This window comes from Benincasa hispida, chromosome 8 (assembly GCF_027475165.1).
Source record: "Benincasa hispida cultivar pf3 chromosome 8, pf3_genome.v1.1, whole genome shotgun sequence".
NCBI lineage: Eukaryota > Viridiplantae > Streptophyta > Magnoliopsida > Cucurbitales > Cucurbitaceae > Benincasa > Benincasa hispida.
In genome coordinates, this window is record NC_143485.1 from 8,422,562 (window position 1) to 8,494,650 (window position 72,089).

Consider the following 72,089-nt stretch of genomic DNA (forward strand, 5'->3'; position numbering starts at 1 on the left):
AACCTTACCATTTTTACCATTTTGTTATATTATTTCTACAAAGTTTGAAAAAAAAGGAGAAAGGCGATGTGAGTTATTGGCAAGTACATATCATAATTAATAGACATTCGAAACCAAACGCTGCCATATGGTTTCTTTTATACAAATAAAGAGGGTGGTCCTTAGTTGAGAAAATTATAAAATTTAGGAGAAAGGTTATCAATAAAATATTGTAGTGTTTGTCCTCAAAAAAATAAAATAAAAATAAAAATGAGAAATTATTTTAAATGGTAAAACTATTGAAAATATTTACAAGATATAACAAATTTTTCGAATTATCAATGATAGACGCTGATAGAAACTCATAGACTTCTATCAGTATGTATCAGTAGTCTATTCGTGTCTATTAACGTCTATCATTATAGTTCTAAAATTTTATCATATTTTATAAATATTTTGATTTATTTTTCTATATTTAAAACCAATCCAATAAAAATTGTGGTGTCAACGAAAGGAGGAAATTAAGTTTTGTGAATATGATTCTTTGAGGTCAAAGAAAATAGAGAAAGGCTATCAAATGAAGAAAGACATAAAAAACAAGGATGGCTCACACATTTAAAGAAGACAAAAAACATATTATTATTAATGTGAGAATTGATACTTTTAGAAAAGGAGGTGGCAAAAATAAATTAATGTTGAAACTACAAATTTCATCCTTATAGTTTCTGGAAAGTTATAATATAATCTATATAGTTTTAAAAGTTAAAATTTGATCTCATGATTTAGTAAAATTTCATAAGTTTATTCTAATTGTTTGATAAAATAATTTTTAAATACAATTTTTTTTTTGTAGAGATTATTTATGAGAATTTTATCGAATCATAAAGATTAAATTCTAATATTCGTCTAATCATAAGATTAAATATGCAATTTAACCTTTTTTTAATATATCTCTAGTTTATCCTCAACCTTAATAATTTGTTATTAGTAGTTTATTTAAATTATACTTAAATAAAAAATCATTTCATAACTAATGAATTACTATTTTCAAATTATCTTACAGAGTAAACATCTTATGGTATGTCTTCCCTCGAAAGATGTGACTATTTCAATTGTCATAATAGTTTATAAATACGTGGTCTTCTTACCAATTTACAACTTCACAAAAATATAAAGAATTGTTCCTACAATGTTCATCTATTTTATATACAATTATTCACACATTGTAGTCTTCGTTGAATCATATAGTTAAAATGTTGCATTTATAATTTGTCCTATATTCTTCATGTATAGAGTAGCACTCAAAGCATGTCTTACTGGTTTTAGTGCAAGTGGGAAATTGTTTGGATTTGTATCCTAAAGTCTATTTGTTATTTTTTTATTAATTAATATTTAATTGAATTATTTTAATGCAATATTAAATTATCTATTATAGTAAAAATCCAAGAATATTAGATATTACTTTATACAGTATATTGTGGTTCATATACGGGTAGATCATGTTCAAGAAATAACTTACAGGGTCTATAGTATATGGATAAGGTTGGGTGTCTTGTCCTAGTGACATTATTTATATGACCCACTCTATAATCATTACAAACAATTAGATCCAAATCGTTCATGTGGAGATATGTAATTGGAGGTATTCTATATAAAGAGTTTGTATAAGACTAGACCATGAAATATTTAATCTTTATAAGTGTTTAATATTTCATAAGATGATCATGTATGACTCAATCTTAGTTTTGAGTGAGTTTTGAACTCTTGCATGTGAGGGCTCATACTTTGATTTACATGGGTGAGAGTGGCTCGAGTAATTGATTCAATATGTAACAATGAGACACCATCCTCTCATTCGTCCAAGAGGGACTTGGTTTATGATTGAACCACAAACAAATTATTCATTAAAGGGTCAATGGTACTTGAAGAGAAAGAGGTAATTATAGGTGTGAAACAAACATTTGATCCAATTGTAATTACGAACAATTCATGAATGAGTGACTTGCTTTTAATGATTATATCCATAGATGTAACTTGGCCTACACTGCATAAAAGTATAACTATAGGTCTATAGTGAAATAACATATAGTTAATGAATGAAGATTAATTAATTAAAAAGCTTAGTTAATTAATTTTACATCATTGAATCTTATAATCTAGAGGTTCATAGGATCCCTTTGCCAGCTCATGACATATAAACAAAAATTAAGTAATGTTGAAAGAATATTTGAAATGTTTGAACCAATATATGTTACCTTGAGGGAAAATAATTATTGTATGATACAATTAATATCATATATATATAAGTATTAGTATATTAGGATACATTATTATATATTTAATTTGAATAAGATTCAAATTATAAAAATACGTTTGGAACTTGAAGAGGTGTTTTTTTTTTTTTTTTTAATTTGGTTGTTTTAATTTAAAACATTTAATTTTCAACCAACTTGCTAACAGATATTTCATGTTTTGATTTAGAACTTTTAACTTGGCGGTTTTAACTCTAATGTTTTCCTATTTAGAATGTTAGGAGACCTTGAATTAAAACCTGTTTTGGGATTCATTAAATTAATTTAATGATTTTTTTTTTTTTTTTTGTTAACTTTACTCTCAAATTTTATTTATCGAAAAAATTGACTTTCAATTAAATTGATCTCGCATATATGTAGTAATAACTCGAATTAAAAATATTAGAAAGTCGAGTCTTTACTGAGATCGAAGATCCTCTCCTGCTATTTAATTTAATGTTTCATTTGAAAGGTTCTTTTTTTTCTTTTTTTCCTTTTTGTGATTCTAGAAAGCGAAATTGAGATTATATGTATTTTATCGAAGTAGAAATTTTATAATTATAGTTCTAATTTTGATACATATCAAAATACGTTTCCAATTCGTAAATAATATTTTATAATTTTCCAAAATTCGCATTAAAAAAGAGAGAGAGAAAAAGAAAGAAAGAAAAATAAATAAAAAACCTCATAACAAATGGGTTTGTATAAAATTCGCTACAATGAACTACACCTTCTAAAATATTTAGTATTCAATACAATTCCAACATAAAGTTAGTGTACCATAACCATTCATATATCATAATTAACCCAATCAATTAAACATCCAATATTTAATACAACAAAAATGTCTTTACTTTGCATCTTCAACAATGATGGATCAATCACATCATATACTTTATCTTCATGTGTATCTGAAATTTCTTCCAAATGCTCCTTCATCTAAAAAAATATATACTAGTTTATTTCAATTTTTATTGCTGTAAAACATCAAATATTATGTTGAAGGAATTAAATGTTTTTCATCAAATTTTCATAATATTTAATCAATACATTTTCATAAGACAATTTTCAAAAAATAGAATAAGATGAAAGGCGAAAATTAGAGCAATAAAATAAAACTTTTGGTGATATATATATCCAAAAAAGAAAAAGGATTCTAGTGATGTGTATCTAATATATTATTTGGTTGTGGTTTTTGGATGTTTAAAATCTTAAAAAATCATGGGTTTGTTCTAAAGACAATAAAATATTCAAGTTCAGTTGATATTATTATGTTTACCATTATATGACCTTGATTTTTAAGAATTGCATTGAAAGGTTTATAGTTAATTTTGAGATTTGTAAAATGGGATACAATTCGAACTCTCTCGTGCAATATATCAATAGGAGATTGTATACGTCCAACCTTGCAGCTATGCCATTCTCGTTTAAGATTTCTCCAATTTGCGGATCCTTTTTTTTCCTTCTTCATCATAATCAAACTCTTTCTGATCTTTTGCAAATTATAAAAGAAAAACAAATAGATAAAAAACAATCAGTAAGTTATAATCTGTCACTTTTAACTTTATAATATATATATATATATATATATATATATATATATTTCCTACCAATATTTGAAGTTATACTAACCAATTAACCATTATTTAATTGAAGGAAATTTGGAAAGTCAAGAAAACCAACCAAACTCATGAGCCATCAAATTTACCAAATATTTTTTGTTTTAAAGTTAAATGTAAATAACCCATCGATTGATTCCTTCTTTTCAAAAAAAAAAAAAAAAGAAAAAAAGAAAAAAAGAAAAAAAGCATTTGTTTCTCCTAGTTGACTTGCACTCCTATGAATTGATTTGTCCATCTCATAGTTATTATATTATTAACATTATTTTTAAATTGATTTATTTGTTTTAATTTTTTTTACATTTATGTTATAAGTTTATTCATAAAAAATCTTAGATAAATTTGAAGGCATAAGAAAAATTAGTCTAGCAACTTATTTTTGTTCAAAATTTCACTAGCTATGAATTTAAAAATATATATCTTCTTATAAAGATATAACTTCTTTTAAGAAGAAAAAGTGCTATAGGCAAATTTGAAGGTGTATGATATAATTTCTTCTTAATATTTTTACAATTTACGAAATCACTTTTTTGTCATCTAACCAAATTGTAGAAACTAACAAGTTTTTTAAGTGGATTTTTATTGGATTTTTGGAAATTTAAAGGCTCAATGGCATTATCGTAATTATTGAGCAGTGGCATTTTTGCAATTATCTCTTCTTCTTCAAATATAGGGCAGTATTTTGTGTAACTCTTCTTGAAAAGGGAAGCAGCCGCTGAACCGAATATAGAAGCAGCCGCTGAACCATGTATAGAAGCAGCCGTCCGAGGGTTTTGTCTGCTGAGCCGCAACCGCTGAAGTCCACGAGCCACCTGAAGCAAAACGTCTGCCGCTGTCCGTGGTTGATGGGGTCTGACGTGGGCGAGCATCCGTGGCGGTGGCGTGGGTGTCCGGCGAGATTGATTTTCGTCCGGTGAGCGAGGTCAACGGCAAGGGCGTGGGTTTCACGCTGGTTCTTGCGTGGAGCGGCAACTGTGAGAGATAAGCGCGAGCCTGCGCGTGATTCACGGGTTAGAGGTGATAGCACACTGTTTTTGGGCTGTTTTTGCAGCGAGTTGTTCTCAGTTTTCAGAGGCGACATTGTGTGCGGATCTCTCGGTATCAGTGGATACAAAAATTACAGATTGGTGATTTCGTTGATTATCTGTAATTTGTAAAATTCCTTTATTGCTCATTAATAAATTAATTTAAACTAGTTCTCAAAGTGGATGTAGACCAAACTCCTCGAACCACTATATATCTTGGTGTTCTTTGCTGCTTTCGATTTATTTCTGCTGATTGTTTGCGTTCTGTTTGGCCATCTAAGTTAGGTTCAGAAACACTCACAAGTTGTATCAGAGCCAGGTTGATCCAAAGAAGTTGTGTGGTAGTGTGTGCTGGCATATTCTTTGTTCAGGAACTTTTGTTGGAATTAATTTTGACAGATGACTTCGATGTCTACACGGCTTGAAGTTGTTAAATTTGATGGGAAAGGTGACTTCGGGTTATGGAGGAAAAAGATTAGGGTTATTTTGGTACAACAAAAGGTAGCCAAAATCTTAGACGGAGATAACCTTCCACCAACAATTACAGAAGCTAAAAAAAGGGATATGGATGAGATGGCCTATTCGACGATAATTCTGTATCTGTTAGATGGAGTGCTTAGGCTAGTAGATGAGGCCACTACTACAGCGGAGTTGTGGAAGAAACTGGAAAGTCTTTATTTGACTAAGTCCTTGCCAAATAAATTATATCTAAAGGAGAAATTCTTTGGATATAAGATGGACTCAAGTAAAGGATTATAAGAGAACCTAGATGAATTCTAGAAGATTATAGTTGATCTCAATAACATCGGTGAGAAGATGTCGGATGAAAATCAAGTCATTATTCTTCTGAATTCTTTGCATAATCGTATCGAGGAGTTAAGGCAGCTATTAAATATGGATGGGATTCATTGTCCATGGATAGTGTTGGATACATTGAGAACTAGAAATCTCGAGATTAAAAATGAATGCAAGGATGGAGAGTTACTCATAGCCAAAAGCAGGAATGAGAAAACGAACGGAAAAGGAAAAGAGTCGAGATCCAGGTCGAAATCAAAGGAAAAAAGCAAAAAGTGTTTCCTATGTCATAAAGAAGGAAGCTTTAGAAAGAATTGCCCTTTGAATAAGAGCAAGGAAGCATCAAGTAGCAAGCATACAGGGGATTCTAGTGCAGCAAATATTACTGATGGGTATGATTCAACAGAGGTTTTGATAGTGTCCAGCACGGACATTCAGAATGCTTGGATCATGGATTCAGGGTGCGCGTTTCACATGACTCCTAATCGGGATTTCTTGATTGACTTTCAGGAAAATGATGGGGGATCAGTTCTGCTTGGTGATAATGGTGCTTGTGATGTAAAAGGAATTGGGTCAGTTCGAATTGCAACATATGATGGTATGATCAGAATTCTTACAAATGTAAGGTATGTTCCAAAACTCAAACAAAATCTAATTTCTTTGGGTGAATTAGATAGAGCAGGTTATTCTTATAAATCTGAGAATGGAGTTCTGAAGGTTCTCAAGAGTTCTTTGGTTAAGCTGAAGAGGATCTTGAGGAATGGTCTTTATGTGTTGGAAGGTACTGCAGTTTCAAGTGCTGTTATTGCATCTGGGAAAGAAACAGATAAATCTATGTTATGGCATACAGATTGGCTTATGTGAGTGAAAGAGGTCTGCAAGCTCTTTCACAACAAGGTTTCCTTGGATGAGTTAAAGACATTGAACTCCCATTTTATAAACATTACATAATGGGAAAGTCTATCAAAGTGAAGTTTGGGAAAGGGAAGCATTCTACTAAAGGAATTTTATATTATATTCATTCAGATTTGTGGGGTCTTATAAAAGTACCTTCTATGGGAGGTTCAAGATACTTTATGTCAATCATTGATGATTTTTTAAAAAAGGAAAAAGGTGTGGATGTATCCACTAAAACAGAAGGATGAAGCTTTTGGGAAATTTCTTGAATGGAAAAAGCAGGTTGAGAACCAGACATGCATGAAGGTAAAATATCTAAGGACAGACAATAGTTTAGAATTTGTAAATCACAAATTTGATAAATTTTGCAAATCTGAGGTAATTACGAGACATTTCATTGTTACGTACACCCCATAGTAGAATGGTTTAGCTGAGAGGTTCAACAGAACAATTTTGGAGCGTACAAGATGTCTCTTGACAAATGCTTCATTACCCTTAAAATTTTGGGGGGAAGCTGCCCAAAAAACTTGTTACCTTATTAATAGGAGTTCGTCTTCCACTTTAGGCCTAAAGACTCCTCAGGAGATATAGACAGGAAAAGCTCCAAGCATGGATCATCTCAGAGTGTTTGGATGTTCATCTTATGCTCATGTTAAGGAAGGGAAGCTGAACAAGAGGGCACTGAAATGTATGTTTATTAGCTATCCTCAAGGTGTTAAAGGATATAAACTTTGGTGCTTGGAAGAGGGTAGAAATAAATGCATTATCAGCAGAGATGTGACCTTTAATGAAACAGAGATGCCATTTCGTGTCAAAGAGCAGTAGAAACAGCAGACAATTGATTAGGTTGAGGCAGAGCTTAGAATTGATTCTAAAGCACAACCATCAGTTAGTTCAGGTGATTCCAGTGATCACTCATCCAGTTCTGATGGTAAACAGCCTCAACTGTAGAGAACTTTGATTGATGATGAAGTTTTTGGTGAAGAAAGCTCAAGTGGCAGTGACCTACAAAACTATCAGCTTACACGTGACAGACCTCAGCGAGTGAGGCAAGCTCCTACGAGGTATGGTTATGCTGATTTAGTTGCTTATGCTCTTACTTGTGCAGCTGACAGTATTAAAGTAGAGCCTCTTAATTTTGAGGAGGCTATTATATCTGATTCGAAGGAATAGTGGAAGGATGCTATGGAAGCAGAATTGTTCTCATTATAGAAGAATCAGACATGGTCATTAGTTCCAAGGCCTCCTAATCAGAAACTCATTCAGTCAAAGTGGATTTATAAAATCAAGCCAAGTACAGGAGGTGACAGCAAGCCTAGGTATAAGGCTAGACTAGTAGCCAAGGGCTACACTCAAAAAAAGGGAGTTGACTTTCATGAGATTTTCTCTTCGGTGGTGAGGCATTCGTCTATTCAATTAATTTTATCTATTGTTGTTCACTTTGATATGTTTGTTGACCAGATGGACGTTACCACAGCTTTCCTTCATGGTGAATTGGAGGAAGTGATCTACATGGCTCAACCTAAGGGCTATGAGGTGAAAGGAAAGGAAGACATGGTTTGTCGTCTTCACAGGTCCATCTATGGATTGAAGCAATCGCCGAGACAATGGTATATCAGGTTTGACACCTTTATTCTGAAGCAGGGGTTTCACAAAAGCTCATATGATATCTGCGTGTACTGGAAACTATCTCAGAAAGGTACATATATTTATCTACTTTTGTATGTAGATGATATGATTCTGGTGTCTAAGGATTATTCTGAAATCTGTGATCTCAAGAAACAATTGAGTAGTGAATTTGAGATGAAAGATTTAGGTGAACTGGAAAGGATCCTACGCATGGATGTGAAAAAAGATAGGGAGAAAGGTTTGTTAACCATTTTGCAGGAGAGTTATGTGCATAAACTACTTGAGAAGTATAATATGTCTGGTTGTAAGGCAGTTTCGACACCCTTAGCATCTCATTTTAGGCTTTTTTCATCTCAGTGTCCTGTTACTGAACAAGAAAGGTTAGAGATGGCTAATATTCCCTATTGTAATGCTGTTGGAAGTATTATGTATTTGATGATTTGTACTAGGCCTGACTTGGGATATGCTATGAGTATGATAAGTAGGTTTATGTCAAATCCTGGGAAGGAGCATTGGAATGCTGTTAAATGGGTGCTTCGATATTTGAAGGGCAGTGCTTCGATATTTGGGTTTTTGGAAATTTAAAGGCCCAATGGCATTATCGTAATTATTGAGCAGTGGCATTTTTGCAATTATCTCTTCTTCATCAAATATAGGGCAGTATTTTGTGTAACTCTTTTTGAAGAGAGAAGTAGCTGCTGAATCGAATATAGAAGCAGCTGCTGAACCGTGTATAGAAGCAGTTGCCTGGGGGTTTCGTCTGGTGAGCCGCAACCGCTGAAGTCCAGGAGCCGCTTGAAGTAAAACGTCCGCCATTGTCCGTGGATGACGGGGTCTGACATGGGCGAGCGTCTGTGGCGGTGGTGTGGGTATTCGGTGAGATTGATTTTCGTCCAACGAGCGAGGTCGACAGCGGGGGCGTAGGTTACGCGCTGGTTCTTGCGTGGAGCGGCAATAGTGAGAGATACGCGCGGGCCTACGTGTAATTCACCGGTTAGAGGCGATAGCACACTGTTTTTGGGCTATTTTTGCAGTGGTTTGTTCTCAGTTTTCAGAGGCGACATTGTGTGCGGATCTCTCGGAATCAGTGGATACAAAAATTACAGATTGGTGATTTCGTTGATTATTTGTAATTTGTAAAATTTTTTTATTGCTCATTAATAAATTAATTCAAGTTGGTTCTTAAAGTAGATGTAGACCAAACTCGTCGAACCACTATATATCTTGGTGTTCTTTACTGTTTTTGATTTATTTCTGCTGATTGTTTACGTTCTGTTTGACCATCTAAGTTAGGTTCAGAAACTCTCACACAAATACTGTAAACATTGATGGGTGCTTTTAATATTATAAAAATCACAATTCTCCTAAAAAGTGAAATAAAATAAATATATACACATGATTTCAAATTTTTCAAACTAAAAAAACAAAAGGAGTTGATCAGGACAAAAAATTTATAAAAAACAAACAAAAATAGAACAATTATGGGTTATTTTTAATAAGCTACAATATTTTCACAATGTAGCAAAATTTTAGTACTATCAATGATAGACTTTGATAGACACTGATAGACTCGGTGTCTATCAAAAAATAAATATATACACATGATTATAAATTTTTCAAACTAAAAAAAAAAGGGTGATCACGACAAAAAGTTTATAAAAAGAAAAAACAAAAGTATAACAATTATGGATTGTTTTTAAATATAGAAAAATAAACTAAAATATTTACCCAATGTAGTAAAATTTTAGAACTATCAATGATAGACGCTGATAGATACTGATAGAAGTCTATCAGTGTCTATCATTGATAGTTCTAAAATTTTGCTATATGTTGTAAATATTTTCAAGAGTTTTACCATTTGAAATAATATTAATTAAGTAGTCATATCCCAATAAACAAAATATGATACTCAAACGTCTCTACCAACTTCTTGAGAAATTGCAGGCCTTGAAACCAAAAGAAAGGCACAGAACAATAAGCCAAACAACACATGAAAAGAGAGTTTTTCCATGGCTAACAACTTTGATTTCTCCTTTTAAGTATCCATTTTTTCTATAACCAATAACCAAAGCAAGGTAGTTGTTATTTGTGGTGGGTTTCAAAGCCAAAACTTATTGCATATTTATAAGGTCCAAACATGAAGTGTGACATTTTACAAATATGAAGTTTCTTGAGTTTCTTCCACCATCTATTTCAACCAAGTTTGAAAACAAGGAGAAAGAAAATGTGAATTCTTGGCAAGTACATATAATATACTTAAATAATTAAGAAGAATAATCCATTATGGGTTACATCTATCTCTGTGCAACTTACTCAAGTATCTAATCACAAGTTGTCATGTAGTAAACTTTTATTTTCTTAAAAAGAAATATAATACTTTAAAAATATGTTATCCTTTTGTGATTACAAATGAGATGCATGAAGATGAGTACAACCTGCATCCATCTACTACCCAATGATTGATAGACATTGTTAACAAAACGTTGTCATATGATGTCTTTTATACAAATAAAATGGGTGGTCTTTAATTGAAAAATAAAATCTAAAATATAGTATAAAAGAAATATTGTGGTGTCAAAAAAAAAAACGATTTTTTTATATGGATACAATTGAAAGAAAAATTTGAAGTCTAAGAGAATTGAGAAAGGCTATCAAATGAAGAGGATAAATAAACAAAGATCGCTTACACATTAGACAAATTAAAAGCATATTCTTATTATTAATGTGAGAATGACACTTTAGAAAAGGAGGCTGCAAAAATATATTTACATCTTGTATACCATATCTTAAAAAAAGACTATAAATTTGATCTCTACGTATCTTTTTTACCCTTCATTTTTTTATGAAAAAATTATAAATTTGATCTTTATGATTTGGAGAAAGTTAACTTTAATTTTTATGATTTTAAAAATTAGAATTTGGTCCCGATTTGATAAAACCACGTAAATAAACCTATAATTTGATTAAATCTTCATAAATAATTCATATTTATGAGAATTTTATCAAATCATATATTACATTTATAATCCATAAGGACTAAATTCTAACTTTCTCAAAATCATATGAATTAATTTTGTAATTTAATATTTTTTTTATCTCTATTTTGCCCTCAACTTTAATATTTTGTTATTAATAGTTTATTTTGAATTATACTTTAAAAATCTCTTTTAACTAATGAATTACAAATTTTCAAATTACTTTGCATAGTGTAAACGTGATGTAGATATTTGAAAATACAGTTATAAATACCTATTTCAAAGTATAATTAACTTTCATTAAAAAAAATAATAAATAAATTCTAGGTTTAGAATACATTATTTACAATTTAACTTAAAGTTTAACTGAAAAAAATAAAAATTAAAGTAATGCATCCTTTTATTTTATCTTCTTCTTCATTGAAATTATAATGCATCAATTTTTTAAATGAAATATTGAACATTCTTTTATATATTAAAATGAAGATTTAAAATAAACATATCCTAACAAAAAAATATTAAATGTCTATTATTATCTCACAAGATATAAGAAACCATTAAAAATAAAAAAATAAAAAAAAGTGTACACATAGAGTCATTTACTAGGACTCCCAAATGTTTTTTTTTTTTTTTTTAATCTAACTAATTAGTCAAGAAACACATGCAGGCGAATTATTATAATTTTATGTCTTTATAAATAGTTATTTTTAGCATGTAATAAATCAATTTTATATAGCTTTATTTTTTAGTTACCATCAACTAAACTTAGATTGTGTAACAATTTTTATTTCAAGATTTTTATATTATCATCTTTTTATCTAAATAAAAAAATGATATAATACAATGAGAGAACATTTGTATTAGTAATTAAATTATCAAATAAATGTGTTGATATTTTAACCTTGTAATATAGATAATGCACCAATTTTTATTTTAATATTTTCAAATTTATACCATGAAGTCACTCTCATACACAGAAGTAAGGACAAATCTATTAAAAGGCAAGGACACGTGCCCCCCTCAATGGTGATAATTTTATATAAATATATGTTGTTTCTTATTTTACTTTGTTTTAAAGTACAAATGGTGGAGGGGTATTTGAACTACGGATCAATTGGTTCTCATCACATATTGATATCAGTTGAGCTAAACTCCTTTTGACATATTACAATATTAAATATATATAAAAAAATTGTATTATATATTAAAATATATTACAATACTTTAGTGGCATGGTGTTAGACCCGCAAAATCAAAGCATATGACATAGTAGGTGGATCGTGTCGAGTGGGCATTTGAGCACACTCATGGGCTAAATGGAGTTTAGCCAAGACACATGCCCAAAATGTCGAGGCACGGGACCTGGTGCAGACCAAGCTAACAAGAGGTTAGCATGACATAGGATACGACTTGAGCAGGTGGCCCATGCCACGTGCTTAGAGGTTAGCATGGGCACTCAGCGCGCACAAATAGGGCCAAAAGCGTGGACTTAATAGGGCAATGTGAACCCCGAATCCCAATTTTACACTTAAATGTATTTTCTTATTTAAATTGTCTTAATTTTTCACTTAATTGTGTGTCCCTATTTAAATTTGTATAAATAAGTTGAGTAGGTTGATGAAAAAGTTAGTGTGAAATGGTGAAGAAGGAATGGGGATTTGAAAAGAAAAATATGGACATTGAGTTTAGAAAAATTGGGAAAAATTGGCTATGGAAAATTTATGTGAAATGTGTATTGTGCACAAAGCACTGGAAAGCAACTGACTAGTGGCACAATCGTGTAGAAATTGCACGGAGATGAACAATGTTCGCAGTAGCTAAGAGCGAGATCGTTGAGAGTGAGATCAGCGAGATCGTTGAGAGTGAAATCAGCGAGATCGTTGAGAGCGAGATCATTGAGATCGAAACCAGCGAGATTGGAGAGAAAATGGGAGAGAGCGAGATTGGATAGAAGATGAGAAAGAGCAAGACTAGCGAGCGAGAGTAGAGAGAGCGAGAGTAGAGAGAGTGAGATTTTGAGCTAGAAAGTTGGAGAGAGGGAGAGTGAAGAGAGCGAGATTTTGAGCGAGAAAGGGGGAGAGAGCGAAAGTGGAGAGAGTGAGACCAGCGAGAAAGTGGGAGAGAGCGACACTGCCGAGAGTGGAGAGATCGACACTGCCGAGAGCGAAAAGAGCGAAAGCGCCTATGCGTTAACCTTGCTTTGTCCGATTCGAACGTCACGCCCACGCCTCCCCTATACATTGAACGACCGAGCAAGCTTCTGGGCGATGTATTTGGACGCATTGGGGTGGATTATGCATTTAAAAATCCTAATTTGAATACAAAAAAATCTTGAAGACGTAAGGGCAAACGTCAATTAAAATCTAGGTGTCCGATTAAGAGAAATTCTTAAATCCTAAGAAATTGTGTTGGATGCGTTTGGGAAGAACACATTGAACCAAGGTAAAGTCAGCTTACGTAGATAAAGGGAGGATTAAACATTTGGCCATGCAGCCAAGTAGATGCTGTCAATCCCACAAGTAATTTGAATGCCTATAAATAGGGATTTGGGATTTCATTTTCAAATCACATAAAAATCATAAATTTCATAGAGAAAGTAGAGGGCAGTGAGGGTTCAGAGGAATGTGTCAACTTTGGACGAAGAGATCGTCCAATCTACTCGTACTTTTGGAGTGATTTCAAAGCCATCTAAAAGCTCTAGAAGTCTAGTTTTTAAAGTATGGCTACCGGAGGAAAAGGCTCAAAGGAACTAGGCTGGAGGTTGAAAAGAAAGCAGAAGGGTCAGACTGTCGAATCAGTCTGAGCCAGTCTTGAAGAATTTGAGATTCCGGCCAAACCACGAGAAATTCTGAGCTGAAAGTTTAGGGTAAGATTTCTAAGACATTTTAAAATAATTTTGTAGAAGGAAATATTTCCAAATAAGATTCGGAACTATGAGTAATCTAAGTTGTAAATTGAATCCAGATTCTAGGGGTGAAAAATGGACCCAAGGAGCTACTAGAGTGAAAAGTTCCTAAGAATTCGAGGTGAGTGGCTAAAATGTTTTCGAACTAAAACGTTTTTAAACTGTTTTAATTACAACATTTATAGAAAGCATGTTTGCGAAAATAATTCTCATGCCTATTAGTTTTATAAAGTGGTTTCCAAGCAAGTTTGAATTGTGATTTGAACGCATGCATATTGTTGAAAAACTATTTACATATGTTGATTTTATCCAGCATGCGTTACCATCTTTAAAGCCATGTTGTATATGTGTTATACTGTACATGCTTTAAAGAGAAAAGTTGTTTATAAATAATTTTGGTAAAATGCGATGTCGAAGTACAAAGAGAAGGCATCCACCCAACTAGATATTGAAGTACGTTGGAGAAGGTATCCTAGTAGTTCGATACTGAAGTACAAGGAGAAGGTATCTGAGCAGTACTACCTAATGTGGTCACAGGTGAATAAAGTCAGAGATTGAGCAAAAGGGTTCTTTCTAGACTAGCAGTTGGTGTTGGGATTATTTTACCAGTCATAAAGTATTTTGATTTGAGAAATGCTTTTATTGTTTTATGTTTAAAACAACTTTACATGTTTTACACTTGGAAAACGTTTATGCTGCAGTACAAGTACTGTAAAAGTTTATGTTTCAGTTAAAAACTCATTACTGAAATCATGTATGAGAATTTACTATGTTTTCTCGGTCACCCACTGGGTGTAAGCTCACCCCGTTTTCAAATGTTTTTGTCCTCCCCCCCCCCCCCCCCTCCCCCCCCCCCCCCCCCCCCCCCCGCCCCCCACAGGTAGCGGTCAAATCCTCTGAAGACAGTTCAGTATTTGCTTTGCCATTAAAGGACGAAAAGACTTGTAACCGTTTGCTAGGTGGTTACTGTGAATATGTATCTAAGTTAATAAATTGTGGGCCTGCAGCCGTCCCATTGCATATAATTTGTATCTGGTATTAGAGTTATTCCGCAAGAGTTTTTAGGCAGTAAGTGTCAGCCTAAGGGTTGATAATTGCTGCAGTCACACCCTTCTTTAGACTAAGAGGGTAATCTGGGGCGGGATTTGACAGGCAAGCAGGCACATGGCACAACAGACATGCCCATCATCAATACGAGGGACAACATGTGCGCCTAAGGGGTGCCATGCGTAGACATATCCTAGACAGAAAGTGGTTCAAGCTATTCCACGGGAGAACAGCACTAGGCACGCGCAAAGCTAGGAAGACGGATGGTGCGCGAGAGGTGCAACCTGGGTGCCATTCTGGCACAAGCGGTCAGGTGTGCGCTCATGGTGAGGCAAGCTTTGTTGGGATTGGTGTCCTAATTCTCCCGAAGTCTCGTAGTTTGTAAACAATTTATACACATTGTTTAAATAAAATAAGAGTTATTTTATTTGCATTTACTCATATCCAATAAACTAAGATCCGTAGTTATTTCATGTAATCTTAAGCATGTATGTGAGACATACAAGTGGATCATGCCTTAAGTCATAACCTAAATGGTCTGTAGTATAAGGATAAAGAAGAGATACCTTATCCTGGTGACACTACAGATACGACCCGCTTTGTAGATAGTTATAAGTGTTGTAACGTGCTACAACTAGTCTGATCTTGACCATTCATGTGAGGACATGTGAGCGGTAGTGTCCTATACAAAGAGTTTGTATAAGACCGAACCACGAGATGATTAGTCTCTTGATATAACATTGTTGATAATTAAGACTTACGTCTCACTAAAACGACCATAGGTGACATGGCCTTAATCCTGAGTGTTTTGGAAACACCTACCTATGAGGGCGGTCCATTGATTAGTATGAGTGAGAGTGGCTAGATTGCCAACTCAACAAGCCTACCTTTTTAGGGATTTTTCTGATTGAGGAGCTGGTAACTCAGTTACACAAGACGAAATTCACTCCTTCCCCGAAGCAGGGGTAAGTAGATAGATTATTCCCTTAAGGGCTAATTCTGGGTCTTGAACATAGCGGACATACCCTCTCTTTGGAAGATAGGACTCAGTCATAGTAGGACTATGACTTATTGTTTATTAAGGGAATCAGTCGTACTTAAGGAGTTAGATGTAACTACAGAGGCAAAACGGTAAATTGGCCAAACTGTACTTACGAGTGATTTGTGAAGGGTTATTGCACTGTTGATTGATTAATATGGACAAAGATATATATCTGTAGTGAGAAGAGTGCAACTGTCGGTCTTTAGTGGAGTACTCAGCAGTTAACGGATGGTGGATCTCGTAACTAAAGAGTTTAGTCAGCTATTCACGTACAGTTGGAGCTTCAAGCTACAGGTCTGTAAGTCCCCTTGGTAGCTCAATGGGTTCAAATTGAGAATTTGATTTTGAGGTTAGTTTGAAGTGTTCAAATTAACAAGAGGAAATTCAATTATATATGATATAATTAGTGTGATGTATGAGATACATTATTTGGAGGAATTAATGTAAATATAAAGTACCATAAAATAGAAAAAGAACTATGGTTTATATGTTTCATAGGATGAAATATTAAAACTATAGGTTATAAATATAATATGGTAAGTTGATTTTCATATTTATTTATAATATATTAATTATATGATAATTAATTTATTTTTATCTAATAATCGATTGAGTGGGAGGTTATTGGAAAGTTTATGGTAATCGTGAGATAAAAGAAAAATTGCTTTCCTAAATTTAGAAGTTTCTTCATTCGGAAAGTACTCACAGAAAAAAGCTATCATGTAAAATTGTTTTACTAAGCGATAGCCTTTGGGAGACTATACGATCAGTGAAGCGATCACTTAGAGTTGATTATACTATAGTCATTTAGCTGATCGTTGCTACACGATCGAGTAGCAAAGTCTATGCGATAGGCTTCAGTTTACCAAACGATCGAGCACATAATCTATGTGATAGACCAACTTCTTATCTCCCACTTGCTCGATCGTCTACTCGATCGTAGACCTCCTCTCTTCTAGAAGCCAAGATCATATAGAGCCCACAACTCTTGGATTCTCACATTGAGAATACCAAGGTAACCATTGTGGTGTTGTCCTTACTCAGTTCGTGAACCGAGTGGGACTCGTTTGGTTTCAAGGAGCATTCAGACGTTCGTTGTGTTCATGTTCATTGGCTGTACCGGTCGTTGCGTTCGAGTGCATTGTTGTGGACGCATTGAAGATTGATCGAGGGATTCTTGAAGAATGGTTCTTCAAAGGTATGCGTCCTCTATCCCTTATATCACCATATAGTATGTTGTAATTTCTGTATATGCATGACCTGTTAGTTTCCATTTTAGACTGTAATTGGTTATGTTCAATTCCAATGGAATTTGGAATGATCTCTTCCACTGCTCATGAAAATCCTCTGGTTTGATTTCCGTCAAGCTTAGTCTGAGACTAAAGAAGGTGAAATCCATCAATCTCTGAGCTACATAACTCGTATGTATGACACGTGGTAGACATTTTGCGAGGCACTTAATAATAAGACATTATTAGCAAGTGTGTTTGCCCAACTACAACACACAAGGATGCATGGAGGTTAGATATGAGTGGCATGCATTATGGGCAAAGGAGTTAACGAGATTGTGGGCACAGTGGTAGTTATCCAAGATCATGTGAGGTTATTCAATGATCATGGGTTGTTATCCCTAGTTAGGCGGTCAACTAGATCATGGGTGTTTGGGTTGATGCTCTAAATTTCGTGGTTTTGTAGTTTGTAATTTGTATTTGTACAAACATATTATTTATCTAATAAAATAAATTGTATTTTACTTTTTGTTGCATTAACCCAAAACCAAAAAACTAAAATCTAAGGTTATTAGATGTAACTTAGACATGTATGTGGATACATATAGGTGGATCATGTTTAAGTGATAACCTGAACAGTCTGTAGTAGATGGATAAGGCTTGGTACCTTATCCTGGGATTACGGATACAACCCGCTTTATAGTTGTTACAATTGTTGTAAAATGCTACAAATGATCTGATCATGATCATTCACATGGAGACATGTGAGTTATTGGGTTGTATATCCTAAAACTTGCAGTTTGTAATGTTAAACATATTCCATTTGCAATAAAGATGTTATTGACATTTATTCAATAAAATTGTTGTTGAATAAGTAAATTGTACTTGCATAGACTAAATCCAATAAACTAAGATCCATGTCTATTACATGAACACTTAAACTTTATGTGGAGTCATAAAGATGGATCAAGTTCGAGTAAATAGCCAAAACGATCTATAGTATATGAATAAGATTGGTACCTTATTCTGGTAACACTATCAGATGCAGACCACTTTGTAGATAGTAGAAACGATGTGATCCTGAATTATTCATGTGAAGACATGCGAGTGGGGACATCCTAGGTAATGAGTTTATATAAGACGAGACCAAGAAATAAGTCATTCTTACTTTATAATATTGTTTACTGTTTTATATTGATGATCTAGGTAACTCGACCTGAATCCTGAGCTAACTATGAACTTCTATTTGTTGGGGATCATCATTAGAATTGCATAGGTGAGGGTTGGCTCATCAGCTTAATAAGTCTCCCATTTCAGGGGTAAGACTGGGTAGGTAGCTAAGGACATAAGGTGCAAGATGGAATTCACTTCTACCCGTTTTAGGATAGTAGATAGGTTTTTCTCTTAAATGGTGATTCCAGGTCTTGAACAAGGGTCCCCACCCCCTCATTGGCCTGAGAGGGACTCAGTTTAGTGATTGGATCACAAACCAATTGTTCATGAGAGGATTAGTGGGACTTAAAGTGCAAGATGTAATTTCAGGGGTAAAACAACATTTGACCCATTCGTTATTACGAACAACCTGTGAAGGGTCGACTTACTAATTATGGTTAAATCAAGTGGTAAGAAATATGTCTTCAGTTAGGAGAGTGAAACTATTGAGCTATAGTGGTGTGTCTCAGTGGTTAACGAACATTGATTAGTTCGGATTAAAGAGTTGAACAGATTAATCTCAGATCGTTGGAGCTCATGATCTGTAGGTCCATAAGATCCCTCTACTAGTTCGTAAAAGATTAAACCTTGGATTCGAAAATTGAGTGAATTTGAAGTGTTCAAATTCAAAATTAAGGTTTCAATTTGAAATGTACAAATTTAAGGTTTGAATATTGAAATGTTCAATTTCAAACTAGTGTTTGGACAATTATATTTGATACAATTATTTAATTATTTAATTATGTTTAATTAATTAATAAATTATTTTTTAATTTATGAAAATTAAATTTTTGAATTGAATTTTAATTTTTTATCCAAATTAATTTTAAAGTAAAATTAATCAGATTTAAAATTATATAAATTAAAAAAAATGATTTTTTAATTTAAGTAGAAAAATCCCACTTTGAAGATGGGTAGTGGAGTTTTCCACATTTTGACACCTTACCCACACACTTAATGCTAATTGAGGTGTCAATTAGCTCAAAGACTAAGTGCTTGCATGCTTAAATTTGTTAAAACAACTTCAATTTCAGATTTTTGAAATGAGCTCGCATGTTGAATTTTTGAAAATTCTGAATTTTGTGAGATTCTCTTGAACTCTTTCCTACCCTCTTGAGATCCATTTCAATTATGAGTTCCACCACTCAAATCCAAGGTTGTGAATACTAGAGAAGACTCTCTTGTTGGTCTACTAGTGATTTGAAGGTCAAATTCGTGGAGTACAACAAGGATCAAGAGGGATTTTTCGAAGGTATATTTCATTTGAAACCCTCTTTCTCTTGAAATTGTTTTGAACATACTTTTATATTATATATATATATATATATATATATATTAATTAGAGAAGTACATATTTAAATATGATTAGAATATTAATTATATGAATATTATTCATATAAGAACTAAGGTTAAAATTAATATGAATGTGATTCATATTAATATTATAGATTATTTGAGAGGATAATAAACTATAGATTATATATTATATGTGACATAACATATAGTTTTATTTATATATTTATATACACATATATATATAATTAAAAAAAGGGGGAGGGAGAGGGTGTTATTTTGATAACTCCTCTCAATCCCTCTTTCTCCGGATTAGGTGATGATACAAAGATATATATAAAAAAAGAAGAAAATGTGAAAATGGTTTTCATAGAGGCATGCTTCACCTTTTTCATCCTTTCAATTCAAGATCTCTCAGTGAAAAATTCTCTCATAAAAATTCTTCTCCCTTCTACCAAAATTAAGCATTAGAAGCCCACACACTCTCTATTGATTCTCATCCTTGAGAATAATAAAGAAGATTTGTGGTGGTTCTTTTTGGTTGCCCTATTCGCTGTGTTCGTGGTGCCAAGTTTGGAACATCAAGAGAAACAGAGAATTGTTCATGATGTTGGAAAGGAAAACATGAAGAAGTGATATTTCCATCTAAGTTTCTGTTTTCCCTTTCTTATCGATCTATAAATCACAGTAGAGTAGCATGCCTAATTAATTTTTTGTTTATCCATATTTCCATCTCTTTCAGTTTTATATCATGTAAAGCAAAATCAAGACATGCATTCAATTGCTTCTGCTTCGGGGTATTTCAAACCCTTCAATTGGTATATATATATATAAATGTTGGTTGTTTTAATTTATAACTTCTAATTTTCAACCAACTTTAATAAATATTTCATATCTTTACTTTTCTACCTTTCTAATGTACATGTGTATTGAAAAGAATTCTTCGAGCATATGTAGTTATAAATTATTTTTATTTTCTTTGAAAAATATATATAGTATTTAAATTTTAATAAAACTTAGTTTCATTTTTATTTTTCTCACACTTATATATAGAAGTATATCAATATTTTAAATCTTTTTAAAATTATTTTACGAAAATTGATTGAATGATTTATTTTTCCCTTTACTATATATCTAGGTGAATAATTTTTTAAACTTCTATATGACTCTTTAATTATGCGAATAATTTTGAAGTTAAGTGCTTTTTTTCTTCTTCTTTTTTTTTTTTTTCTGTGTGTGTTTTTAACTTTTGGTTGTTTTAATTTATAATTTCTAATGTTCAACCAACTTGTTCAAATAATTCATATTTATACTTTTCTACCTTATATACATATATATGTTGAAAAGAATTATTCACCACATATAGTTATAAATTTTTTTTATTTTTTATCTTGAAAAAATGTATAATATTTAATTTTTAGTAAACATGCCAGAAAACTTAATTCCATTCCAATTTTTCTCAGATGCACATATATAAAAATATAAAAATATTTTTGGATCTCTTTAAATTATTTTACAAAAATTGATTGTATGGTTTTTTGCTTATAGATATCTAAGTGAACAATTTCGTAAATGTTTATATGAATTTTTAATTATTATTACTTAATATAAATATCATATATCAATACATTTCAAATTACATTTATATTAAATTAAAAGTTTAATCCTTAAATTTTAAAAAATTGTGACTGATAAATATTTAAGCTTTCAATTCTGACTCTGGTTCCTTAAAAATGTCTAATAATTCTATAAAATACTTCAATTCTATATCTAATAGTATTCGATGAGATTTTTGAAGAAATTTAATTCACTGAATTTGAACTTTATAGTTATATTGATTTATGGTATATGTAGGTAAATCTCTAATATATATGTTTTTTTGATTATTTTTCTCAAACGTTACAAGAAGTTTAAGTCTTCTAAATCTTCTTAGAGTTTCAATTTCGAAGTCTTTAGGAGCTTGGAATCTTAGACTCTTAAGTCTTTGGTCTTCATATCTTTAGAACTTGAGAGCTTCAGTGTTGAATTCTTTAGAACTTGAGAGCCTCAATCTTCAGTTCTTCAGAGCTTGAGAAATTGAGAGCTTCAATCTTTAGAACTTCGAACTTCAGGGCTTAAGATCTTGAAGAGCTACGGTCTTCAGTTCTTCAGATCTTGGGAGCTTCAATCTTCAGTTCTTCAAAACTTCAATCTTCAGAGTTTCCAATCCCCCTCAGGATTGGTTGGTCTATGAGGTTGGTCCTTGGGCCCAATTAATTGGATTTTGGTCCAAGACGACTTTTGGGCAAAATTCAACTTATTTTTAGGCTCAATTGAACCTGGACACAAATATTAATATTTAATTGGGTCAAATTCATTAATTCAATCCAACGGTTAAGATTGGAACACATGGTATTATCAGGATCCGTCAACTTTCTTTCATCAATTCCAATTTGGGATACATATCAATTTTAGTTAACTTCCAAATTGATAATTTATACTTTCATAATTAATTTAAGAAATGATATGGTGATTTGTGATAGGTCAAAATTTCACATTCAACACATAGTTCTCTGAAATATTAAAAACGTTAAAAATTAATTGTTTTAGAAGACAAAAAAAAGTTGGTTCTAATGGAACAATTTAAAATTTAAATTTTGTAGTTAATTGAATATAGTAATTCTAAAAAGATGTTTGGTCATACCTATTAAGCAAAAAATTGAATTAAATATCTATTATAATATTTCACTTTTAATAATTTCAAATATATAAACGTATTAGATACAAAATTGATATTTCAGAAATCAATTATACACATAATCGAACAGTAATCTTATTGGTTTACTTATGCTAATTCATTTTTTCATGCTTGCTAATATTTTGTGGAATTTAATGTAAGGTTAATAAGAGAAATAGCAAATTTTTACTTTTCATTCGAAAAGTAGCAAACCAATTGTCTTTTGTAAAAATGGCAAAATAAATTAAATAATAAATTTTAAATCACAAAAGTCTAAAATACCCAAAGCATACAAATAAGATGTTACAAACCCTCACTAAGAAATTTTTTTAATTACACTTTAATTAAAACAAACCAAAATTACCAATCCTACTTGTTTAATGAGGTGAGAAACATGAAATTCCATATTCATCTTCCAAAAAGTAAAAACCTTTTTCTTTTTTGCACCAATCACTTCTAACTTTGAAGAACGTGAGCTGTACGTGATGACAACAATCATGACGGGCAACAACGACCTCGAAACCATAGGCGGATGTTGACAAAAAGCAGTCAGCTCATAGTGGTTGGTTGCTACGAGTGATATCAAAGAAATTTGAAAGGGAGAATGAGAGAGATGACATGCGACTTATCTACAATGGGCAATAGTCGTCGACGTGCAATGGTTAACCGTAAAACGGTGGTCATCGACGGTAGCAACTGACAACGACCGAATGTCTATTGATCTCATGCGAAGAAGGAAAAGATTAGAACTACATTCTAGGTGGTTTGAGCAAAGGATAAGATGGGAGAGAGGAGAGGGGGTGCTTTTAGACTAAAATAACTTTAAGTTTTTTGTTTTTTTTTCTTCTTTCTTTTAACTCATATAAACACACGCACATATAATTCTTAACCTAAATTTATCAAAGTCAAGATTTTCTTATTCTCCAAGGATTCAAATATTTCAATAAATTTCATACACCAAATCAAACAAACCAATTATCTTCTCCAAATAAATTAAATCTTAGATTCCAAAATCCAAAATTAAACGAAAATAAAAGTTCTGCAATTTAAAATAGTTAATTTTTCTCAACAATTACACATAACCCAACTTATTTGAAAATACGTGTCCAATGTGAGATACCAAAATTTAAACGTCTTTCTTTCTTTCTTTTTTTTTGATAAATTCGAAAAATTAAACTTCAATTTGTTGATATTATTCACATTTGAAAATGTGGGGCGTTATATCCAAATGGAAAGAACATTCATAATGAAGATCCAAATGAAAAATATAGAGTCCAAATTATGATCTCGAAAATTAAGTAAAAGATAATGATAAAATAATTTATAAATTGTTTTGAAGAAAATTATGATAAAGATGTTGATAAAAACAACCTGAAAATAGTAAAAAGATATTTATGAAAAGTAATAAAATATGAAATTTCAAAATTCAAATCAAAATTCGAAGATAGAAAATTCTTTAGATATGAATTTGGAGGATTTTCAAACTAACAATCCAAATTAATGTCAAAATATCCATATGAAAAAAAGAAATACATCCCAGACGAATATCTGAATTTTTAAAGAATTGTGTATTTGATGAATTAGTTATAGTATAATTAATGAACTGTCGGATTAATTATAGTACAATCAAAAGAGTCCTTAAGAGTAATTTTAAATTAAACAAATATGGATGTGTGTTCTATGTCTTCGTTATAATTCAAAACAATTTTGCGTTTTTTTTTAAATGAAAATGTAATTAGTACTATATAACTGAATTTCCCAAGTTAATTTACAGTGTCATGACTTTTAACTGGTTGTTGGGCTGACTTAGCTGAAGAGAAAGTGGGCCTTTGGGCTTCAGATTTGACTTAACTCGAAATTAGAAAACAAAACTGAAATTTAATTTTCAGTTAAGGTAGCTGTCCGTGGTTAGATTTTGAGATTTTTTTTTGTTGGGAAAATGGAGAAAATACTAAAATTTAGTGGTTCATTTAGATTTATGGCAAAATCTAGAAATAATAAGATTTTTGATAAAATATGAGACAATCACGTGAGGTTGAATTTTGTAATATTGGATTTGCCCCTATATCGTCGACCTATAGCAATATTAAATAGTGTATAATTGCTATAGTGTGTATCAATTCTGAATAGATATATAGTGCAAATGGGTAAGCGTCACGTATCAGTTTCCAATCGAATGAATTTTGTAAAAAAAGTGACATATTTTTCGCCAAGTTTGAATTTCAAATTGAATTTTTATCTGATTTTATTTGTATAACTAGTTTTTGAATTCATTCAAAATTATCTCGGCTTATATCTTCATTTAAATTTAAATTTATATTGAATATTCAAATTTTACGTTATTTTATTATTTTTATTATTTTAAATTCTTTTTAACATATTTAATTTTGACTGAGTTTTTGTTTATTATTTTATATATATTATCATCAAACAAAGTGTATATTTCATTCAAATTTCTCGATTTTTCAATTTTTATTGGGTTTCGTCCATCTTATTATATAAAGAAATCGTTTTAAACTTTTTTATATACACTTTGTTTTATTGGTATTTGTATAAAAATTTGTCCTTTTAACAAACATGTATTCATTTTTGCAATCTTATTTTTGCAATGGCTCTACAACGAGTTAAGTTCTTGTTGTTTTTGCCTTTATGGGTTTGTATGTTTTGTTTTGATGGAGTTATAAATACAATATAATTGTTGAAGCTTAAATGAGAATGAAATTACGAAGAAATTGTTGAAGCTTCAATTATCAAATTATGACTTAACCAATCCAAATAAACGAGCTCCATTCATAACTCTTTTCCAGAATTATATTTGAATTTATACCTTATTATCAAATTAGACTTAATCTAACTACTTTTCGAATTAATCACAATAAATAAAAACTCCCTGAATTTTCTCTCTAATTTATATTTGAATTTGCCTTTTATAATCAAATTTGTTTTTATTTAACTAGCTTTCGATATGTTATTTGATTTTACCTAACTACTTTTCAAATTAATCACAATAAGCAAAAACTTTCTAATTTTTGTCTCCAATTCATATTTACATTTATTTATTTTTATTATCAATATGATTTTATTTAATTAAACTACTACAAAATCTACATTACTTGACACTTCTAGTTTTTAATTACTTGACGTTTCTTTAGAAAAAACGACAAGTAATGACATTTTAGAAAAGAAAATGTTTAGTAAAAAGCTTAAAAAAGCGGAGATTATGGAATATTTCAGATATTTTCACGCAAATCATTACTTGACACGTTTTTCGTGTTAATTAATATAAGGCCTTATTTGACACGTTTTTCTCAAGTATAAGAAGCTCTTATTTGATACGTTTTTCATATCAAGTAAAAAATAACAAATATTTGACTTATTATTTTAAACAAGTAAGAGGGTTAAAAGCCCTTCCTCGTTTTCTCTCTCGCAAACTCCCTCCCCCCTCTGAAACCCTCTCTTCGCAGCACCCCACCAGCCCCCAACCAACTCGTCGTCTCCCAGCCATCGGTAGCCAACCAGCTCCTCCCTCAGCCACCGCCCTCACGCGTCCAGTTGAAGCTGTCTGTTGCTGTTGAACCGAGCCGAGCCGTTTGCATGACCAAATGTTGTCGTTCGTCTCCTTCACCCAAGTTGGAAGAAGCATTCACCACCCGCCGTTCGCACCAATTAGACGTTGTCGCTCGCGCCCTAGCCACCACGATGCCCCTATTTGGAGTCACCCAACCTCGTGCTAGACACCGTTTACCGTACAACTGAGCTGTCCCTATTCTATATCTGGTCAGTCCTCCACCAAATCCATTGTTTTCATCCTTAACCGTCGTCGTTCCTTGGGATTTTTGCCGGATCGTGGAGTTGAGTGAAATTTTGGGTAAGTTGGGTTCCTTTTGGTGAGGTTAGTAAGTTTTTGTTATTTTGTTATACCCATTGGTCTGGAATGGGTTTAATGTTTGGTTGGGTTTTAGATTTCGGTTGAGACCCCTCAAATTGGCTTGTATCTGCATTGAATTTCGTGTGTGAGGCTCGAGTAAAGCGTCAATTTGAGCAAACACTTCGGGTAAGTGTTTTGGATGTATTGGTATGAATTTTTTATTTGGGCTATATTTTAGGACTGGAACTAAATTCTGATGTTTTTTTTAGGCTCGATTCAAGGTTCTTTTATGCAAGGAGTTAGCCATGAAGAATTGTAGCATTTTCTGTAATGATTTGCTTGTTTGAATGTTTGATGATGAGATTGATTTTGAAGTGTTGGAAGGAGTTGAGTTGCTGTCCAATAGGTTTGAGACCGATCATGACAAGGTTTTGGTAAGTTTGGAGGTTAGTATAAATAGTTCTTTGCTATCCATTAAAGTATTTGTTAGTATTAATAGTTCTTTGCTATCCATTAAAATATTTGTCTAACAATTGAGTTATTTTCAATTTTTGATGTTCAATTCAAAGATTTCAAGAGATTGGAGCCATTATCCAGCAAAGTTAACGATATTTGGACGTTTTGATAGGTATTAAGACCTTGAAACTCTTTTGGAATTGTTACATAGTTGTTGGAATTTGGGTTGATAACCATTATTATTGAACTTTTCGTTGGTTGGATAACTTAGTTGTAGTTTTGAAGTGGCATTTGAATCAAGCCACACTTTAGGTAATCTATTTGGAGTTAATTGGTTATTTTTGTGAATAAAAGTTTGAAGAAATTTTTTATTGCTTGTAGATAAGTTTAGGCTTCTAATATTTTCTTCTACTCATTGATTCCTATATTAGTTTTCTATTAAAGATGTACTTTGATTGTCTTTATAGAGGGTTTACAATTGTGTCAAGTTGCTTTCGCTTGAAAGTTGTGAAAGTTGTGAAAGTTGAGGGAAAGGTATTTGTATTCTTCTATTTTAAATTTTAGCATATGCTTGATTTGTTGATAATTTTCTTCCTCTTTATTACATTTTCTCAAATCTCTCCCATCTTCCATCGTTTTGGTGCGAAAGGTAATTGTTCCTCCTGAGGCTGAATATGACCAAAAGAGAATGAATGAAATCCTAGTAAGTCCCTAATTTTAAGTTGTAGATATTTTTAAAGTTTCAAGTATGATATTTTTCCATTGTATAAAGTAAGTCAGTCATATACATTTTTTCGTGTGTGTGACCTTTTTTCATTGTTGTATCCTACCACTTATTTCTATATTTTGAAATTTGATGTTATCGCCATTTATTCTATTTTGCAGGTTGACTTGCTTAAACATGGCTTGCCTGACGCTTAGTTCTCGATATTTAAACTTCAAAGCTTAATGTATAGATTAAATAATGTACTTTGTTGAGAGATTATTAATTGGTCACTTTTGTGTTTGTTGAAAGTTGAGTTTTATATACAAAAAAAAAAAAAAAATAGTTGAGATTTTATTTTGTGCATGTACATGTGAAAGAGAAATATTGTTGCAATTTGTGAGGAGTGTTCATATGAAAAGTCATAGTTGAACATATGGAATTTTTAGTGGATATATTGAGTTGATAGATCTTAAATGTATAATGTTTATTTAGTCGATGTAATTGTATTGTTGGAATACAAGGCAGGAAATGAGAATATCAATTGGGACATTTAATTTGAAAAAAAAAAAAAGATATATACTTGACAAATAAAAAACGTCAAGAGTTATCATATATGATACGTAATCAATGTCAAGGATCAATAAACTTGACATACCACCAATGTCAAGTGTATTATCTTTCTTGATTGAAAATTGTATCAAGAAACATTTGTCTTGAAGTTTTTTCAGAGTCAAGTTATCAAATTATACTTGACAGTTAAATACTTAATGTTTTTATAAGCGTCAGGTATACCCTTTACTTGACATTGGAAAAACGTCACGTAATCCAATTTCTGTAGTAGTGCTTGTTGGGGTTGATGCCCTAAATCTCGTAAGGTTCTATAGTTTGTAAACATTGTATGAACAAACTTGTATGTGATTAATAATATATGATATTTTTATTCACTTTGTCTATGAAATATGTGATATTTTAGTTGCATTAACCACAAACCAATAAACTAACATCTAAGGTTATCATTGTAAATTAAACATTATGTGGATACATACAGGTGGATCATGTTTAAGTGATAACCTAAATGGTCTACAGTATATGGATAAGGCTGGGTACCTTATCCTGGTGACACTACGAGTATGGCCTGCTTTGTAGGTGTTATAAATATTGTAAAGTGCTATAAATGATCTGATCCTGATCATTCATGTATTAGACATGTGAGCGGGGATATTTTATAGAAAGGAGTCTGTATAAGATCGGATCACGAAATGTTTAGTCTCATTATATAACACCATTCATAATAGAGACTTTCATTTCATTAGGATGACCATAGGTAACATGATCTTAATCCAGAGTGAGTTGTGAACTTCTTCCTATGATGGCAGTCCTTTGATTTTTATGGGTGAGAATGGGCCAGATCGCCGACTCAACAAGTGTAAAACCCGAACCTTAATTACTTCAAGTAAGAGTAAGTAATATGATGTCTTCTAATGAGCTAAATGAAGCCATGTCTTAGGAAGGGTAGAAGATGTAAGCAAGAAGAAATAGGCTCTTGGGTAGCTAAGTATAAAAGTAGGACAAAACTCGGCTAGGCTAAGGAAGGTCATCCTTGATGATGGAATGCATAATAAGCATATGAATGAGACCATGCCATCTAATGAAGTATAGTGCTGAAGTAATATTGTGAGTGAAGTTAGCAAAAGGAAATTTGCTAAATCCTAGCCATTCATCACCAATAATGGGCCAGGTGGAAAAAGGAGAGTTCATGTTGGATTTTGGGCGGTAATATAAACAAGAAGGTCGAGTTCATTAGGTCGGTTTGGACAAACTACTTAGGCTATTTGCGAATTACAGTGGCATTCGAAAGCTCTGTGTGTCTATTTTCTATGACTGGGCTTCTGGAAGGAAAACGCGCTGGAATAAGGCCAGAGGGAAAAAATAAAGATGAAGGGTTCATTTCTCGGTGAATCTAGGCCATCAATGAAGAATAAAAACTCCAGGACGAATTACGAAGCATTTTGAGCTAAAAATTTGAGGAAATATTGTTAACTCAGTTATAAACAACCTTGTAGAATGACACTTTTTAAGATGAGGTCTGAAAATCGAGTTATATAATTTTGAAGTTTGAACTAGAAATTGTTGAACAAGCAGGCAACTGCTTGAATTTGGACCAATGATGAAATTTTGAACCTTCAGATTAAACGACGAGGAATTTTGAGCTGAAATTTTAAGATATTAATGCAATTCTAAACATGTTTGCAGAAGGAAGTTTCTTCAAAAGAGGGCTGGATTTTGAGTTATGAATTTTTTAAATTGTAATAGAGAAGCTGTGCATAAGCAGACAACTGCTTGGTAAGAACAACCAAACAGCTCATTTGGAGAAAGAGAATCTCGCTAATGAAGGAAATCTCGCTAATTTTGTGCTGAGGATCTCGATAATGAAGGAACTCTCGTTAATTTTGTGATGAAGATGTCACTCTAGAAGGGAATCTCGCTAGAAATTGGGCTAAATATCGCTGGTAAGGCTAGTATCGATAGGATGACAATTACCAGGAAAAGCTTGATCTCGCTCATGAGGATCTCGCTGATCTCGCTCATGAGGATCTAGCTGATCTCACTTATGAGGAGGATCTCACTAGTAAAGCTGCCTTTGTTGATGAAAGTTCTTTTAGTAAATGAACTATTTGAGGTATTTTCCTAAGAATTCTGAGTAGTTTAACGGGAATTATGTCCTTTCAGGCCAAGAAGAGCTAAGAGAGGTGTATAGCCCGTTAAGAGGCCAACGAACTGTGAGTGACTATGTAATGACTTACTGTTTTAATGATTTAGAAACTATGATTTCTTGAAGATATTTCCCATGCTAAGTGTTTAAATGGATTGTCAAGCAACATATTTGTGAAACTGTTTCTCATGTTAAGTAAAGCATGTTTTCCATGGAATTGACATGATTTAGATATGTTATCTTGTCCAGATACTATCAGTATGTTTAAGTAACTCCATTTTTTATGATGAACCAGTGTGATGGATGAACTAGTATGATGATTTGAGCACTAAAGCCTTAGTGTTCAACTAAATGTTTATGACTAGTTATATGACGAATACTGAAGGACAATGAGAAGGTATCATTTCAACTAAATGTTTATGACTAGTTATATAATAGATACTGAAGGACAATGAGAAGGTATCCTAAGGATACAGAAGGACAATGAGAATGTATCCTAAGGATACTGAAGGACAATGAGAAGGTATCCTAGTCAAGTACCTAAAGTATGACGGTACTCAGTTATAACCACGTGCACGTAGGTAATACAACGTCGAGGGATTGAGCAAAAGGGTTCTCCCCGACCAAGGTTGACATTGAGGGTTAGATCTAATAGTTCACTCTCAACTAAGGATAAGGGCAATCATATCTTCTCCTAGGCTAGAAGGATAGTTTGGAATTGCTAATGCTTATGAATGTTTATCAACGCATGATGTTACTAATGTATGAGTTTTCCAAGTATGTTTTCCATATCTAACACTTGCTAATAGTTTTTACAAGCTAGTTCAACATGATTTAAGTCAACTTATTTTACAAAGTATGAAGCATGCATTAGGGGTAAAGCTAAGGTTGAATGAAACTTGATGTACTATGTTTTAAATACCAAAGATTGTCAAAGTACGTGCGTTGGTATTCCTAAACATAATGAAAGGTGATACTGAAGGTAGGGAAGGTATCCTAAAGAGTTTTCTATGCTATATTCGAGAACTTGATAGCTTAAGTGAGCCGGATACTGAAGGTAAGGAAGGTATTTGAATAAATGTACTTAAGGTGTTGACGGTACATAAAAAACTCCATGTGCCGTAGGTAGTTCTGAATGAGAGGCCAAAGTATGGGTCTCTTAGCCGGTAACAAACGTTGGGAGCTAGAGCGATGTATGCTCGTTCTCAACTAAGGAATAATGATGTTTAATGGTGGTTTAAAGGTTTTATGTACACGTTTGCTTGGTATACTTTAGTTTCAGTATTATGGTTTCAAGCTTCCGATTTTGAGCATGAGATTTATATTTTTATTAAGTCACTCACTACGTTTCTAGCTCACGTTTTCAAATGCTTTCTTTCAGGTAGCGGTCAGTTCCCAAAAGACTATTCTGCTGTTGCTTTGCCACTCAAAGAAACAGGTTGAAGGAAGCATAATTAAAGACCTATGTTAGTTAGTACAGATGTGTCTGTCTAGTGACTAGTTACTAGATGGGGCTCACTAAGTTGTAATATTTATGTATGAACAATGTTGCGAAACCTTGTAATGTAAATGTGTTAAGTTCCGAGTTAATATGTTGGTATATTGATGATATATATGTATTCAGGGTTTGAGTAAAGGTTAACAGGATAGTTAGGCGGTAAGTATCAACAAAAGGGTTGGTAACTGTTGTAGTCACCATTCTATCCAGGTTTAGAGGGTAATCTGGGGTGGGATGTGATAACAAGCCTACCATTTTGGGGATTCTTCTGATTGGGGAGCTGAGAACACAGCTACACAAGATGAAATTCACTCATTTCCCTTAAGAGCTGATTCATGGTCTTGAACAATGTGGTGCAACACCCTCTCCTTGTCCGAGAGGGGTTTAGTCATAGTGGGACTAATCTATTGTTCATTAGTGGGATCGGTGTTACTTAAGGAGTTAGATGTAACTATAGGGGAAAAACGGTAATTTGGTCTAGCTATACTTACAAGCAATTTGTGAAGGGTCATGATACTATTGATTGGTTATATCCAATAGATACAAAATTATATCTGTAGTGCGAAGAGTGCAATTATCGGTCTTTAGTGTAATGCCCGACAGTTAATGGATAGTGGATAATGTAATTAAAAAGTTTAATTAATGATTCACGTACTATTGGAGCTTCAAGCTACAAATCCGTAAGTTCCCCTTGGTAACTCAAAAGGATTTAGTTGAGAATCAGTTTTTGGGTTAATTTGAATTGTTCAAATTAATAAGAGGGAATTTAATTATATATGATTCAATTATATATGATATAATTGTTATAATATATTTGATATATTATTTAATTGGAGGAAATAAATATTTGAATGAGATTCAAATAGTTGTTAAATTTAATATAAATATGATTTATATTAAATACCATAAAATAGAGAAAAGGAACTATGATTTTTGTTGTATATGATACAATATTAAAAATATAGATTATGTGTTATATTTGATATAACATATACTTTAATATAGATAAGATATGATAAGTTGGTTATCATATTTATTTATATTAAATTTATTATTTTGGATAATTAATTCCTAATTTCTTTCCAACCACCTTAGTAGGTGGTTAATTAGTTTCTGTGGCATTTTAGAATTAAAAAAAAAAAGTTTTCTTTTCTTCCATACAGACACATGTTTGAGTTACTACATGATTGAAGTTTGCTATGCGATAGAAGAGTTCTGTCTTTCTTCAATCTTCTTCCTCCTCTAAACTCAAACTCCCTCCTTACCAAAATAGTCAGAGCCCACAACTCCTAGACTTTCACTCTTGAGTATACCGAAGGCTCCTGGTGGTTGTGACTTCTGTTTTTGGTTTTTGAAGTTCTTGAAGAAAGTCTTTAAGGTTGCTGAGTTCGAGGTTCGTGACATTGAGAGGTTTATAGGAAGAAACGTTCTTCAAAGATATAATCTCTTGAACTTTATTACTTGTTAAAAAGTATGTTGTAACTTATTTAAGAATGTATCGTGTATGTTTGCTGTAAATTTATTTTTCAATCAAATTGGAATTTGGATGATCCGCTTTGACTCAATGATCTCTTTAAAACGAGTTTCTTCAATTGGTATCAGTGCCAGGTTGTAGTTCTGATTTCAAATTCCATTTTTGTATTGAAATCATTTATAGTAGTGGTGAGTTATAAGTTCTGCATTGCGTTTAAATGTTAAATGTATGTGAATGGTTGTTGATGGATGTTTCGGTGTAGTAATCTCTGTTTATATCTTTATATTTAAATTAAAAAGTTAATTTGTTAGGGCCCCTGCGTTTTTGAGCATTAAACTTGCAATCGAGTTTGTATTCATTTAGTTTTTTGAGTCGTTCGTGAAGCTTCAGAAGAAAGGTTGTACTGTGTTTCGATGGAGAAGACGAAACAATGGTTGCATTGTGTAGCTAGAGCTAAACGATCGTTTAGATTTTGTTATGCGTTTGTGTAGTGCTTTCTACACAATCGTGAACATTTGCTAAACGATCGCATAGCTAATGCTACGCGATCGTGTAAAGTTTGTTACACGATTGTGTTCTGTTGGTTGCATGATCGTGTAGGCACTCGATGGGTAGATGATCGAACGACATATGATACTCGATGCAAGGCTTGTGTGCTAAATGATCGTGTAGATTATCATGCTCATCGCATTGTCAGTAGCTACACGATCACATAGTATACGATACTTGATGCTCTCTACACGATCGTGTAGACTATCATACTCATCACATAGTAAGTAGCTACACGATCGCATGGTATGCGATACTCGATGCACGCTGCACGATTTTGTAGACATTCATGCTCATTGCATAGTCAAAAGCTACACGATCGCATTTACACGATCGTCTATACTCGATGCTCGTTGCTCGATGATCAGAAGTTTGCTACACAATCAAGCTACAAGGGTTCTTGTTGGAGCGGTCTGAGGCGAACGGTTCAAGACCCGGTTCTTGAAGTTCCTGAAGAAAGTCTTCAAGGTTGCACAGTTCGAGATTTGTGACAGTTTGAGGGGTTTACACGAAGAAACATTCTTCAAAGGTATAATCTCTTAAACTTTATTTCTTGTTAAAAAGCATGCTGTAATTTATTTAAGAATGCATATCGTGTATGTTTGCTGTAAATTTTTTTTTCAATCGAATTGCAATTTGGACGATCCGCTTCCGCTCATGGATCTCTTTAAAACGAGTTCCTTCAGTGCTAACTTTCGATTTTTTTTAAATGTGTTACAGATTCAATTGTATCTAAATGTTTTTTCATTATTTTATACAGATTTTTATCAAATTAATTTGATCTTTATTATATTATTATTATTCAACAATCTAAATAAAATCAAACAACAAAAAACCATAAATCTCATCTTCTTCACTTAGCCACCACCAAAATCTCTTTCATTCTCAATCTTATGTCTGCAATTGTTGGTTCAACGACTTTTTCTTGAATTCCATCGTCTTAGCTAGCTTTTAACGACCACTCTTTATGTCCTACTTTTGTTTCTACTTTGAACATCATTTCAACAATGAGGTTCATTCTCATTCTCATGTCTGCAATTGTTGGTTCAACGACTCTTTCTTGAATTCCATCGTCTTAGCTAGCTTTTAACGACCACTCTTTATGTCCTCCTTTTGTTTCTACTTTGAACATCATTTCAACAATGAGGTTTTGGGATTGATAGTGTTTAAAGTTGGTTTTCAAGATCCTATGGGAAAACAAATCACATGGAATGAAGATGATGAAACCACCTACAATTGTTTTGGTGTCAAACGCAATCGCGTTTCTAATATTCATATCGTTATGAGGTTAAAATTCCTTCAAATACTTACTTGTTAACAACAACTTCACTATTACAATCAACTTTGTTCTTTCTCACTTCGGAAGAAGTCCATTGTTGTGGATATCCAAGTTTCTAACGATCCTCAGCGCCTGGTCGCCGGCTTCCCTCGCATACACGTTTTATGGGTAGCCAGAAGCGTTGAGGACTATATTAAGTGATTTTGAATTTTTGCTTTTTGAATGTTAAAATAGAATGTATTTGTAGTTCTCAAATGTTCAAATAGAGTGTATTTGTGATATTCCAGTTGTTTTTGAAGCAGTGTATCTTTGCATTCTCGTTTGTATTTAATTTGGTTATTTATAGGGTTGTTTTATCATTTATTTATTAGTATTTTCTATTATATAAATTATTTTTGTTACTTTATAATTTTGAAACTTTTTTGTCATTTTTCCAAAAGAAAATTTAAAATCTGCTATTTTTTTATCACCCCATTTTTGTCTTTTGTGTTTGACCTATAGTCTACCCATGATGTTTTAGAGTTAGTAACATGGATTTGTGGAACTTTCGCCATTGTTTAGCAAGGTGTTGGAAGATTTTTACTATGGGTTCACAAGAAAAATAGTAAATTTTAAAGTTTTATTTGAAAAAATGGAAAAAATGTTTCAAAATTATAATAGCACAACAAATTTATATAATAAAAAAAATACTAAAATTAGTAAATGACAAAACTACCCTAAAACAACAAAATTAAGTACAAACGAGAATGTAAAAATACACTGCTTAAAAAACGACTCGAATATAAAAAATACACAATACCTAAACATTCTAAAATCACTATACACAGTATCTAAACATGCATAAGAAAAAATTTAAAATCAACCCATTATGGTCCTTAACGCTTCTAGCTACTTATAAAACGTGTGTATGCGAGGGAAGATGACGACAAGGCGATGAGGGCCATTAGAAACTTATAGATGTCTACAACGATGTTCTCCAAGGTGAGAAAGAGTAAAGTTGATTGTACCAGTGAAGTTGTTGTTGGCAAGTGAGTATTTGAAGGAATTGCAACTTCAAGACGATGTGACTATTAGAAATATGATTGGGTTTGACACCAAACCAGTTGTAGGGAGTTTCATCGTCTTCATTCCATGTGACCATTTTGCTCATAGGATTTTGAAAGCTAACTTTAAACACTATCAATCCTAGAATGTCATTGTTGAAAATGATTTTCAAAGTATAAACAAAAGCAAGAAACATGTGTGTGAAGGAAAAAGATCAGCGACCTAGAAAGGGTGGTTGTCAAAAGCGCGAAGATGATGGAATTCAACAAAGGGTTGTTGAACCAACGATTGTAGATATGAGATTGAGAAGGAGAAAAAGAAATTTTGGGGGCAACTAAGTGAAGAAGAGGATGAAGATGAGATTTAGAATTTTTTGTTATCTTATTTTAATAATAATAATAATAATAATATTAAACTGAACAAAATATATATTTATATATACACATATATGTTTCAAATATTTAAAGTTTAATTCTTATTTATACGTTTCTTTTTAAGTACAATAGTCATTTTTACGTGTTTATACATGAAAATTTGAAAACATCGAAAATATTTTTAAAAATCAAATTATTTTGATAACAATATGTATAAAATAATGAAAAAAATATTTAGATACAATTGAATTTATAACAAATATTTAAACAAATTGAAAGTTAGATAAAATAAAATTTGACCATAAAAGATAAATTTAAATATAAATTGGAGAGAAAAATCAGGAAGTAGTTAGATAAAATCTAATTTGATAATTAAAATATAATTCGAGAGAGAAAATTTAAGAAGACAGCTCGTTTTTTTAAAATTACACTATATTCATAGTTTCATTTTCATTTAAGCTTCAATAATCATGCTGTATTTATAACTTCATCAACCACAAAACCTACGAAAGGAACCTAACTCGTTGGAGAGGGCATAGCAAAGACAACAAGATTGCAAAAATGAATACTTATTTGTTTGTTAAATAAATAAATTGATGGTATACTAATATAATAAGATGATAATGAATAAAAGGTGATTAAAAAAATATAAAAAATTATAAAATATAAATGAAATATACAGTTTGTTAGATGATAATATGTTTAAAATATTAAGTAAAATCCTAATAAGGATAAACAATTTTAATCCAAATTTAAAATAATAAACAAATAAATTAATATAAACTAAAGATTTATTAAAAATTAAAATAAAAATGGTGATAAACAAATTAAAAATTGATTAGTTCTGAATATATTCAAAAAGTGGTTAAATCAAATCAAAACAAATATGAAACTGCCAATTCAAATTTTAAAATGGGAGAAAAATCTAACACATTTATCTTTTGAATCAGTTAGATTGAAGTCTTATAACTGGCGATTCCATTTACGCTGTATTTTTATTGGGAATTGATACACGGTCTCATAACATACGATTCTATTTATACTATTTTTCTATTGAGAATTTATACACGGTATAACAATTACATAGTACTCGAAAAAACTATTAATCGACCATATCAGGGACAATTTGAGGATTAAAAAAATATGTGTCATGTGCGCGGTGTCACAATTGAACCTTCATAAGGGTCTCGAGGTGATTGTGCGACACTTATTCTCACCCTCAAATAAGTCAGCCAATCCACATTCAAATAGCTGATGACACAAGTTAATAGATGGACATTTCTCACAACCTCCACCACCGTTCTTGAGAAAAGGTTTTAGAAAATGGGTTTAGAAGGAAAGGTTTTCACAAACATTGAAAGCATGATTAAGCAATGAACATTAGTCGTACATCTAGAAAATAATAAGCAACAACACAACTTTATATCACACAACTCACTAATATGAGGATATGATGATTAGTCTTACCCCCATATAGTGCATTTTGAACAAAAACACATCCGCTACCCTTCCATATGGAAACGAGCGAGTGATCAGACACTAAGAAAAGTGCATAGAAAGTAAACTACCTAGCAAAAAGAAATACATAGGATGAAAGCATAGTAAAAAGAGGTGGATGCGGATATGCGACCATGGGCAACAAGCCCTTGACAAGTATGACCGTGACATTCTCCCCCACTCAATTGTTTGACGTCCTCATCAATCAACTCTGCTCGAAGACAACAAATTGTTGAGCAATTTCTTTGAGGTCTTTCGCGTGCTCTCAACGAACTTCTTTGTCTGAGAATTTTCCACTTCTCTAGGAACTCTTCCAACCTTGTTCTAATCTTCCAACTTTGTCGCTTCTTTCAGCAAGTCTCTCATTGACTACTTCATCTGTCATTCTCTTCCTCGTGGTAGACGGACAGGTCACCACCCTATATTGCTCATCAACATGGTCGGGATGATAGGGTTTTAATCTACTTACATGGATGACATGACGAATCTCCACCCATGATGGTAATTGTACCCTATAAGAGGCTTTCTCATTCTTTTCAATGACTTTCACTAATCCTCTATGGCTGCTCACGAGGCGACGTTCTCTTTGGCCTCGACATTGAAACTGTCTTAGGCATAGTCTTACCCAAACTCTGTCTCCTGGTAGGAACTCTCGGAGTTTTGGATTCCTTCTCATTCTCTTTGGAGGCAGGGATTTGTGCAAATTGTCTGGCTCAACAACACGACATTTTTCCAAGACACACATAATGTCTCGAGGGGCCTTCTCTTCCGTGGTTTCAACTAACTCGTGGGTAAGATCCTTCTCCAACTTGAGGGCTGAGATCATCTTGATCCCATTCGGTTATTTGATCCTGACATGCACAACGGTGGTGTAGACCTTTCCAATGAAACTTCATTACTAAATTCAACTACCACCAAGATAAAAACAACAATCTATTGGAGAAAACCTTCCACAACCACATCAATGAAACCGAAAAACCTCTTCAAATTCCAAACTGGAAGCACCTAAATCGACCATGGCCAATAAACAAGCAACCTTTTCAGGAAATAATTATTTTTTCTTATCTAAACCCAATTTTTGTATTTAACAAGAATAAATATGATAAAGCATCGAAATGTAAATCAATCTAAAAATAATGATAATGACATTCTTTTTATATTATTTACTTGAAATTGCTTGAATTTGAATATTCTATTTATAGTGTTTACTTACATAAAGAATAATATTATTAAGCGCATTATATTTACCCCATATTATTTTCATATCCCTAACCAATTTAAAACACATTTTCTTATAAAAGACGTGTGTACAATGAAGAACCATTTATTTTATTTAAAACATGTATACATTTTATCTTAACAACCACTTAAATATATCAAACAACAACCCATTCGAAATTAAAAAGAAAAGTTAATGAGTACTTTTAATGAAATGACAATATAAATCCTCAAATTGAGCTTATTTCAGCAGAGAGGCGATGATCTCAATGGCGACTATGATCTGCTAGGATTTGCAAATCGATTTGCAGGTCTGGTGTTTTCAAATCCATCTCCTGATGGGCTATCGTGAGCCATCAGGAGTTTGGATCAAATACCCGACGTTTTCATTAATGCGTTGGGAGATTGGTAACTCCTGACGCCTATTTCCTACATGTCGGGACTTCGTAATAACTCATGATGACAACTATATGGTGTCAGGATTTATTGACAACTTCTGATGCCCCCTTTACGTAGTCGGGAGAGATCATCTGTCCCTATGATTAATCTCCCAACGGTTGTTTTAGGTATTGGGAGAGTCTCTTTTCCTTATAGTATGCCCTCAAAATCTTGTAGAACTTGACTCTTGCTCCTTCCTCTTACTTCTCCTTTTGTTCTTTATCAGACAAAACTCCAAGTTTTTTGTTTGATCCTTTTGTTTGAATTATTCTATCGCCTGTTCCTTGCATTCCTTGGTCTTGCTCTTGCTTCTTTCTCTCACTCTTTGGTCTATCTTCTGATTTCACTTCTTGTCCTTGTTCCGATTTATGCTAAGAAGAAGAAGAAGAAGTTCCAGAAGTTGTCATCTACATCTGATTTATGCTAAGAAGAAGAAGAAGTTGCTAAAGTTTTCATCTCGTTCTAATTTACGCCAAGAAGAAAAAGATGAAGTTGTAGAAGTTGTCAAAGAAGAATATCATTAAAGAAAGTTAATATCAAAGGAAGAGTGAGAAGAACGAGAAGAATGAATTCAGGTGAACTTGGTGATTTCACAAGGATATGACTATGCAGAAGGCCAAAAAACTAGTGTCTTAAAAAACCTAGATCAAATTTCATTTAAGCCTTCCATTTTTAGCCATTCATGCAATTTTAATTGGGAAATTGCATTGTATGACAAATACATCTTAAGAAACCAAAGTCATGACTTCAACTTTTTTGTAAATAGGTGTGGCAATCACATAACAAGCATATAGTAATCACATAGAAATCAGATAGCAATCGCATAACAATCACATAGAAATCAAATTACAATCAAATTTTTAGGTGGAAATTTTTTGACATGTTTGCAAAAAATCAAACCTAGTGACACACGCCCAATTTTCAATTTTTTTTTTTATTAAATTTGCAATTGCCCATTTTAATTCCCTAAAATTTAGTTCCTATGATTTGATAAAACTCTCATAAATATAATCCCCATGGTAGGGACTATTTGAGAAAATTTAATCAAACCATAGAGCTATTTGTGCCTTTATCAATTCATAAGGACCAAATTTTAGTTAACTAACCATAAAAACTAAATTCTAACTTTCTCCAAGCCATGGATATCAAATTTGTAATTTGTCTGAAAAATGAAGGGCAAAATGGGTAAGTAAATATTATTTCTTTTAGTCTTTTATAGATATAGTATACAAGATGTGAATTTATTTTTGCAACCCCTAAAGTATCATTCTCACATTAATAAAAGTATGCTTTTAATATGTCTTCAATAAATGTGCGAGCCATTTTGCTTTTTGTCCTCTTCATTTGATAGCCTTTCTCAATTCTCTTAGACTTCAAATTTTTCTTTCAATTGTATCCATACAAAAAAATCCACTTTTTTTTTACACCACAATATTTCGTTTATCACTTTTATACTAAATCTTAGAATTTCTTTCAACTAAGGATCACCATGTTTATTTGTATAAGAAACCGCATGGCAGCATTTTCATAATAATGTCCATTAATTATAGGCATTAATTATAGGGTAATAGATGGGTAAAGGTGATGTACTCATTTCCATGCATCTAGGGGTGTATATAGTCCGTGTTTGATCGGGTTGGAAGATTTTTGTGGACCAACCAAAAATTCAAGTTGGCTATAATGAACCTTATTAGTTCTTTTTTGGAAAGTCAACCCAACCCAAAATTTTCGGGTTGGACGGGGTTGGGTCGTTCTATTTTTTTTTTTAATTTGACTGTTTTTTCCGTTACTTATATATATATATTCGAATCGGGTCGGGTCGACCCGACCCTGAAATGGGGTAACCCTTGACCCAACCCAAATTTAATATTTTTTAATATTTTGAACCCAATCCAACCCTTGTGGTTTGGGTTGGGTAGTCCGGATTGGTCGGGTTACCGGGTTTTTTGAACACCCCTACATGCATCTCTTTCAATCACAAAAGGAAAATATATTTCAAAAATATTATATTTCTTTATAAAAAGAAGTTTGTCATTTGACAACTTGTAATTTGACACGTAATTAAGTTGTGTAAAGATAGGTGTAGCTGCACCCAAATATTTTTCTTAATTATTTGTGTGTATGATATGTACTTGCCAAGAACTCACGTTTTCTTTCTCTCATTTTCAAACTCGATTGAAATAGATCGTGGAAGAAACTCAGAAACTTCATCATTGTAAAATGTTAACACTTCATGCATGTTTAGGGCTTATAGATATGCAATAAGTTTTGGCTTTGAAACCAACCACAAATCATAACCATCTTGCTTTGTTTGTTATAGAAAGAACAAATCAAAGTTAGCATGGAGACCTTTTATGTGTTGTTTGGCTTATTTTTCTGTGCCTTTCTTTTAGTTACAAGGCCTGAAATTTCTCAAGAAGTTGGTAGGAGACATTTGAGTATCATATTTTGTTTATTTGGATATGACTACTTGATTAATTTTCTTATATTTATTAAATAATTTTTATTTTTATTTCTTCAACGAAAATATAAAAAGTTTATATATATATATGGGTAATTACAATCGGTAGCATTTTTAGGAATAATAACCAAGTGTATAACATCATTTAAAAAAATTGCAAATATTGACAAATCTATCTGCGATAGACGTCTATCGTTGATACACCCTCAAGTCTATCAGCGATAGATTATGGTTTATCACTGATAGACTCCTACCAATTATGTGGTTTATCGCTATAGACTATTTAATTTTTTTCATATTTGCAATTTTTTTTACATTATGTTATATCTGCTAATACTTTGGATCTAATGTCTATATTTGCAACTGTCTTTCTCTCTATATATATTATATGTGCAATCTAGTAATCAAATGATATCAATCTATCAGATCTATCAAGGTTTCATATATAGCAAAATGAGGTTAAAATATTGTCAAAATAGCAAAAGTTAAAAGTAATTGCAAATGTAGCAATATTAAAAATGATAGAAATGATAGAATGAAGAATTATATCAATGATAAACTCTATTAGCAACCATCTTTGATAAACTTCAAGTAACAAAAAAATTCTATCAATAGAAGAAACGATAGAATAAAGAAGAATATCAATGATAGACTTCTATCACAATATGACTGTTTAATCTGTAGATGTATATCAATGATTTTTTTTTTTTTTTTGTTAATTTAACTCTATTAGCTATTATCACTAATTGACGGTAAAAAAATAAAAGTCTATCAACAGAAATGGTTGAAATCTGAATTTAATGGAAATGAAGCTCATGAAAATATTAATGGTAATGGATATTTTCAGAAGGATTTTTAAGAGCTCCCACCGTATTGGGCCCTTGTTTTGTATCCTTTTAGGCCCAAGAGGTACTTAATTGCAGCATATCTGGTCCACCCCAAATAGGCTTTAAACTTCTAAAAAGCATAAACTACATCTAACAAATTCTTTTAAGTGATATAGCATAATTCAGTTTAGTATTTTATGTGTTCTTCAAATCTTATCTAAAAGAAATTCGATTAATTAAATCCATTAAGTTTAGCACACACAACAGATTCCAAATGGGAGGAAATAGTAAAACTGGGGCATCTTTTGATTTTTTTTTAAAAAAACCAAAATAATAAGATTTTTTGATAAAAACGTGTCACGTGTCATGGTCATGCTTGTCTAAGGTGTGTTGTCCATGGCCGCATGTCCGCCTCCACCTCTTTTTACTATACTTTCATCCTATGTATTTCCTTTTACTAGGTAGTTTACTTTTTATATACTTTTCTTAGTGTGTGACCACCCGCCCATTTCCATATGCAAGGGTAGCAAATGTGTTTTTGTTCAGAATGCACTATATAGGTGTAAGACTAATCATCATATCCTCATACTAGTGAGTTGCATGCTATAAAACTATGTTGTTGCTTATTGCTTTCTAGTTGTATGACTAATGTTCATTGCTTAATCATGCTTTCAAACGTTTGCGAAAACCTTTTCCTCTAAACCCGTTTTCTAAAACCTTTTCTCATGTACGGGGGTGAAGGTTGTGAGAAACGTCCATTGTACCATCGACTATTCAGATTTGATTTGGCTGACTTGTTTGAGCACAAGAACAAGTATTGAAAAATCACCTTAGTACCCTTACGAAGGTGTGATTGTGACAGTTGGTATCAAAGCCATGTTGGCTCGTGGAGTTGAGAAGTTGTGATCATGATTACTACAAAACTGTTTGGCAAGTCCCATGTTGACCGGTTGGTTGAGATAGAAGAGCAAATGTTCTATCTAATAGAAGTCCCTGATCAGGTTCGGTTCCTAGAAACTCGGAACAAGAAGTCTCTGGTAAGGCCGAACGATTATTCAACTTAACAAATGAACCTCAAGAGATGACGCAACACTCGAGATCCCTTAATAGAGGGAGAAAAAGCAACGGTTCCAGCTCATCGAGAAATAGTAGAAGAGATAAAGACACTAATGGGAATGCCAAACCACTTTAGGAGACGATTGGAAATACGTGGTGGGGGCAGAATTTTTATCAACCACTATCCTGTTATATAGGTAAAGAGCAACACAAGGTGAGTGAATGTTTGAAATGAGTAACATTTAACGCTTTTCAAGCCTCATTGGCCTTGGACTCGAAAAGCAAAGCTATTTAGGTAGAGGACGAGAATATACAAGCAGAGGAAGATGGAACACCACAAGTTGGGGCCCTAAGATTTTTAGCTACCCTCCAAAAGAGTATGGGAGAAACAAAGGAATACCGAAAAGGAAAACTGATGTATGTTGATGCTTGGGTCAACCATAGATCAAACAAAAGTACCATGGTTGACTTGGGATCCATCCATAATTTTATGTCCGAAACAGAAGTCAGACTGTTGAATCTTCATTGGGAAGGAGGCGCAAGTAAAATAAAAGTAGTGAATCTACGATCTTTCCTATTATAGGAATGGTAAAGAGAACAGTTGTAAAGTTGGGGGATTGGAGTGGCCTTACCGATTTTGTGACCATCAAAATGGATGATTGTGGCCTGGTATTAGGGATGGAATTCTTGTTTGAGCACAAGGTAATACCGATACCCCTTTAACAAGCGTTTAGTAATCACAGGGTCTCATTTATTAGGATTCATGTATGAAAAGTTGTTAGTTCTTTCAACTATATTTGATGTATTGATTAAAGGAAAATTGAAACAATTATTCCTATTTTGTGAACTTTGTCGTTGTGTTTATGAGGCCTTTATGGATGAGCCTATGCACGATTTTTTAGTGGATTATTGAAGGCTGGTCTTTTGAATTTCTCATGAGGCCGTTAAGTTGTTATTAATTTTCAAGGATTAATGTTGATGTCATGTATGTGTGTGGTGTATGTTTTTAATTTTCAATATAATTTCTCAAGTTCTTTTCTTACTTTTATAGACATCCATAAACCTCTAATCAACCTGAAGAACCTTACTTGAGCCTAATTATTTAACTAAGTTTATACTTTTAAGCCTAGTTTCATAAACATCCATAAACCTCTAATGACTTTTTTAAACAATTAACCAAAATTCATTGTCTAAATAATACAGCCTATGGTTTTTTTTTTATTACAAGTTGGTCAGAAAAAGTTTATTTTTAAGGATGAATAAAGAATGGATCAAAGATAGAAATAAGTTATTGGTGGAGTATAGAAAAGGAGTATCCCAATTTTTAGATGTGGCAAAGTTTCATGTTAATGATTGTAGACGAACAAGATGTCCATGTAAAAATTATATGAATTCAATGTGGGAAACATTAGATGGTGTGGAGCGCCAACTATTGACATATGGAATATCTTTATCATACTGTGAATGTGTATATCATGGAGAGTTAGTCAACTTATCTAGAGGTTTTGAAAGTAATACAACTCATTCAATACACAATGTTGAAGTAAATAGTATAGAGTTCAATTTGTTGAAGAAAATAAAATGTTAAATCTTATAAACGATCTACAAGTTCCAATGGAAAATAAAGATGCAATGAAGAAGAGATTGAGAATGAAATGTCCCATAATGGTCAAGAAAGAGATACCACAAATTTATTTGAGGATTTAATGATTGAAGCATGTAATGAACTATAACCTGGTTGTTCACAAATTTCATCCTTGAGTTTTTTAGTGAAGTTGATGGATATTAAAGTTCTCAATGACCGGAGTAACAAATCGTTTGACATGTTGTTAAAATTGTTAAAAGCCACATTTCCAACCAGCACCGCTATACCTACTTCCTTTTATGAAGTTAAGCGAAAAATGTATGACTTAGGCCTAGATTATGAGTCTATTCATATGTGCAAATTTGATTGTGTATTTTATTAGAAAGAATGATGGCAAGCATAAAAAAATCCCACATAAGGTACAAAGTTAATGATGCCCAGTTTTTTGTGAGTCTTGGTACGAAGTTAATGATGGCGGGAGTAAAAAAATTTCACATAAGGTATTACGTCATTTTCCATTTATATTGAAATTAAAGCGATCGTTTGCATCAAAAGAAGGCGTTTCAGACATGGGATGACATAAAGATAAGCGAGTTGAAACGGAGGTTGTGTTATGACATCCAACTGATGTCGAGGGGTAAAAACATTTTAATTGCGAACTTTCTCATTTCGCTTTAGACCCTCAAAATTTTCGTTTAGTATTAGATTGAAATGGGTTTAATTCGTTTGAGAATATGAGTACTTCATATAGTCTGTGGCTTGTTGTCATAATCCCTTAGGATTCACTACCTTGGAAATGCATGAAAGAGAAAAACTTCTTTATGTGTTTGTTCATACCTGATCCAAAATCTTCTGGAAAGGAAATTAATGTTTACTTGCATTCGTTGATTGAAGAGCTGAAAGAGTTATTGACTACTAGTGTGGGAAATTATGATTGTTCTACTGGTGACCTGCTGGAAACACAAGATCAAGAAGTGGGACATGTTGACTTATTCAAAGAAACGCACTCTAAGAGTGACAAGTTTTTGAATCAGGCAGCTGAGGATGCAAATCAATTTGTTTTATGAAAATTATGTATTCCTTAAGGCATATTTGTTTTGTAGATCGTCTTTCAAACTTTTTTCTCTTTTATGTAACAAAGAATACTATGTATCGACTTTTGTTCTGTATATGAAAATGTTTGATTTGCTCTATAATGTTCTAAATTTTATGTTATTGAGATCAAAATTAAAAAAACGAATAGTGCAACTATCCCTCGACGACTATTGATATACCGTCAAAAGTTCAACCATCTCCTGACGACTAGTATGTCGTCAGGAGATTCATTTCAGAATGGAGTTGTTGAACCAATCTCCAAATGGCATTGGATATGGTTGAGCGATAGGTGAACCGGTGACGGTGTATCTACAACCGTTGGGAGTTTCTATCTCCCGACGGTGTATACTAGGCGTCGAGAGTTTTCCATAACTCCTAGAGGGGGGCCTTTAGTCGTCAGGAGATGTTCTTCTGGCAGATTTTTTTCGACCAAACTCCCGATGATGGTTCTAGCGTCGGGAGTTGATCTCTCAACGTTTTTTATTATTTTCTGGAGAATTTGAGCATTGAAAAATAGTGTTTTCTTGTAGTGTCAAATGGGTACTTTCACATGTGACTAATATCAACAAAAGACCTTTTTTCATTCGTTCTTAAACCTTGGGAAAAATTTTGTTGGGTCCCTAAAAGGAGACTATCTGTATAAATTTCTCCCAAAATTTAATTATAAACCATAAGAACTAAATTCTAACTTTCTCAAAATCGCGAGGATTAAATTTGCAATATAATCTATTTTTATATCTCAATTTTACCCTCAACTTTAATAATCTATTATTAATATTTTATTTTAAATTATACTCGAAATAAAAATCACTTTATAGTTAATAAGCTAAAAATTTTGAAATTATTTGCAGAGTGCAAAAGAAAAACATATAGGTATTTGGAAATATAGTTAAATAAGGGTGGTTTTCAAATATTGTAAAATGAGTCAACTTATTTACAAATATAGCAAAATGTTGACAATAAAAAATACTGATAGATGTTTATCAATGTCTATCACTGATAAACATTGACAATTAGTTGTATTTAAAAATATTTCTAGCTGTTTTGCTATTTAAAACAATTAACTTATGAATAATTAATTTCAAAGTATAATTAAGTATCAAAAGTTTAAATTATATAATTTATAATATAACTTAAAGTTTATCAACTATTTCATTAAAATTAAAAATAATCCCTTTTTAATGAAATATTGAACATTTTTTTTTACATATTACAGTGAACATTTAAAATCATATCATGACCAAAATATTAAATCCCTATTATTAACTCACAGGAAATACGAGATCATTTTTTTTTTTAAAGTGTACACATATACTGATTTACTAGTACTCCCAAATATTTCTTCTATCTAACAAGGTTAGTCTAGAAACACGTGCGATACAGACGAATTCTTGTAGTTTGATTTTTTTTTTTTTAAAAAAAAAGTGTACACAACTCAATCTACTATCCTCTTGGTGCCTTAGATTGAGTTGTGCCTTAGACAAATTCATGTAGTTTGATTTTTTTTTTTTTAAAAAAAAGTGTACACAACTCAAGAATCCCTACTATCCTCTTGGTGCCTTAGATTGAGTTGTGGGACTGAAAATGAGCTTGGAATAAGGAAATTTGGAGAAGAAGATCTTCGGCTTTAAGGCAATGTGAGACTCAAAGAAGACATTAACAAACATCTATCAGTATTGAGTCAACCCTCACCTATGAAAATCTAAGGATAGTTCTGAATAAATAGAAGTTCATAGTTAACTTAGAATTAAGGTCAAGTTACTTAGATCATCACTTTGAAATAGTCAATCTTAAACTGTAAACAACATTATAAAGTAAGAGTTACTTATTTCGTGGTCCGATCTTGTGCAAACTCATTGCACAAGACACCCCCACTCCTCATGTCATGATATGTACGAATCAGAATCACTTCGTCTATAGCACTTTACAACTCTTTGTAACAACCACAGAGTGGGTCGCATCTGATAGTGTTACCAGAATAAGGCACCCAACCTTATTAATATACTATAGATCATTTTGACTATTTAATCGAACTTTATCCACTCTTATGTCTCCACATAAAGGTCAAGTACTCATATAATAGTCATGGATCTTTTAGTTTATTGGATTTATTTCTAAAACGAAATAAACAATTCTTATATTCAATAACAACTTATTGAATTTTCAGAATAAGTTTTATTGTTTACAAACCATACAAACCATGAGTTTTAGGACATAAAACCCAACAGTTTATCCATATACATTATATTAATTGTACCTCATACAACTAATTTACATTCGTTAACATAATTTGAACAATTCAAATTATTCCATAATTAATTGATCCTTGGATTTACCCTTAATGAGCTAGCAAGGGTACCTTATGGTCTTATAAATTAGAAGCTCCAGTGATTCGAGATTAACTAATTAAACTCAATAATTATGTTAATCAACATTCTTTAACTATAGGTTATTCCACTAAAGACCACAGCTGCACACTTCACACGCTAGATATATTTTTGTGTTCATGAAAATAATCATTACCTGTAATTCGACCCTTTACGAATTGCTCATAATTACACCTCGGTCAAATTATTATTTTCCCCTATAATTACCTCTTACTTCTAAGTACTACTGATCCCTCTAATGAACAATGAATTTATAGTCTAACTTTAAACTAAATCCTTCTTAGACCAATGAGAGGGTGTGGCACCATTGTTCAAGACTCGGTACCAGCCTTTAAGGGAGAAATTCATCTACTTACCCTAAAACAAAAAGGAGTGAACTTCATCTTGTGCAGTTATGTTCCCAGCTCCCTACTTGGAAAAAAAAACCTCAAAATGGTAGGCTTATTGAATCGACGAGTCAGACCACTTTCACACGTTCAAATCAAAAGACTGCCTTCATAGACAAAATTTCATAACTCACTCAGGTTTAAGGTCGAGTTACCTATGGTCATCCTATGAAATCTTAATCTCTTCAGTCAATGGTATTAAAAAAAAGAGATTAATCATTTCGTGGTCCAGTATTATACAAACTCTTTGTATATGATATCACTCGCATGTCTCCACATGAATGATTTGGATCATATCATTTATAAAACTTACAACTCTTGTAACATTTACAAAGTGGGTTGTATCCCTAGCGTTTTCAAGATAAGACACCTAATCTTATCCATATACTATAGACCTTTTAGGTTATGACTTGAACATTATCCACCTATATGTCTACCACATACTGTTTAAGTTACATATAATGACCTTGGGTCTTAGTTTATTGGATTGAGTTATGGACCAATAAATAACTGTTTATTTTATAATTTAAACAATTTTTTTAGATTACAAATTATGTGATCCACGAGATTTAAGACACTAATCCTAATAATCTCCCACTTGTTCTAAAACTAGTGGGGTTTACAATACAAAGTAAAGTACACAATATAATAAACTAGGGCACACACTATACCTAGTAACATCTCCCACTTGTCCTAATTATGTGACACATATCTCGTAGACTTAGACTTTCTAGATGACCATCAAACACTTTAAATGTGAGAGTCTTCTTAAATTAAATGATATTTCATTTCTTGGAATCCTGCATCGAATATTTGACAAGAATTTTGTCAATATATGACACTTGAAATGATGTTAGTGAAGGCACATGCAAGTGAACACGATCGAGTTATAGTAATTAAAATGGCATAAAAGGCCGAGTATTATCCTTCGAGAATCAGATTAATATTCTTTTAGCTATTCAAAGATTGTTCCAATTTTATTTAGGGTTGACTCGTGATGTAAGATAATTAAACTAACTAAGAAAGCAATAAAAGTGATCGAATATGAATAATTATCAATACTAGGGACAATCACTTAGATAAAATCAGTAGCTGGATTTTCCTAAGTTAATCAACCCTAGGTAAAATGCTCAATGGGAGAAAAATGGGGTATATGATAATTCATTTTATCCTCATTACGTTTCTCCTTTAAAGTTCAAACTGTGAGGTCTATACTCGACCTCGAGGCACCATAGGTGTCCCCCTATGGGTGGAATTTGTATAGATCAATAACAAGGTGAATGGAGAGAGTGTTTATAGTAAGTGGGAGTAGAAAGTGTGAAAACACATGTCTCATTAGTTTGAAGTAAAGTTTCATGCATGGCTTCGTGGCACCATGGGTGTTCCCCTAAAGGATGGCATTTTGCATGACGCTTTATTCAAACTCCATAAATGGATAGGGTGGCTTTAGTTTCATATTCCAATCGGTTTTTTCCTACGGTTGGCTCATTGTGGCGGAACTCTAGAACCTAAAATGAGGGATTACACTTACAGAAATTGTTAAACGAGTTTAACAAATACTGGACTGAACAATGGTGACTAATAGTCACAGTAATAAGGAGTTGTTCTATCTATTAGTTGAGATTGCTCATTTTAGTGAAGGGGCACTTGATCACCCTACAAAACTTTTTATTTTGTCTCACTGAAACATCATTGCAAATTAGATGTTACTTAGGATACTCTAGACTATTTTGCTAAAATTGATTAGTTGTCTTGTTGGTTTAATGCAAGTAAACTAATAATAAATAATTTGTATGGTTTCGGCAAATGTTTTTTACAATGAATTTTGTGACCATAAATTTACTCGCTGCTGATAAATTTACGGGTGAAAACTACACTTCATGGAAATACGATCAACACAATACTTATAATCGATGACCTTTGTTTTGTCATGATGGAGGACTATCTTCCTGTTCCAATACCAAATGCTGCTCAAAATGTTCGAAAAGCATACAAGCATTGAACACGGGCAAACGAACAGGCCCGAGCGTAAATCTTGGCGAGTCTTTCCAAAGTCTTGGCCAAAAAGCATGAGCCTATGCTCACAGCTCGTGAGATCATGGAGTCCCTGAAGGAAATGTTTGGACAACCATCCGCATAGCTCAGACATGACACTCTCAAACACATCTTCAATGCCCGTATGCAAGAAGGTGCATCTTTTCGAGAATATGTTCTCCACATGATGGTCTAATTCAACGTGGCAAAGATGAATGGGTCCGTCATCGATGAAGCCAGCCAGGTTAGCTTATATTGGCATATTTACCTGAAATATTCCTACACTTCAGAGGTAATAATATTTTGAACAAGATTGACTACGACCTAACCACCTTGCTTAAGGAGCTACAGACTTTCTAGTCCTTGATGAAAAGAAAGAAACAGAAGGGTGAAGCAAATGTTGCTTCATCCTCTAAGAAGTTCCACAAAGGTTCGATCTCTAAGACAAAGTCTATACCTTCTTCCTCCGACACCAAAAAGTGGAAGAAGAAAAAAGGTGGAAAGGGGAAAGCTAACACCCACCAGCTGTTGCTCCAAAGAAAACCAAGGTTGCCAAGGGAATCTGTTCCATTACAACCAGAAGGGATATTGGAAGAGGAACTGTCCGAACTGTCCTAAGTACTTGGCAGAAAAGAAGAAGGCCAAGCAAGGTAAATACGATTTCCTTGTTCTGGAAAACATGTTTAGTGGAGAATGAGGATTCTGCTTGGATTATAGATTCTGGCCCCATAACCACATTTGTTCTTCATTTTATGGAATTAGTTCCTGACAGCAACTTGATGCTGGTGAGATGATAAAGCTGGTTGGAACTGGGTACGTCGTCTCGGCTTTAGCAATGGGAGGTCTCCAGTTAACTTTACAGAATAAATTTATTTTACTAGAAAATGTGTATGTAGTTCCTGATTTAAAAAGGAACCTAATTTTTATAAAGTGTTTATTAGAACAATCCTATTGTATCAACTTCCATGTAAAAAAAGTGTTTATTTCCAAAAGTAGTGTTGATATTTATTCTGTGAAACTGGAAAATAACCTTTATGTGCTCAGATCGTTAGCAACTAAAGTCCTCCATAACACTGAAATATTTAAAACTACGGTAACTAAACATAAAAGACTTAAAATTTCTCTTAAAGAAAATGTAAAACTTTGACACTTAAGGTTAGGACACATCAATCTCAATAGGATTGAGAGATTGGTGAATAATGGACTTCTAAGCGAGTTAGAAAAAAAATCTTTACCTGTGTATGAGTTATGCCTTGAAGATAAAATGACTAAAAGACTCTTTACTGGAAAAGGTCACAAGGCCAAAGGACCTCTAGAGTTGGTACATTCAGACCTATGTGGTCTGATGAATGAAAACAAGGAGAAGTTTTGAATATTTCATCACTTTAACTAATGATTATTCAAGATATGGGTATGTTGATTTAATGCAACATAAGTCTGAATCTTTTGAAGTGTTCAAAGAATTCAAGGTTGAAGTTGAAAATTCATTAAATAAAACTATTAAAATATTTCGACTTGGTCGAGGTGGAGAGTTTATGGATCTGACATTCCAAAACTATTTGATAGACCATGGAATTGTATCCCAACTTTCTGCACCTAGTACATCTCAGCAGAATGGTGTATCATAAAGGAAAAATTGAACCCTGTTGGACATAGTTTGGTCTATGAAGAGTTACGCTTCCTTACCTAACTCATTTTGTGGTTATGCAGTAGAGACTGCAATGTATATTTTGAATTGTGTTCCATCCAAAAAGAATACCTTTAGAGTTATGGAATGATCATAACGCTTGTTTACGTCATGTTGAATCTAGGGTTGCCCAACACATGTGCTTGAGGAAAATCCTAAAAAACTAGAATCTCATTCAAAACTATTTCTATTTGTAGGTTACCCCAAAAGAACGAGAGGTAGTTTCTTCTTTGACCCTAAGGAAAAAAAATGTTTGTATCGACAAACACTACTTTTCTAGAAGAAAACCACATAAGGGATCACAAACCCTGTAGTAAAAGTGTGTTGAATGATATTTCCAAAGAAACTATTGAACCTTTAACAAGAGTTGTTGAAGAACCCAACACCTCAACAAGAGTTGTTGAAGTTGGATCATCTAGTATGCCAAATCCACCTTAAGTGTTGAGGGAACCTCAACGTAGTGGGAGGGTTGCGAACCCACCTGTCCGTTATATAGGTTTAACTGAAATCCTAGCTATGGTAACTAACAGAGATGTTGATGATCCGTTGTCTTACAAGAAGGCAATGGAGGATGTTGAGAAAGATGAGTGGATCAAAGCTATGGGATCTTGAAATGGAGTCGATGTACTTAAATTTAGTTTGGGATCTTGTAGATTTACTTGATGGGTTAAAATCTATAGGCTGCAAATGGATCTAGAAGAGAAAGTCTCTTCATAGTCAACTCCTTCAAGTCTAGACTAGTAGCAAAGGGTTATACCCAAGTTGAAGAAGTTGACTATGAGAAGACTTTCTCACTTATTGCCATGTTTAAGTCTATCTGGATCCTCCTATCCATTGCCTCATATTATGACTATGAAATTTGAAAAATGGATGTCAAGACTGTCGTTCTGAATAGCAATCTTGAGGAGACATTTTATATGGAGCAGCTTGAGGGATTCGTAACTCAAGGTTAAGAGCAAAAGGTTTGTTGGCTTAATCGGTCCATATAAGACTGAAGCAAGCTTCTCGATATTGGAACATAAAGTTTGATACATCGATCAAATCTTATGGCTTTGATTAGAATGTTGATGAGTCTTGTGTATACAAGAGGATCATCAATAGTTTAGTAGCTTTCCTAGTATTGTATGTAGACGATATCCTACTCATCAGGAATGATGTAGGTTTACTGACTGAATTTAAGAATTGGCTAGTGACCCAATTCCAAACGAAAGATTTGGGAGAGGCTCAGTTTGTTTTAGGAATTCAGATCTTTAGAGATCAAAAGAACAAAATGCTAGCTCTGTTTCACGCATCGTATATTGACAAAATGCTTGTCAAGTATTTGATGTAGAACTCTAAGAGAGGTTTGTTACCTTTCAGACATGGAGTTATCTTGTTTAAGGATCAGTATCTTAAGACACCTCAAGAGGTTGAGGAAAAGAGATGGATCCCTTATGCATCGGCTATTGGCAGTCAGTAGATGTTATGTACTAGACTTGACATCTACTATGCGGTGAGGATAGTCAGTAGATATCAATCTAATCCAGGATATGATCACTAGATCGCCGTTAATAATATCCTCAAGTATCTACGGAGAAAAAGAGACTACATGCTTTTGTATGGTTCTAAGGATATGATCCTTAAGGATACACATACTCTAATTTTTAAACTGATAAGGATTCTAGGAAATCCATATTTGGATCAGTGTTCACTCATAATGGAGGAGTAGTAGTCTAGAAAAGCACCAAACAAGGGTGCATTGCAGACTCCACTATAGAGGCTGAGTATGTAGCGGCTTGTGAAGCTCCTAAGGAAGCTGTTTGGCTCAAGCGATTTCTTACTGATCTGGAAGTTGTTCCAGACATGTCAAAGCCCATCACAGTTTATTGTGATAATAGTAGTGTCGTAGCTAATTCTTGAAAACCTCGGAGTCACAAATGTGGGAAGCATATAGAGCGGAAGTATCATCTCATACGAGAGATTGTGCATCGAGGAGACGTGACCGTCTTGAAAATAGCTTTAGAGCGTAATGTTGTTGATCCATTTACAAAGGTCCTCACGGCTAAGGTGTTTGAGGGCCACCTATAGAGTATGGGTCTATGCGATAGGCCACGTTTTGACTAGGGCAAGTGGAAGATATATACTGGGCAGTTGTTACCCTAGTTTATTGTTGTATACTTTGTATTTAGTATGTCTTTTACATTGTACACCCCACTAGCTTTAGGTCAAGTGGGAGATTGTTGATGTTGATACCCTAAATCTCGTAGGGTCTTATAGATTGTAATTGTAATGTATAAACATTTTATTTATGTAATAAAATATGTGATGTTTTATTTTAAAATTAGTTGCATTAACCACAAACCAATAAACTAACATCCTAGGTTATCTTTGTAATTTCAACATGTATGTAGAGACATACAGGTGGATCATGTTTAAGTGATAACCTAAATGGTCTTTAGTAGATGGATAAGGCTAGGTACCTTAGCCTAGTGACACTACGAGTATGACCCGTTTTGTAGATGTTATAGTTGTTGTAAAGTATTGCAAATGATATGATCCTGATCATTTATGTGGAGACATGTGAGCAGGGATATTCTATACATAGGAGTTTGTATAAGACCAAACCACAAAATATTTGGTCACATTATATAACGCTATTCATAATAGAGACTTACATTTTACCAGGATGACCATATGTAACATGACCTAAATCCTGAGTGAGTTGTGAACTCCTGCCTATGATGGCAATCCTTTGATTTATATGGTGAGAGTGATCAGATCCCTGACTTAACAAGCCTATCATTTTGAGTATTTGTCTGATTGGGGAGCTGGGAACACAATTACATAAGAAGGAATTCACTCTTTCCTCAATGTCGGGGCAAGTAGATAAATTGTTCCCTTAAAGACTGATTCCAAGGCTTGAAAAATGTGGCACCATACCCTCTCCTGGCCTAAAAGAGGTTTGATCATAGTTGGACTATCATTTATTATTAATTCGAGGGATCAATAGTACTTAAGGAGTTAGATGTAACTATAGTGGCAAAACGGTAATTTTCACCAACTGTACTTACGAGCAATTTGTGAAGGGTCATCATATTGTTGATTAGTTATATTCAATGGACATAGAAATATATCTGTAGTGCGAAAATTGCAGCTGTCGATCTTTAGTGAAGTGTCTGACAGTTAACAGATGGTGAATAATTTAATTAAAGGAGTTTAATTAATTATTCACATACCATTGGAGTTCCAAGCTACAGGTATATGAGGTCCCCTCTGTAGCTCAATGAGAGTTAATGGGAATCAGTTTTTGAATGAATTTGAATTGTTCAAATTAATTGAGGGAATTAATTACCTATGGAATAATTAATTTAATCTAATTATATATGATATAATTACTCTATCTATCTAGGTAGTTATCATATAAATAACCACTAGTCTGCTTCTGAATGCTTTTAAATGAGGTTTATATTAAATTTAATTTAACTCTTCTGTGTATCTACCCTTGTGTAAAAAAAAAAAAAAAACACACACACACACACAAGGAAGAAGAAGAATAACCATACTTCTTCCTTTTCTACTACCACCTTTTATAAAGAAAAGATGGGAACGGAGTTACAACTCCCTCCTAAAATGATTTTTAAAATAAAATAAATTAAGTTATTTTAATTTCATAAATCAATTTAATATATATTTATATGATAACTACCTTGCCATAAAATATATATATTAAACTATATGTTATATCAAATATAACACATAACCTATAGATTCTATAACCTATAATTTATATTTTCTCACCAATGACATTTAATATAATTATTTAATTATATGAATCAAATTCATGTAATTAATATTTGAATCATATTCAAATATTTATTTCCTCAAAAATAAACTTTATGTTATAATGTATCAAAATACATTATAGTAATTATATCATATATAATTAGATTCAATTAATTATATCACATATACTTATTTTTCTCAATTTATTTGAACAATTCAAATTAATCTAAAAACCAATTCCCATTAATTCTCGTTGAGTTACAGAAAGGACCTCATAGTCCTGTAGCTTGAAGCTCCAACCGTATGTGAATAATTAATTAAACTTCTTTAATTAAATTATTCAGTTTAATTCATTATTCACCATCCGTTAACTGTCGGACACTCCACTAAAGACCGACAGCTACACTCTTCGCAGTACAAATATATTTCTATGTCCATTGGATATAACCAATCAATATTATGATGACCCTTCACAAATTACTCGTAAGTACAGCTGGGTCAAAATTATCATTTGCCACTATAATTACATCTAACTTCTTAAGTACCTCTGATCCCTCTAATGAATAATAAATCATAGTCCAACTATGATCAAATCCCTCTGAGTAAGGAGAGGATGTGACACCACATTGTTCAAGCCCTAGAATCAGTCCTTTAGGGAGAAATTTATCCACTTGCCCCGACATTGGGGAATGAGTGAATTTCTTCTTGTATAGCTGTGTTTCCAGCTCCCCAATCAGAAGAATCCCGAAAATGGTAGGCTTGTTGAGTCGGGGATCTGGCCATTCTCACCCATACAAATCAAAGAACCACCAATCATAGACAGGAATTCACAAGTCACTCAGGATTTAGGTCATGATACCTATGGTCATCCTAGTGAAATGAAAGTCTATATTATGAACGACATTATATAATGAGATTAAACATTTCATGGTCTGATCTTATACAAACTCTTTTGTATAGAATATCCCTGCTCACATGTCTCCACATGAATGATCAGGATCAGATCATTTGTAGCACATTACAAAAATTGTAACATCTACAATACGGGCCACACTTGTAGTGTCACCAAGATAAGTACCCAGCCATATCCATCTACTACAGACTATTTAGGTTATCACTTAAACACGATCCACCTGTACATCTCTACATACATGTATAAGCTACAAAGATAATCTTGGATATTAGTTTATTAGTTTGTGGTTAATGCAACTAATTTCGAAATAAAACATCACATACTCTATTACATAACTAAAATGTTTGTACATTACAATTACAAACTATGAGACCCTACGAGATTTAGGGCATCAACCCCAACAACAATGAGTTATTTTTCTTTCAATGAGAGTTTTGTTCACTAAAGCTCCTCGTGCAATAATATCCACATTACTGTTTTCCTGTTGAAGCAATCCCTCATAGAAATACTATATAAGCATTTGATATGAAATTTGATGGTTAGGGAAGCTTCTATAAAGTCTCTTGAATCTCTCCCAATACTCATATAGTGGCTAAAATTGGTACTAAATGATAGAATAAATCTCTTTCCTAATGCTTGTGTCATGAGAAGCTAGGATAAACTTCTCAAGAAACTGCTTCTTCATCTCAACAAATGTTGCTATACTTAGAGCTGGCAAGTAATATAACGAGTCCTTTACATCATCTTTCAATGAAAAGGGGAACATCCTTAAATTTATATGCTCTTTAGTGACTCCATGAGGTCGCATTCCATAGCATACAATTTGAAAATCTTTGAGATTCTTGTGCGAGTCTTCACTTGCAAGATCATGAAAAATAGGGAGTAAGTGAATTATTCTTATTCTCAACTGAAACATACCTGTTGTTTCAAGATATATTATGCACAAAGGTTGTTGAGTTGTGTCAGAAACTGCTAGCTCACTCAGAGTGCATGCACATGGCTCAACCATCTCACGTTATGTTGCAACCTCCTTAAATTCTCCTCTAAATTCTCTTCCACTCCTTGTGTGTCTGCAATACTGATTTGATTAATTTGGGTAGCTTGTACTCTTGCTTCTCCTTGAATTCGCCTCTCCTCTCGTTTTATAGCTATAAAATACGAAAAACTAGAGTTCCCAAAGGAATGGGTCATACAATAAAGAGAGAACAAAAGTGAAAGAAAAAAAAAGGCTCTTTAGAGGAAAATCGAAAAGATTCCCCAACAATGGCACCAATTTGACTACCCGAAAAGTTGTCGAGATTTTTGGTCCAATCAAATAATTATTCTATTTCCTACTCTAATTTCTTAGTATTAAGGGTAGTAACGTGTCGAACTATAGAGAGTCGATTAATTTTCCTACAAAATAACTTGTTGTGTTGGGGGGGTAGATTGAATTTATTTCTATTTTGCTATTAAATCATTATTTAATCAGAATAGTGCCTCATAATTTCAATTAGTCTTAACTTAGCCAATCTCTACTAGAAAAGCTAGAAGGAAGTTTGATTAATCAAATTAGTTTTTATGCTTAGGGAAAAAGCCTCCTAAACATGCAAACTAATTGGGGCTAAGATCTAGGGCAATTTCTCAGCCAAACAAAATAATTAAAAACAACCTAATTAGGTATTCGATGCGAATTTCTCCTAAGTTAGGTAGACGAATGGTATTTGATTGGAAAAGCCAAATAAATACGCAACTCTAACTTAAATTTCGTTACTTGGCCGTCTAAGAACCTAATAATTAAGGATTAGGTGTAAACTTATAACTGTGAATTACACGTGCTTGATAAATTTGTAGATTATTTCAAACACATTTAGCAAATTAATAAGATCAAGGAGAAAATTCAGTTAACAATTAAAATTACAGACCACAGTTCATAACCTCATGAGAAAACAAATTAAGATATAAATCCTAAAACTCGAGCTAGATAATAATACCTTAGCCTTGATACATCCTCGAATCAACCAAATAACAATTTACCAAAGTCTCAATTGAGAAAGAAGAGATATGTAGAAAATATAAGAGAATGGTGAGAATTCTACTCCCAAATTCTGTCCAATCGTCCCCTTTCAAGTGTGAACGACGAGGTTAATTAAAAGAGATTTGCAACGTTGCCCTTAGTCCAGGCGCATGCGGATACTCCGTTGGAGTTCGTAGCGTCGCAATGCTAGATGCAACATTGCGATGCTCTCAGAAAAGGGGTTCTTGGGTCTACAGCGTAACGCCAGCATCGAAAAGTTGCAAGCGATCATGATGCTTTTGCCTTACAACGTAGTGTTATGCTTGCATGGAGGGTAAAGACGCTCTCCAGGGACATTTTGGTAATTTTACACTCTTCTCCACGATTGATGCTACGAAGCTCCAATTTTGTTTGTTTAAGTCCCATTTTGGCTCAAATATCGGTTCTACCTCATAGTTGCTCAAAACCTACAAAATAGCATAACAACACAAAATTCCACGATCAAGCCCAAATTAAGCTAAGGAATATAGCACTTTTATGGTGCTATCAATGACTCGATCCTAAAAAAATAGGATATAATATTAATTTATAGTCTATTTGGATTGACTAGATAAAAAAAAATATTTTTTTAAAAAATCATTTTTATTGGTTTTTTTTTTTTTTTTTTTTTTTTTTTTTTTTTTTTTTTTTTTTTTTTTTTTTTTTTTTTTTTTTAAAACCTTTTAAGATACACCTTGAAGATATTTCAAATGCTTTTTTGAGTAGTTTCCAAATAGTTTAACTTTTTCAAAATGACTAATTTCAAAACTAAACATTTGTAAAGTTAAACCAAATACACCCTTAATCTTAGTACATAGTTTGTTCGTAACATTGTTACTTTTTGACTTTTAATAAGCAACAATTCATAATGTAAGTTAGTTTTTAGGGAATTATATTAAATGACAAAAAAAAATAGCTAATCGTCTGCAAATATAGCAAATTAATTTAAATTTAGTACTAAAATGGTGATCTAATTTCCTTCTTTAATCAATTCCAACTTTACTCTTAATTGGTGACTGACTTGCTTTCTCCGTAAGAACCACCAAATACCAGAATTGGCAAATCAATTGCTGTCAAATTCTTTTTCAAATCGGTAATCTTTGGATAATCCCATTAAAAAATTCTTCAATCTTTGTCAAATGCTTTGAGGATTGAAGTTGAAGTGGTTGAGAATGTGAGTGAAGAAGTTGGTGTGCCACTGCTGGAGGGAATCGGCTGGTGTAAGAATCGATTTGGAAAAGTGCAATGAAGGGAAAGGACCAAGAGAAAAACAGGTGGGATGTGGATAGAAATTAAATGGGGGATAGGCTTTTATAACACTCATAGAACTGTATCCTTAATAGATAGCGATAATATACTTTTCATTCTATCACTTTTATTGTTGATAAACTTTTATTATTATTGAAGTCGTCAATTAGTGATAGTAGCTAATAAAATTGAAAGAACAAAAAAATTAGTGATATACATCTATCAGATTCTATTAGACATAAACTTTAAATAGTGATAGAGGTCAATCATTGGTATATTTCTCCATTCTATCATTTCTATTGATGAAAGACTTTTTTTTTTTTTTTTTTTTACTTGAAGCTTATCAATGATGGTAGCCGATAAATTAGAAAGAAAAAAAAAAATCAATGATAGAGTTCTATATACTTAGTCCATTATAAAAAGTAATGAAAATTGGTGTAACCATAATGAAATTTCGTTCATTGATCTATTGTAATGAGCTTGAATCGCAAATGTAATTGGATTAATTTTGATCACATTTATTTAAAATTATGAATTTTGTCAAATTCACTATTACCGTTACCGTTATCTCTACTTCTGAGGGTTAAGCGATAATGGTAACGGTAACGGTAACAGTAAAGATGTCAAAGTTGTTAATTTTTTAGCTGTAACAATAATAATAATGGTAGTCATAACGGTAACGATAGGACATAATTCTCAGGGGCAATCAAATTGAGCACTTTTTATTCATAAATCAGATTATGTTATTTTATTACAGATTTGGATATGGGAACCATGTGTCAGTACAAATGTAGAGCACAAGTAAACAATACCAAAAGTAATCAAATGGGACCCATTTTTTTATTCTCATTGATTTATTAGTTTTTAGTGAGATAAATGTGACCTTATATAGAGTCTATTAGACATTAATAGTGATATAATATAGTAGAGTATATCACAGCTTATTAGAGTTTATCGATGAGATAATTGTAGAAGTTTATTGTCGTCTATTATTGAAATTAAGAATTTTGTGCCTATAGCATTTTTTTATCCCATCAATGGGCTTGGACATCTCCTATAGGCTGAAGGTAAATATTGTTAATTTGCAATTAGTTTTAAGTTATGCTATTTTGGCAACATTTTAACCTGGTTTTGTAATATATGAAACCTTGATAGATTTTGATAGATTTATATATCATTTGATTATAAGATTGTACATATAATTCTATCAGAGTGACACATATTTATTAACAAAAAAACTAGTCATATAATTAGAATTCTATTAGTGATACTTATATATACTTTTATCATAATTTATCAATATATTAATTATAGACTTCTATATACTTCTATCAAAATCTATTAGTAATAAGTATATCCGTAATAGATTTCTATCACTATCTATTTGTGATAGAAACAAAATTAGTAAGATAAACAAAATAAGTGATAGATTTTTATCACTATCTTATTTAGTTTTACGAGCTTTAATATTACTATATATTTTGATGATAAGTAAAATTTATTTACTGATTTTTTTAGTCTTGTTCATAACATAGAGCTCGAAGAGAAGATTTCAATGAACTTAGAATCATTCAAATCAGACATCAAATCAAGAAGTTGTAGTCAAAAGAAGATTTAAAAGAAAAGTCTCATGTGACAATGTTGTGGCACCCGTAAACCAATCACAGAGATAATATATATGTCAACAAAAAAATCAAATCAAATTGGAGGGATCAAATGGTGACATGTGCTATTCGAATATTCATTTTCTAGATTAAAAGAAATGAAAAGAAATTAAAATTTAAAAGGAATAACAAAATCAATTTTGAAAACACAAATAATTATTTTTTCAAAATTTGACCAAACGGTCATATGTTTTTTTTTTCTTCTTTCGAGAAGTGCCAACGGCACTTTCTATACTTTTTCTTAATTTCTAATATTAATATTAATATTATTATTATTTCCTTAAATTAAAATTCAATTTCTATTTAAATCTTTGACTCCCCTCCGAATTCTCTCTAACACACATCTCTCATTTTTTTTTTCTTGAAAACCTCTCTCCGAATTCTATTGCTAATCATTCGTTTAAAGCTTCATTATTGTGATAAATTTGAGAAATTGATTATTTTGAGTGCCCAAATTTATATATCTACACTTTTTGAGAGTGTTCCTTTTTTACTTTCCAATGTTCACTATTTCCGATAGGATTTTGTATTAAGACATGTGTGTACCTTATTGAGAGTACTTTTTGTATAGTGGTTTAATCCTGAACTCGAAAAAGAAAAAAAATTTATAATAGTTTGTTCTTGATCCAGTGAGAAAGATCGAAATAAGTTGGATCTTGAACCTACAAAAGGATGGGTTGTGATTTGACTCTAGAATTTGAAGAAAAAAAAGTGCTAAATCGATTTGGTTCTCACCCGTAAGAGAACTCGTGCAGTAAAATACCTAAGAAGGAATCTTGGAAAGAGTTGTAGAAATTTTGAACACTATAAAATTCATCGGTGTCATTTCTTTCTCTCTATTCTTTTATTTTTTGTATTTTATTTATTTTGTCCTTAATTATTACATCAGTATAAATTGCTTGAATTTGATTTAAAATTTCTTCAAAAAACTTTAATTTTTGAAGTGATCTTATTCAACCACCTGTAGTGTTGCCATATGATCCTACATATCTATCACTCATAGACAGTGATAAGACTATCAATGATAGAAAGTAATAGAAGTTTTACCACTAATGCTATTAGAGATATAGAGTAACAGTAGTCTATCATTGATGTTATTAGTGATGTAAAGTAATAAAAGTTTATCATTGATGAGAATCATACATCTTCATTGATAGTAGTTGATAGAGTTAAAATAATAGGGGGAAAAAAATCAATGATACACTTTTATTTACATCTATTAGACTCTATCAAACATAAACTAATCGTATAATATATTAGAGTCCATCTGTGTATATCAATGAAAGGGACTTGGTCTATCAAGTCATATACTTATAATTCTACTATTGACATACTTATACATATTTCTATAAGATATAATCGAATTTAATTCATATTATTTAAGATGAAATCAAAAATTAAATCTTAGTTGATCAAAATTAACTTCTTTTGAAAAGGCATTATGAAAGTGGCTACATGTAAAGATATCTTTCACTATATATTATTAAAATCAAGAATTTTAGGCCTCTAATGTTTTTGCTATATTTTCAATTAGTTTTAAGTTTGGTTATTTTGCAATATTTTAATCTTATTTCACTATATATGTAAGGAGTCCATAATATTTTAAACTTTATTATGCAAACATTTGGAGTCCTTTTAATTAATATTTTATAACAATTCGGCGATTTGTTAAGTATTAATTATACCCTAATATTTTTTCTTTATTTTCTTATAGTTATGTCTATCACTAAATTTTTCGAGATACATCTTAATTTAAAATTAAAAGGATTAGATTATTATTACAAGGTAAAGATCCAAATTTGAACTTGATAGAATGTTTTACGATTTTGACTTAAAATGGTTACATACTAAAATTTAGGGATTGAATTGTTACATATTCAAATTCATGGTTTAAAACATTAACTCAACAAAAGCAAGATATCAATTTTGTATGTTCTCTAACCTAAATCTGATCACCAGCAATATTAGAATAATATGGTTTACTTGCCAACAACTTCTTAAACTGGAGTAAATGATTTATTCAAACAGATGTTTTTGGTATATGATTATAATCTACACTCTATATTTCATAAAATGTTCAAATCCTAAAAAAAAAATTTGTCACTTCTTCAAAATCGCTAACCCTAAAATATAGTTCGAACATTTCGATTCAAGTGCCTATAGTTGACTTTTTGTTAGCCTTACCAAGATTCATATACCATGATCCTATACACAAGGCAAACACTTATGTGTTCAACATTGAGGACCAAAGATATTGTGCTCAACTTTAGAGCTTAGGCTTCTATTTGAGATAACATGGTGGAATTTTCCTGTTTATATATAGGCCAAAATTATTCTACATATTCATCATTCTGATCCATTTTAAAATATTTCTTTAAGAATTTGTGGGAAACCCACTTAATCTTTGTCTCATTTGATGATGAACAAACAAATCTAAATTATCAATGGGCTTTTATGTGCTATATAAACAGTCCACCACCTAATAGAACTCACAACTCAACCAAACCCCCTTTCCACTAAATACTTCAATTTCAAGTCTCAATAACAACAGAAAAGAAACTTCTAAAACTTAGCCCTTTTTTTTCCTCCTTGCTTCATTTTCAATCTAATCGGCCCTTTTCTTCCTCCTCTCCTCATTACAACAAAGCTTTTCGTGAAAAATGAGAAGGTTAACACTTGGTGCAATCCTCCTCTTGGTGTTGATCAGCTCGGCCGTGCTAGTCGAAGGGATGACTCAGAAGAGTCCCCGACGGCTGATCGATAGACATGAGCAGACGCTACGATGGAATGAGAACGAAAAGGCGAAAAATAGGCTCCCTAATGATAGTGGTGAATACAATCACCACGGATGTCCTAGAAGAGATGTGGATTGTTGGGGTACCACAAAACAAACTGGGGACTAATGTGGATATATAATAAGAGTTAGCTGGTTAGATTTTTAGTAAGATCCCGTTTAGTAACTATTCGCTAGCTACCTGTAATACTTTTATATCTCTTACTACTGTCTTGTAATATATGATGATGTAGTAAGAACTTGTTTTATTAATAATATAAATATAAGATTTTTGTAAGAGTATATTTGGAAGTGTATGTTAATTAGAAAATTTGACTCTTGAGACTATATTAAAATTTGGTTTAAAGGAAACAAATAAATTTTGGGGCACATGCAAAAGTAGTAAAAAAAATATTCTAAAAATTGCAAATTTAGCAATGGTTTATTGAAAATTTGCCAATATAGCACTAGCAAAAAATATTAGATCTGATTTTTTCTTTTTAAATTATTCTAATTTTACCTTCTTTTGGTGCATACCAAAATATTCCATAGTATATTTCATATACTTTATATTTAATATATTAGTTGACTGATGTGGTTTATATTATATATGTATATCAATCAATTAAATATATTTTATATTTAGTAGAAAGATAGTTATACAATTGATATACCAAATTTACTATTCATTATATCAAAATTAATAGCCAACAAGTGCTCATGCATTTATTATTATTCATAGACTTAATTTGAATTCTTATTTATATTATTCAAAGTATTATTTTTCTAATATATTATCATCAACTTGTTGAAATAAATGGTAATTGTCATTTCTGTAGATTTGTATCGTTTCATAAAAAAAACATGTCTTCTTATAATTAATCAATTGAAGAAGAGATATGACTATTCGAATGGCAACAAATAGTCTATAAATATCTCTCTTCTTCAAATTGGAAAAAAGAGTTTTTTTCACCATTACTTTTCTCCCATAAAAATATTTCTCCATTTTTTTGTAAATTGGTTCAAGTTCGAATTTCCGCAAAGTATAGTTCATCTGTTTCTATAGCAAAGTTAATCTATTCCATACTGAGAGATAATTACTAAAAAAATCCAGATATTAGAGTGAATAAAATTGTCTTAAGGAAACAATGTGAAATCGTTGAGCTTAGATTCTCTCATATTTATAAGTCTCATATATTCGGTGAAATTATTCATATAATAATCTTAACGCAGTTTAAGAACATCTAGTTTGTATATACATTTTTTTTCCTTTCTTTATGCATCTGGTTTTTTCGTGGCCATGATATTTTACTTTCGTATTTTATGTTGATTTCAATATAGTAAGGATGCACTCGTATGTATATATTCAGTTTTAGCATTTTTTTTATAAAAATAATTTCATATAGATATAGAATTCTTCAGATTCTTGAAATATATATAAACAAATATTTATATATTCTGTTTCTTTTTATTCTATTTTCCATACCATTGGCATCAGAAAAAAAATTTCTTCTCCTCGTTTTGTTCTGCAAGTGTTGATATATATATGTGTGGTTTTATTTGTACCAAGTGTTGTGACCAATTCTTGAATTTCAGTGGAGAGGATGAAAATCCACATCCAAAACCAAATTTTGTATATATAGATTTTGTGTTGGGATATACTTTTTTTTTAAAAAAATAATGTTCCAACAGTTATACCTATATTGGAATTTCATATAGTATTTTATGTCACTTTCATTGTGCATCACTTTGTGTATAGTTCTACGCCTCTTCATCATTTTATTTGTTGTCTTTTCATCAACATTTTAGTGGATATAACCATTTTTTTATGAAAAGAAAGTGCTTATGGAATTTGGTTTTGTGTATTTAAATTTTGTCGAGTAATCAAATGAGATTTTTCGCCAATTTTCTAGTGTCGAATTTGAATTGTGTCGGGTAAGGAATCGAATTTTTTTAAGTGAATTTTGTTGTGTGTAAAACTGAATTGATAAAGGATACTATGTATATATAAGTTATATGTGTTACGAAATCGACAATTAAAAAACACAAAAAGAAACGTAGAGATAGAGAAGACTTACACAAAGATATACATGGTTCACTAACAGTGTATTACTTATGTCTATGGGCAGAAGGAGAACAATATTATTAGAGAGAATGTTTTCAAAAAAATTATATCAAACGACGCTTCTAGGATTAGAGAGTTTATATAGCGCACTATGTTGTTTGGCGCGCCAACAAACCAATTCAAGGCATTCCAACAATATATATGACAACAATGATTTAAGCCGTGAAGTATTATGATATTTATGTAATATTTTTAATTGACTTATTTCAGTTCATTGTTACTATTATGCATAATGGGTATAATGCATAATGTTTTTAAAGTGTTTTATGTTTGAAGCCTAATGAATAATGTCCCAAATTTATTTGATATCTTATTGAATTTATTTTGTGATAACTTGTTTGGTAATGTTATATACTTTGTTTCACAGATATTTGATGATTGATATCACATAAATGTCATCAACAATACCAAATTGTTGTACCACATTTTGGTGGAATCATTGAAAAAATAATGAGAAATTTAATGGTAATGATTTCAAATGATGACAAGAGAAATTTCGTTCTCCCTTACAACTTAATGTATGGCATGTTTTTCGGGGAAAAAAAAGTCATTGTAATGATGAAGGAGACGCCAACAAAATAAAGTTACTTGCAATTGAGGCTTAGTAACATGCAAAATATTTATGCAAGAGGTACATTTTGAGTGGATTATAACGTGTATAATGGTGGATCTAGCAAAAAACTAGGAATCATTAGAGAAAATAATATATATAAGACAAAAGACGTTATAACGATGAAATTTATAATCAGAAATTTTCTGATCTATTAAATGATTGATTCTAAAATTGGAACACGACACATTTCATTAATATGTCTCCTCATGATTAAATGTTAATTATATTTTATATGGAATTCCATATATGAAAACATAGGAAATTCCTCGTGAATTATGGAAACGTTGAAACCTTTTTAAAATTTTATATTATTGTGAGGTATTTGAGAAAATGGCTATTCCAAAATGATAATCCACGTTTTAAAATATTAGATAACAATTGTGGAATATGTTTGAGTTGAATACAATTTTTTTGTATACCTCTTTAGTGAATGATAATAAGTCTTGACATATATGACAAAGATTTAATACAATCAAACAACTACTTTCTAGTAGAATGATCACAATTTACTTCGTAAAGTCATAAAATAATATTGCGAATCTGTTTGTAAAAGACATAACTAGAGAGTTGGTTGAAAGTTCATGAAGGAGAATGTGATTAAGTCTTTAATTTTAAAAAGTTAACTAGAGAGGCAACCCAACCTAGTTGATTAGGTTCACTTGGCAAATCGACCTCTGGATAACTTAGTGAGCATTGCATTGATTTTTTTTTTTATGCATTCTAAGAATGATGAGACAGTGTAAGTGTGGTTTTAGGGTAAACATTGTGCTTTTAACGATTTCTAAAAATAGTTGAATAATTATTTATGAAAAGAGTATATACGATGTTCTTTATAGGAATCATCTATGTAAGTGTGAAGGGGCCGCTACTATGAGAATTTTAAGGCGAATTATCTAAACCACTCATGAGACTAAACGGTGTTCAAGGCCAAAATGAACACAGTTTGAGAACAAATTTTGTTATAATAAGAAATTGTGTGACTTCAATTGTCTTGGTTCACTCTACAATGGTTGATAATTTAAGGCATCAAGTCCACTGATTAGCTAAGTAAACTCGATTGATTTTCACTAGGGAAAGTTCAAAGTGTTTACGACTTATATTGATGCAGATTCTTCATTGGAAAATACTAAATGTATTTTTTTTTCCCTTTTTTATCTTAAATTGTCAACTTACCCTTCATAGGGGGATTGTTGGAATAAATGGTAGTGACCATTCTTGTAGATTTTTGTCATTTCATAAAAGAATATGTCTTTTCGTAATTAACCAACTTGAAAAAGAGACATGACTATCCAAATGATCATAAATAGTCTATAAATATGTCTCTCAAATTGCAAAAAGATAGTTTTTTCACCATTACTTTTCTCCCATAAAAACATTTCTCATTTTTTTCTAAATTGGTTCAAGTTCTATTTATTTCAACAAAGTATAGTTCATTGGATCTTGTGGATGAGTTGTTACTTTCATATGAAAGTTAATCTATTCTATCATAGGAGACAATTACTCAAAAAACTCAAGCACTAGAGTGAGTAAAATTGTCTTAAGGAGACAATATGAAGTCGTTGGACACAGATTCTCTCACGTTTATAAGTTTATGTATTTTCTCATATTTTATTATTCATATAATGGTTAAATTCGTCATGTTGTAACAATTCTGAATGTATGTAGATAAACTATTAATATATCAATGTTGTACTATAAAAATGAATATTGAGGAGGTTGGTTATCTATTACGGATATACTGAAATAAAAGTATTTTTAAGAAATACTAACATACTAATAATATACTAATGTTATATTCAAAATGAATTTTGAATTGACGTTGATATACTACTAATACATTAATAATTTTTATTTTTATTTTTATGGCCATGAATGTTCAGGCAGTCTTATGCACACCTTGACTAATCTCACTGGACAATCTGTCCAATCCTACAACATTTATATGTCAACGAAATTTGTAGATATATTAAATCATAGGTAGGTTATCATCATGTGTTGAACCAATGATATTTTAACCATTTATCAAGATTTTGTCCTCCTATTTACCACTAAGTCATTTTTTAGAAAACATACTCTCTCATGAAGAGTTATAATTGTCTAAATCAAATTAATAATAATAATAATTTTAATTTATTCATATTTTGCAACCAATTTAACTCTGGATTTTGGAATTTTTAATAAAAATTGTAAGATATACTTGTTAAAATTTTAAAAAAAAAATTAATGTGGAAATAAAGTATTAAGACAACAAAATATTTTTGACATTATTTACAAAGTAGAGAATAAATAAAAGTAAAAAAAGCATTATAGTTTCTAACGATGGTAGTCAAACTGACGCCTTAATGTATGACAGCAAACGTACCAACCACCAGACCACAAGACATTTCTAATACACAAGCAAACCAATGTTTTATAAATACTAAAAACCATTGTTCTCAAAAATAAAGACTAAAACCATTTTTTAAAGACGATTTTTTTCTTGATTTTTCTCAACGATTTTAAAAAAAATATTAAAATTGAAGAAAGAGAAAACTCAATTAGTTACCAAATTAAAAACAAAACAACTCTTAATATACTAATGGTAAACTACTGTTAAACTTTAAATAAATTTTACCGATACATTGATATGATATTTAATATTGCATTTGAACGAATTAAGATATATTAATGATATACTAATGAAATGCTTGAAACGTATTTTGAACTAGTATTGATATTAAATAGAAATACCAATGATAGAAAATTGAAATACACTAATGAACAAGTTTTTCCAAAAACTTGTTGCATGATTTTTTTAACCAAGCATAACCACAAAGTGTATAGTATCACGTTTTAATATGGTGTTTGAGTTCAAGTATCATCCATTGGATTGGACCATTAAGTTAGTAAATTTTCACAACTATTTCTACCTCATTTTATCTAGAAATTAAACTTAGAAAATGTGTTTTATTTAGTTAATTCTACTCTACTCCTAACTAAGTAGGCACCATATTCAAAGGAAAAAGTAAGAACATATCTCATGCTTTAGATGTAATTTAAATTTAGTAGATTTTAAGAACATGCAACAATATAATATATAAGTTTGAGAATTTTTAAAATATCAACATCCTCTTTCAAGCTCAGTTATACTCTTATTAATTTTTAGAATGAGTTTTTCGGTCTATTTTTCCTATAAACTAACAAGAGATTAAGAAACTCTCTTTTGATTACTTCTAAAAGTATCCTCGATTTATCCTATTGTCACTACAAGTAGACTGTTCCCACTATCACTCAATAACTAGGATTCTCTTTATAATTAATCAACAACATCTATTAAAATAACCTCACTCTTGTGTTAGCTACTATATTAGTTATGCAATGATTGCATCAATATAAGTGTTGTAATATAAAAAAGTCTATAGCCAAAAGATTATGTTTTCAGCTATGGAGTTCTTCTATTCATATCATCCCTAAAACTCACCCTTCATATCATCCATGATAAATCTACTAAAAATAAATAAATAAAGGAAGAAATAAATCTAAAGAGAGATCAGGGTAGCATAGAAGACAATGGGCAACAACATCCATAAGAGAGATTAGGGTAATCCTTGCAGGACTTGCCAGAGGAGATTCTATTAGAAAGAGGAAAGCAATAACTCGGGAGGCAGATGAAGAGCCAAAAGGTTTCCAG